Below are 62,079 nucleotides of genomic sequence, written 5' to 3' on the forward strand. Positions count from 1 at the left end.
TATATATATATATATATATATATTGAGAATGTAATAGTTATAATAATAAGTTAGCATCCTTAAATAATTTTTTTTTGTGGTAGTATATGTTAGTGGTGCCAACATAGTAAGGGTGATCCATCTGTTAATTACGATGTTTCTTGCTTCTTTTCTTTTTATAAAAAAGATGGTACTATCTGATCCCATGCGCCACATATTTTTTTAGCAACTTTTCATGGCCATGGCTTGCCATGATGGCTTTAGATGATAGATTTGTGATACACTTTTACTATGATATGGCACATGTTGGCTTAAATATGCCTTTAACGGTAAAAAAAAGTTAAAAGGATAAAGAATGGAGCCAACTTTTTTTTTTAAGAAGAAAGGAGACATATATGAGATGGCCTAATCACGGGATTTAATATCTCTATAACGAAGGACAAAACTTTGGGTCCCAAGTGAAAGATCATACAGTTGTATGATTGGCTAAATCACACAAGAAGTTGGTCCATCTCATATATCTTCATTAGAGCATGGGATTTTGTCTAGCATTGATAGCGAGTTAAACGTGAAACGACCTAATTTGAAGTGAATGAAATGTAGTATTTATGTTTGAGCTCTTATATAAGTAGATGAAAGGGAAATTCCATGCAATTCATGTTTTCTTAAGTTCCATTTATCAATTTCAATTTTCTAATTTATTTACAAGAGTACTTGATTTTATGCTCCATCATATAATCATTTTTCTTGTCTACACATGTGAAACACGTGCAAAATATGCAATTTAATTTTTTCGAAAAACATATTTTCGTAGAGATTATAATGAGTAGAGTTTAGATAAAGTACTATAGTATTTATTCCTATATATGTGTGAGTGGCAATTATTATATAATTGTTAATGTTGATTTTAAGTTTAATAAGAATATATCAGTAGTTCTTAAGTTTTAATTCAACTAGCAATATTGAAATTGTTAAGTTGAATATTATGTCTTGAGTTTCGAACCTAAAACCTCACATTTGTGTGTGAGTTTCTAACTGTAATTATATCATCTCATCAATAAAAAAAAAAAAAGAATCTATCATAATATCAACAAATAAATATTTAATTGTGGGATCTTGATAAGTTAAAAATTTGAATTCAATATTATATCAAATATTTCAATGATAAAACAAATTTGATGTTCAAGTTTCATCACACTTTCATGAATGCAGTGTTCTATCAAATCAAATGTCGAAGATGCAAAATGCAATGGAATATGAATAAAGAATGGAATATTTTATAAAAACTGAAATTTGATGCAATAAAATTAACTAATAGAAATAATTTTTTAAATGAGTTTTTTTTTATTACAAAAAAGGCAATATATATATATATATATATACTGATAGTTATTATGAAAAATGAGAACTATTAATAATAACTATTGGATTTAATTAACGTATAAAATTAAATTATTTACTAAAATTGTTATGTGATTGTATCCTCATCCAATCACTCTTGGATATTATATGCTATAATATCTCTAAATTTATTTTATTTTTATTTTTATAATAACTCGAATTAAAAACTCTTTAATATTGTATCCAAACAATAAAACTCATTCTAGTAGTTGCAAGATAAAATTATTTAAGAATTTTATTTTTATTTATATATTTTTTTACTCAAGAATTTTAATTTTACTATAGATGCGCGTTTTTATTGTTTATCAAAATAAAAAACTACTCTTCAATCATTGTTTTTTATTAATAAAAATCAATATGAAAAAATTTGTATTTTCAAAAAATCCCTTGAAAAATAATTTTCAAAATTAAATATAGAACTTGTAAAAATTGAATTTTGAATATCATAATTCAAACTAACCATACCCACGGTTTTATTACAATAAACAAATTAATGAATTTATTGATAAAAAAAGTTTATAATAGTTAATTATAAATTAATAATGCTTAAATAAAAAAAATAAGTTATTAGATTATATAAACTCGAAATAACATTTTCAATAGTTAAATTACAATAATTGAAATTTGTGAACTTTGAGTCAATAAAATATTACAATAATAAGGATTGAAATTTGAAAGTTACAATAATATTATAATAAACAATAAAAATGCAGTTTTAATAAAAATTTAATCTTTGAGTAAAAAAAATATAAAAATAATATCTTTATTAAGCAGTTTTTAATTCGAGTTATTACGAAAATGGAAAGAATAAATTTAGAGATATTATAGCAAATAATATGAAAGAGTTATTGAGTGGAGATACAATCACATAACATCTTTAATTAGTAATTTGATCTTACGCATTAATTAAATTCAATGGTTATTATTAATAGTTCTCGTTTCTCACTTCATACACTATATATATATTTTTGTAGAACGAGAAACACAAAAAAGAAGGGTTTAAATTGTATTTTACTTTAAAACACTTTTAACAAGATTAAAGCAAAGCAATAGAGTAGATAAATTAAAAATACATAACAATACAACAAATTTATTCTAGTTCACCATCAACATGTACCTACGTTCAATACTTCAAACTGAAGAATTTAATCCACTAATTTACCAACTGAATCACACTTCAATTGGACACTTACTAGTCAATCTGACTGTATTCAAATCTTCTCAACCTTCTAACTTAGTACAATTTGAGGGATGCAACTACTACTAGGCTATGTTGCAAAAAGAATAGGTTTAAGGGTTTTTTGAATAACTCTCACAAGAGAGTGTTTACAAGGTTGTACTCTCATAAAATATTTCTCAATACTTAAACAAAACAAAAGATTAATAACAAGAATGAGAGTACAATGACAGTTGTATTGTGCTTATTGTGGTACATTGTTATATTTTTTTAATGAGAGTTACACGTCATTTTATAGAGAGCCTTAGGGTTTATGGCTTTTGTCACTATCGCGAGAAATCAACATGTATAATGAATTTTAGTATCAAACCTTTAGAGATTGATTCACCATTAAAGATTGTCCAAAAATAATCCTTATAATTGATTATGCGTATCTTGATATAGAGACATAAAAGGCAGATAATATTATGATCAGAGCCTGCCACATAGACCTTCAGACAAATAAAATATTTAAGATGTTGAGGAAATGGTACACAAATTTGTCTTCTTCAGAATATTGACTTTTCAGAGCGTTTATTCCATCATAACATTGACTATTTAGAGTGTTGACTTTTAAATAGAGTCAAATGATCAAATGCTTGACGTGATTATCAGAGACACATAATAATTTGTTTGTCACACTTATCAGAGGTTTACAATCACTTGTTTGTTAGAGGCAAAATAATCAGATGCTTGTTGTAGTCATTAGAGTCAAACCAATTAGAGCATTGCTTGCATTAGCAAAATCACCAGAGTTGTTATCATTAAAACAAGTAAGAGTCATAATTCTTGAAATCAACTTGATTATAATATACATATACGCACATATATATAGATATATTAAATAATGAGTCGATCAACCCAAGCACAAACCGTGCAGAGGATATTCAATGTTTACACCAAAATAAAAATAAAAGTTAAAATTACACTAGAGACTCGTGTTCTCCAAATGCGAAAAACACTCAAAATTCAAGGCCGACAAAATCTAAGAAATACAATCATTCAATTTGAAAACAAGTAGATGGGTTTTGCCACCATTGAAGACAAGACCGCCCAAAACTAATTATTACTTATAAGTGAATAGGTTTTTAAATAAGTTAAAATGCAAAGAAAATATTTTATGATCAAATATAGATTTTATGCAATGGATTGTGGATGAATGAAAATGTGAACTTGAAGAAATCCTAGAACACTATATTTGCAATGTACATTTTATGAAAAACCAAGTTGTTTTGGTGAAAAAAATCAGTACATGGTTTTCAAAAGTTGAAGAAACTTAAATGCAAGGAATTGAAGAACATAAAAGTAAGTAAATTGTAAGAAATAAAAAAAGGAAAGGAAAGAAAAATGAAAATAAATTAAAGTGTTGGAAATTTAAAAAGGATAAGTAAAATTGCAAGAAAGTAAATAGGAGGAAACGAAAATAACATATTTAAGATTTCTTGGGAATCGTTAATGTTGCCATTAAATTTTAATTTTTAAAATGATCAATCAACCTTTAGAACAAAACCTTCAACGACTATTTATAAATAAAAAATTTAATAGTTATTGTTGTTGACATGACCAATATTACCAACTTAATAATTACTATTACTCGACATAATTTAAGATATTGTCGAGTAATGAACTTCAAAGCGTGTTTCGAGATTGTAGCATGTAATGCTATCGACTTGGACCTTTGTTAACAGTAATCTTTCTTCAAATTTTATTAACTCCATAAACTTTGACTTTCACTTTGGTGTTTTGTATAAAAAAACATGGTATCAACAAATTATTAGAGTGTATATAAAAAAAAAAAAATTATTAAAATATATTAATATATTGATACTCGAAATTATAACAATTAAATAATTTAGTTTATCAAAATTTAAAAATAATAAATTAATTACTTAATTTAAACTATATCAATCAATTTAATCTCTTCATCTAAATACTTCTTTTAGTAACATACATAAAAAGTTTAAAAAACCAATAAAAAAATACAAAATATATTGACTTAAATAGTCTATTATCAGATCAAAATAAACATAAAAACCGTTTAAAGTACGATTAAATTACAATGCTAAATTAGTTTACTTTTATCTATTTTATATTTTTTAGTAGCATATTTGTATTTTTTAAAATAAACAAATAAATAGCTTGAGTAAAAAAGAAAAAACAATTAGCGATTGTAACAAAAATAAAAAAGCAAATAGTGCCTGACAGAAGCTCTGGTGCCAATTCGTGCCGGAAATCTACCGTACCATATAGCATCGCTACCACTGCAGCCAAGCCACTAGCAAGCGAAAGAGAGAAGAAGAAACATGAGGCCTATTCTGATGAAAGGCCATGAGAGGCCATTAACGTTCCTCAAATACAACAGGGATGGCGATCTCCTCTTTTCTTGCGCCAAAGACCACAACCCCACCGTCTGGTTTGCTGACAACGGAGAACGTTTGGGCACTTATCGTGGCCATAATGGCGCTGTTTGGTGCTGCGATGTATCAAGTAACTTCTTTCTTTCTCTTTCACTTTGATTATTTCTCTTTCGATTTCAACTTTACCTAATTTTGTTATATGCATCTTCTCAATCGCGCCGCAATTGCTTATGCCGCCGAGCGGAATCGCTGTGAAATCGCGGCGCTTCCCTTTTCCGTCTACGCTTCTAGGGTTCTCACGTGAAATCCCTTAAATGCCCTTTTTTATTAAAATGTTATGTTTTTGTAAGGGTATATTTGTCTATTCCAATTATTATAAGTGGCGCGAAACTCATATGCTCTGTTCTACGAACTCTTCTTCATCGCGCACAGCTTCGTTTCCCTGCATGTTCTGTTATCCTCTGCTTTTAATACTTTAATTAGTAATTAAGTTATATTTCGTTTTGATTTTTAATGTTAGAGACAAATGACCAAAGTTAATTTTAATTATTAAGTTTGATTAACCCCTTTGATTTTGTGTGTTTTGCTATTTCCTAGTATTTATTTATGCGTCTTCTTGGAGTTTATGTTTAGTTTATATACTTTTTTGCTACAGCAAATCTTAAATTTTAAGTAATTAGTATTGGTAATATTATTAGTGTTTTTTTGAGGGTGGAGATCGAACCCACGGCCTTCTTATCACTCTACTTCCAAACTCCCCACCTCAACCACTAAACCAACCTTATATTATGTCCCCATTCACCTATTTAGTATTCGCAACTGCCGTCATTCTGCTTTCTTCTATACTGTTATAGTATGTTGCTATCAAGGATTAACAAGATATATGTAAGTTGAATTGATGGTTGGATGGTTACAACAATATGTAAGTTGAATCGATGGTTGGATGGTTGCAGGAGATTCTGGTCGACTAATTACCGGAAGTGCTGACCAGACGGTGAAGCTATGGAATGTGCAAAGTGGTCAACAATTGTTTACCTTCAATTTTGATTCCCCTGCAAGGTCTGTTGACTTCAGCGTCGGTGATAAGCTTGCAGTTATTACTACTGACCCGTTTATGGAACTCACTTCAGCAATCCATGTCAAACGCATTGCTAAAGATCCTGCAGACCGTAAGAAACCTCTTTCTTTATCTCTCTGTAAATTTGATCACTGCCAATGATAATGCCTATCCTTCTTTGTTCTCTTCAGAGACTGGCGAATCTTTGCTTGTCATTAAGGGTCCTCAAGGAAGAATCAATAGAGCCATTTGGGGACCCCTCAATAGAACCATTATCAGTGCTGGAGAAGACTCCGTCGTTCGTATTTGGGATTCTGAGGTCTTTCTTTTCTTTCTTTCCTATATTTATTTTGCGAACGTCCTTATCACCATCAAGGACAATTACTTGATTCTGTTTCACTTGCTTGCAGACCGGGAAACTACTTAAGGAGTCTGACAAGGAATCAGGACACAAGAAGACAGTAACATCACTTGTTAAATCTGCTGACGGGTCGCACTTCCTCACGGGATCCCTGGATAAGTCTGCTAAGGTATCATCATTTTAATTCTTTCTTTATCGTTTGTAACATACCATGATATTATTTTAGGGTAAGTCTGCTAAGGTATCATCATTTTAATTCTTTCTTAATCGTTTGTAACATACCATGATATTACTTTAGTTCACCTAACTGGTTTCTTTTCTCCTGTCTCCAACTAGCTTTGGGATGCCAGAACATTGTCTCTTGTCAAGACATATGTGACAGAACGGCCTGTCAATGCAGTGGCAATGTCACCTCTACTTGATCATGTATGTATTTGTGTATTGTCAATCATTTAAACTAATTTTTCGCCATGTCATGATATCAATATTAATAATATGGCTAATCTATGCAAGTAATATTGTTTCACCTTTATTTGATTAATAAATTAATGTCTTCCGTCTGCATAAAGGTTTCCTATCCTTTTAGAAAGCTGGTTAAAAGTTTGCCTAATACCCCAATCCTGTTTTTTCTTGGTGTGAATTTATTCTCCATAAACTACATAAATCTTTTTTGCAAATCTCAGTTGCTTAGTTGTTCATGAAAGAAATGCACCTCTAAATAGTTCCTTCCTGATAGTTCTGCATCAAAATCTTATATGTGCTTTAGTTTTCTTCTTTATTTAGTTGGGATGCATATTATTCCAGTCATTGTACGGTTTTCTCTATTCCTTACCCGATGTTTTTTTGTAGGTGGTACTTGGAGGTGGCCAGGATGCATCGGCTGTTACAACTACTGATCACCGTGCTGGAAAATTTGAAGCCAAGTTCTTCGATAAGGTAGATTTGGTTTATCTTCTGTATTCCAATACTGTTTTGAGTTCTTTAAGGCTTCTATTTTTCATATTTGTTATTCATTTTTGTTTAGATTCTTCAAGAAGAAATTGGGGGCGTGAAAGGTCATTTTGGACCAATTAATGCACTGGCCTTTAACCCTGATGGAAGAAGGTACATTCTTTATTTTTCACCTTCACCTCTTTTTTCTTTTCAATCGTGTGTGGCATATTTTTACTGTTGGAAATGTGATATAATTAACTGGCAAAAGAGAGAATCTAATTGAATGAGAACAAATAGAGGTACATTTGTATCTAAACATTTCTGGTGTTTCCCCCTTGCACCCTTCAAACCATAGGTCTGCTATCAAAAACTTCAATTCACCGTGGAATTGGAGAAATGGTCTATACCATGATTATGCTAATATGTTAAACCTTTTACTATGTATAATTTATAATTTATATGCACCACTAGTTCACTTGATAAATTGAAATTTAATATTTTTCCATATGCTATTTACTGTAAATGACTGTTGAATATGTAAGGTATAGGCATGGTATAAATATAAACAAGTTGCAGATTGGTTTAGGGTGGAAGATTTTTCATTTTGAATGAAGAAGATTTCTAGAGATAGAATAACAGGATCAACAACATTTAATTTCGAGATATTTTTTTATCTTTTTAGTTTATTAAATATGTCTCGAAATTTTTTAATTTATTAAATATGTCAATAAACGAGTCATTAATGCCATGTAATTAGACAAATGCCAACTCATACAACTGTGACTTCGTTTGCCACGTCAACATTTTTGTAAAGGAAGATGGCGTTAAGGACCAAAAATGATAGTTTTTAATTTTGCAGGAGCTAAAACTAAAAACATTATTCTTCCAGGGACCAAACACATTAAAAACTCAATTTTTTATGAGTAGGAAATTAACTTAGTATCTGGGGTTTACAACACTCGCAAACACTGATAGAACCCACGAATTAAGTTCAATGAAACTGTATATTATTTATGGTAAAGCTTGAGCACTAAGCTCTACAACTAAAAATGATAAACCAGAATCAAAGACTCCTCCCAGAGAAATAATTCTCCTCACAAACTCTTAGCAATTCATAGTCATACTTTCACCACACTCTCGGTCACAATATATTCCTATTCCATTATTTATGCCATATGATGTCACCATTTAATCTTCAAATTAGATGGATCTTTTTAAATTATGCCTGTATTATGTAATTATCAAAGGAAAGGAGTGTGAAGAGACAACTTTGATGATATTCCAACATGTTCTTAATCGAAGACTATCATTGTAGTGAATTGACACTTTATTGTGATTAAATTATGGTTTCAAATAATATGTTGCAAAGTGCAAATTGTAGCACTCGATTTAATTTACGAGACATTATATTATACAGTTGTTGGTAGTCTATTTTTGAAATAACAGATGTTTATGTCTTAATGGTACATTAGTGATGCAGAGTCCTGAATAGAAGTTAGCTGTTGAACAATTTTTATTTATTTATTGGTCTTTCACATTCTTTGTTTTGTAGTTTTTCAAGTGGAGGTGAAGATGGATACGTACGTTTGCATCACTTCGACCCAGATTATTTCAATATCAAAATTTAGTGCTGGAGAGTTTCTGGTTGATATAAAGTGCGGTTTCTAGAAGTTAGCTTTCAATTTATTTCACATTATTATATTTTTGTGTCACTGTTGTGTACTAAAGCTGTTACTGGTAATCCTATTGCAATAACATTATGAATGAATTTTTGTTGGAGTTGAACTCTCGTATTTTAAGGTTTTCATAGCACAACACTTGATCTGGGATGGCAAGGTTTCACCAATAGCTATAATTAGTAAAGATTCCTTGCAAGATTATACGATTATGTAGAAAAAATAATGGAAAACATAGGGAAGATAATATTTGTATACATGCCTACATTTGATAAATTACTCAGACCTAACTCGTACCTGATGAGTAACAATTTTAATATATTAGTTGATGCCATTGCATCAAGAAAATCAAGGTTATAAGTATTTTTATTAAATGATGTTAATATTAATGCATTCAAACACACACCATTACTCTTCCCTTTTGTTCTCATAACCTCTTATAATTCTTGCCATAATCCTGTTACGTTGAAGGTATCATGCAGAGCATAAATGTTAGTACATGTTTGATTTCATATTTTACTTTGTCAATCAGGATTTGACTTTGTTAGAGAGATGTTTGGGTTCCACTTCTTAAACCAATTTTCTCTCCAAAATTGATTCCTGTTGAAGCTACTTCTCGTAGCTATAACTTTTGGCTGAATTGATTTTTAGATGAAACAATTTTTCATGGTTATTATGTAAAGACTATATTCCCCTGTCTTTTTGTGCATGTGCAGGAGATTTTTACCACGCAACCTCCACCTAAATTTGTTACTCCTAATGTATATTATATAAAAATATAATTTTAACCTTTTAATTAATAAAATTTTAAAATATTTAAAAGTTTTAAAAAATTTAAAATGACAGTTTTTAAGATTTTTGAAACTTTCGAACAATTTAAAACTTCCGAAATAGAAAACTCCAAAAATTTTGAACATTTTTGGAAGTTTCAAATTTTTGAAATGAGGATTACATTTCGAAAATTTGGAAAGTTTCCAGATCTAGAAAGTTTCAAAAGTTTTCATATCTGGAAAATTTGAAAGTTTTCAAATTTGGAAAGTTTAGAAATTTTCTAAATATGGAAAGTTTCAAAAATTTCCTATTTCGATAGTTTTAAACTGGTCAAAAGTTTCGAAAATTCAAGAATTTTCTATTTCGGAAATTTCGAAAGTTTCAAACATTTTGATGTTTTTTGGAAATTTATGATTCGAAAGTTTTGAATTAATGGAAATCTTTAAAAATATGAGAAATTATGTTTCGAAGATTTCAACTTGTTCAAAAGTTTTGAAATTTTTTATAAAAACTAAAAAATTATGTTTCGAAACTTTCAAATTAATTAAAAGTTTCGAAATTTTTGATTAATTATGAAAAAAGATACATTTCGAAATTTCAGATTTATCAAAAGTTTCGAAAATATCAAAATATTCTGGAAAATTCACTTTTTTATATTTCGTAAGTTTTAAAATTTTGAAATGATAATGTAAATTTTGTAAGTTTCGAAAAATAAAGTGAATAATGGAGTGGTAAATTCTTTTAAGAAATAAAATTATTTTTTCATTTCGGATGAAGGGTGGAAAATTAAGATGAGGGTGCATGATACATTTCTCTTATTGAGAATTATAGAACCCCAGTCTCTGGGTTAGAGAAGATGAATGGGATTGGGCTCCAATTATTTCTCCAGAGGCCCATTTGTCTATAATTTCTAATATTTTTGTAATTGCAAAGAAGCTGTGACACGAGGTCCATTTGATGTGAATTGAAATTTGATTTAAAGAAACATGCGAATTGAAATGTATTTGATCAATAACAACAATAACAATAATAACAATAATAATAATAACAATAATAATAATAATAATAATAATAATAATAATAATAATAATAATAATAATAATAATAATAATTATGATAAGAAACAATTTATATAAGACTATTTGAGTCATTATACTATGCTTCCATGCATCCGAGATTTAGTATTATGACAAAATAAATATTGTTAAGCTAACTTGTAAAATATGTTTGGAAAGCACTTAATATATATGAAGTTTGTAATGGTAGTTTTTGAGGAGAATATAATAAAGTTTTTGGAGGATATGATACTAACTCACGCAGTTCTTATACCATTTCTATTATTTTATTCATCGATTGTCTGATAGATTTATCTGAATAATAAACTAACCATAATAATTTTTCTTATCATATAATTTTTTTTTCTCTAGCTTTGCTAAGTCATTCACATACTTATTATAACTAGCTCAAAGTCCTTATATATCTAATATGGAAAGTACATTTCATTAGTACTATATGACCCTCCTGTGTCATAATTCTTTTTTATTCCTATCATTTCTAAAATAAACATGCTAAAACTATATACAACAAACCTATGAGAAACTCCAAATGATCGATTAAATACTTCAGTAGCTATGAATCCTATAATCCCTCTGGTGTCAAGTATGAACACAATACTATCATTTCTTTGACATATCTTAGCTAGTCTAAAATCAGATGTTTTTGAGTAAAAGTTTTCATCCAAAATAATGTTTTGGAGTTTGATATCAAGATTCAAAATTCTTGAAATATATCCTTGATGGAGGTGTTTTAATTCTCGAGCAGTTCCGATTGCAATTTGATACAATGTGATTCAATCTAAATTACAAATAATATTCGAAAATACACTTTTATGAATGAACTTATTTAGTGAATCATTGAGCATGAATTCATATATTAGTGCACTTTTGTTCTCATAACAAAAAACCAAAAGTGAGACGATGTTCACCTGTAATGTTTTACTAATGCTTGAACTTCATTTACCAATTCTTCTCAATTTCTCTTAAATTGGTTTATTACTTTCACTGCTACTTGCGACCATCAGGTAATCTTGCTTTGTACACAACACCATATCCTCCACGACGTAATTTATCTCAGAAAAAGTTTGTCATTATTTTCACTTCTATATATCTATATTGTTTACAATTTCAACGCTAAATATTGTTGTCCCTGCATGTTTGTAAATAATTGAACATAATTATAAACAATTATGATTGTGTTACAACAAAAGTGAAGAGAAAATAAGTAACCAAATTTAAATAAAATATTAATTATCTATTTCATTGTGTTAAATTTCGAATACAATGCTTTATATAACTTGTGCTTCAAAGTCTTATTCTATTACTCATCATCAAGAAGCCAACTAAGATCCACTTCCGCTCTCATGCTAGGCGTATGAAGGAAGCCAAGAGGAATTAAGGGACTTCAATCTGGATATGGTATTTAACTTTTTTTTATTACTTTTAAAAAGTTTCATGTTAATTGAATATTGATGTTACATGCAATCCCTGTTAGTTTATAAGGTTGTTCATGTCTACCCATCTAGTTTTCATCATTTACCATATTATTATACATTAGGAAATGAAGCATGTGAAGAATTTTCATTATGTTGTTGTGAATGCTAAGGATAAGCTTGAGAATGCTGTGAAATTGTTGGAGTCTATTCTTGATGCTGAGAAACCTAAGGTCCATCAAAGGACTCTTCTTATTTAGATTCATAGATAGATATTTGTTTGGTTGTTTTAATTACATTTTGTTTATTTATTTGTTGATTTGACAGGGTATTTTTGTGTTGTTGAAAGTAATTGAATTTAGTTGGTGAATGCCTCACGTAATGCTTCTAATTAATGAACTGATTCAGTAAGCTAGTGGTTCAAACATAAATGCAAATTGCCAGTAGGATTTAATTTATGTACTTGAGTCCTGCTTGTGCTAATTCATGGCTTAGTTTTCAAGGTATAAAATTATAGTTATTACAAATTGTTTTTTCTTGTAGTGTCTGTGAAGGATTAATTAAAGATCCCAGTCAGTCTTATATAACTTTGTTATTCTTTTCTTAAACTAGTTTTAACTGTTATCAAATGTTTTCTTGATTTCAATAATATATTGCTCATTTTGAATTATAGCAATTCTAAAAGAGAGTTAGCCCCATCACCATAATTTAAATATTTCAAAAATATATTTATAATAATGTTTTCATATATTTCTAGTTGAAATTGTCGGGTGTGGAAATTTACGCAATTTTTTTATAGATTTATCTTAAAAACAACTTTGATGCGAAGTTGCCTGTGGATTTCATACGAAAAGTATTTTAATTCAAAATTTCATATGGATTTACTTGTGGAATTATGCTCATAACATATTCGTAGAAATCTTGCTGCAGATATTTCTTCATGAAAAGTCGTAAGAAAATGTTTTTAAGTTTATCAAATGTCTACTGCAGAATTCAATTATCAAATGTCTAATACGGAATTCACTTACTTTTCCTGCGAAAATATATGCAGGTAAGTTACCCGCGGATTTAGAAATCTTCGGCTAATAATTATCTACGAAGGTTTTACGTGGAAATCAATTTCTATCCATAAATCCGCAAATAACATGTTTCCTACATATTTATAACTTAAATCCGCAAGTAAAACGCTAATTTCTAATAGTGATTTTAACTATGGATTTTAGTTACACATATATGTTGAGATCTAATTTTATTTGGTAATTTTATATATATAAAATGTGGGACATTTTATTTTGATATAAAAATATTTTAAAATATATATATTTTTATTTAATAAATGAAAATGAAAGTAAATAAATAAAATTCAAATAAGATTTTTGAAAATATTTGTTTTAATAAACAAAATGAATGGTTTTTTTTTTATTAATGTAAGTTTTGAAGAATCAAACATCTTTTTCAATTAAACTTATTACTAATAATGAGCAATTAAGTACAAAATCATTACTTTAATTAGAAAAACTCTATTTGTCATTCTAAAAAGTATATATAGAAACCTCAATGACCAAAAGGGAAAAGGAAAGGGAAGGGAAAAGAAAACAAAAAAAGTCAATATAAACAATCCTAATTGTGTTTGAATTTGCTCGGCGGAGAACTACGACTTTACACCACCACCACCACTCAAATCAACTCATTTTAAAAGAAAAGAGAAAACCTAGCAAAAGAGAAGAAAATAGGAGCAAACGTGGTACGTTTGTTTTCTAAAATTTTACTGAGATGTTGTAGTATTCGTGTCTTGTTGCTTCTTTCTACATACCCTTTTATTTATGCATGTTACAACCTATAACTTTTTTTATTATTTATTTTTTCCTTGCCTTATGTGCGTATGAAGATTTATATAATACACATGAATTCGTCTAATATATTACGTAAGAGAAATTTTAATATGAAAGATTTTAATGATTAAATTTTAATCCTATAATAATATATAGATGATAATGATTGAAAAAAATTATGATTTAATTAGGTACTAAAATTCATTCACCTTACACTCTCGTTATAAAAGTTTGTTGATAGGTTTTCTCTATTATATAAAAACTTCAAACTTATGTTCATCTTCAAATAGAATTGAATGCACATGACACCTTCAAATATATTTTAAGTTCCACAATCACCAATATTGTTGTAACTTCTTAGCACATCAAACGAAACAAAAACAAAACAAGTAAATCTCCTCGTAATTAAGAGCAGCCTTAGTGAGAATTTTCCCTTTTTTATCGTAAAAAATATTTTTTGGGTGCAAATTATAGTTTCTTTTTTGGTACATAATTAATTAATAGATCAAGTCATTTAAGGAAATATCCTATACTCTTAATTTTTATTACAGTCTTTTGGAAATACTAAAATAACGATTATCATAAATAACTTTTTTTTTTAAATATGATGAAATTGAATGAAAAAGTGTTGTTAGATAACGGTGATATCAATCATCAATATTAATCAACATAGTCAAAACCGAACAAATATTTGTTTTTATGAAGATCAAATATATTTTATTGTTTTTATTCAAAATTATTAATGATGTTAATGTTTTTATAAAAAAATCACTTATGTCTATGTTTTTGTAAAAGAGAATTACTTTTGTCAATGTTTTGTTTGGATACGGAAAATAAAATAAAAATATAGAATATCCATAAAAAAGGAAAACAAAAGATTATTTATTTATTTGAATAAAAAAGCGAATTTTCTTCAAGACTTTTTTTTTTAATTGGTGAAACGTTTTTGTTTGTTTATTTTATGAATTTTCAGATATTCGACAACTACATCGGCCGGTAATTGCAAGTATGCCAAGAAACAAGAACTTCAGTTACATGGTTTTCATTCTAACTATATATCATTGTTATTCTTATTTTATGAATTTGCAAACTTTATTTAATTTGAAATATACGTTCTCCTTTTTCTAAGGAATGTGTACTTAGAATTGATACCGCACATGGATGGGAAAATTCTGTGACTAAAGTTTTGGAAACCTTTGAAGGTATGTTTACTCATATTTACCATATTATTTGACTTTGGCAAAGTCTTTTATTTTTTGGAATTTTGGGCCTAAATAGGCTTTGTCATTGTTAAGAAAAATTCGACACAATTTAATGTAACAAATCCGACTTGTAAAATGAATAGGATTGTCTATTTAATTAAAATGAGACATTTGTTATTATAATTCACTTACCTTTTGTGAGCTTATAAGTAAAATAAAAAGATTATGAAGAAGTTTTTTATTTTTTTGCTAGACTTAAGTTACGAGATTAATCCATCAGCTGGATTCATTTACGTGAAAGGCAAAACACATCCACAACAAATTTTATGGTACCTAAAGAGGAGTGGAAAACATGCTACAATTGAATGGATTAGTTATGGTTTTCCAAGAGAAGATCCACAACAAAACCAAATGCAAGATCAAGGAAATTGTCCTAACAATTTAATTCCTTATTATGATCCATTTTATTATGCTAGATATCCTTATGATCCAAATTGTTCTCAACTCAATCATCCTTACCTTAATTGGTACAACATGCCACAAAATCCTTTTCCCTATGGAAATCATCATGTTCCTCCTGAACCTCAACATAATGGACACATGATTGAAGGTAGAAGCTTCTCAAATAGATCATTTGATTCTCATTGTCCAGTGCGTTCACGATATCATCACTCTCCTGATTCACGGTCGCCGCCGCCGCCAGCATTTGTTCAGCAACAAACCAATGATCAAACAAGTTTTCAACCTTCCCAAGAATCTTCTTTTTTCAAGAAAGTTGCTGACAAGTTTTGCTTTTCTTGTTAAGTCATTTTGTGTTGCATATTTCTAACTTATATTATTGTTAGTTCACTTTTCAATTTAAGCTTATTATGGATCTTACTTAGTTATGAGAGGAAATGTTCAATTTGTATGCTTATGCATAATTTTCTTTTGGTATGTTACAAAACTAGTGCAACTTTTTTTATTTTTAATATTTTCTAGTTAAACCCTACATTGTGTGTACTTGATTTGTACAACACTTAAGTGAGGACATTATATAACATACGGTGAACTGTTATTTTTGATAAAAAAAAACATTTAAATTTTCAAAAATAAAGTAAAAACACTTTTCTAACACAATATAAAGACTTTATCAACTATTTTTAAATATATATTTTATTAACTATTAAAATACATGACATTAATTACATTAGACTACTTCTTTAACCACTAAATTGCAATATATCTTGCTTTTTAGTGATTACTGAGATATATAATAAATAAATAGTTAATAACTTATATTTTAGTGGTTAATAAAGTATTCAAAGTAGTTAATTGTAAAAAAATAGTACATGTGTCACAAAATGGCGTCTCAATAAGAAAAGGATTAAAAAAAAAGTTGTTCACCATTTATACCATTAAAATGAGATACATTTATGTTCAAATAACATTTTTCTAAATTTATTTAAATAAAAATATGAGACAAGTGTCACCACACGAAGTTTTGTTAACTCTAAGAAGGCTAAAATTTAAATTGTAAGATCTGATGAGGTCTACTGTATTAATATAATTCCTTTTACATTTACAAATAATAATAATAATAATAATAATAATAACAATAAATGTTACAATTCCAACACTAAATATTGCTATCCCAACATGTTTGCAAGTAAGTATTACTCCATAAGTGAAGACAAAATAAGTATATTAAATTTTTAAATTTAAATATAATATAATTTATCTATTTCATTGTATAAAATTTCAAATACAATGTTTTATATAACTAAAATTATTTCATTTCAAAATAATATCAATTCACAGAGAAAATGAGACTCCAACAAAATTTGGAGTTCAAATACGAGTTAATTAACGTTTGATTAAAGATTGATGTTACATAAGTACGAATATAGGTGTTTCAAATATGAAATTCATTTTTCAATTTATAGAATTAGTGTGAAGAATTATCTCTTTCTTGGGGTTTACGAATGAGTCGTGCTTCTACACGCACGTACGGGTACATGTTACTATAAATTTCTGTCGGGTAATAATTAAAGAAAATAAACTTTGTTAAATTGATTTGTAAAATATGTTTGGAAATCACTTAATATATATGTAGTTTGTAACGGTAGCCTTTTAGGAGAATATAATAAAGACTTTGGAGGATATGATTCTAACTCAAGTGATTTTTGTAGTATTTATATTACTTCACTTATCGATGACCTATCTGATGGATTTATCTAAATGCATCATACACTAACCATGATAATTTTTTTTAACATATCATTTGCATTCTCTAGGTTTGCTAAGTCATTCACATGATTATTACTATTTATTTCAAGATCTTTATAAATCTAGTCTATAATTTTCAACAATACTAAATGACCCTCGAGTGTCATAATTCTTTCTTCCTCCTATTATTTCTAAAATCTACAAGTCATAACTATATACATCCGAATTGTGAGAAGCTCCACCAAATAATCAACTTAAATAACATTTTTCTAAATTTATTTAAATAAAAATTTCAAACAAGTGCCGCCATACTAAGTTTGGTTAACTCTAAGAAGGCTAAAATCTAAATTGTGAGATCCGGTCAGGTCTAATATATTAATATAATTTTTAATTTATTTTTAATTTCTTTGTATTACCATGGGTTGTTATCTTAAGAGGACTAAAATCTGAATCGTGGGATTTGGTGATTGAAAAACTTCAAAGAAGGTTGTTCGATTAGAAATATCGTTATTTATCTATTGAAGATTGAGTGACATTGATAAATTCAGTATTTGAACAATATTCCTATATTTTTCTTTTATTTTTATAAAGTTTGTTGGTAATTGTCTTATTTGCTTTGATTTCAATCCAACACGATTTTTTTTGATTTTTTTTGATTGGGGAGGGTTATTGGGTCATGAGGGACACTCTAAAACATTAAAATATTGGGTTTATGGTAATCTCACTTATATGTTGTTTAACCTTAACTTTTCTAAATTATGTGTTGACTACTAACTCACATCTGCTATACAACAATCTACCTCTCAAGTATGAGTTTATTCCATTTATTTGGGAGCAACAACGAGAGACGTCGTCTAAACTACCATTGCTTCAACAACAACTGGAGATGTCGCCGAACATCTTTGGTTAGTAAAATTTTCGATACAATGAGTCGATCTCTTAAGTAACCACACAAGTGAAATGAACACTACATCTTAACCTAAAGACTTAAGACATTAAATTTATGGATCATCTAACTAACTAACTAAGTAACTTATATATGTTCAATTTTCACTTTTTTAAACCGTGTAAGACTTTGAACTCACACCTGTCACACAAGAGGGGGTTCATAGGAGCATAAAAAGATTTTATGGGTGAGTTGGGATATAAATACAATTCAACCCCACCAATTGATGTTATTACTCACGATCTTTTGTCTTCCTTTGTTCCATTATTAAATGATAGGAGAGCTATCTGGTATGATCTTCTTTCTCTTCGCTACGTTAACTTACCTTCTAAAATCATGAGTGGTGGGAGTAAGATGGATTGGACGGTTAAATGTTAAGAAGCTGAGCAAACACCGACACTGAGATAACGATGGTCAAACACAAAAAAGAAGACTCGTGCTCAAGTCGCTATTAAGTTATTAATTATTATTAATGGTGTGGATTTTCTTTTCTTTTTTATACAATTCATCTTTGACTCAAGTTGAAATATACAATTCATCACGACACATATGTTTCCTTGCAAATCTCGTGACCATAATATTTTCTTTCAACCGGCCATTTTAAGTTTTTAACCATTTGTGAATTTAAATTAAAAAAAAAAAAAACTGAGTTATAGTCTTATATTAGATATATCTTATTTGTTTAGTATGTTAAATTGATTAATTAGTTCTACTAATTAGTTAGTTATTTTATATCAATTATTTGTTTATTTAATTGACTATATAAGTTTATATAACCCTTGATGTAATTAACATTATTTGAATTATTAATATCATTCAATTTACTATTATCTATTAAATTAAAAATTATAATATGGTATCAGAAAATAATTATTCTTTAGAAAATTATCATCAAAGTTTTATTTAATTTTTTTTAATCTTGAAATTTTCTATAAGATTAATTCTATATATTCATTTTTTTTTGTTGAACTTATCTCTATAGCAATCGTGTTCATCTTACAAGTATGTTTCTAACCCCAACATAGAGAAATTTTAAGCATCAATCATCAATGGAGGCACACATATACATGTAGAGTCGCCTAAAAATAAATTTTTGTTGTTTTCAACAATAAAAACAAATAATCATTGATTAATGTTATTTGAAAACCATGAAGTTTAGTATACACAAAAATCACTAAAAATAAACGCAAGATCAAGAGAAGAAGAAACTTATTGAGGTAAGAAGCTCACGAAGATCTTCAAAAAGTGTAGCCAACTTGTTGTACAATATTACAAGTAAATTTTCGTCAACATAACTCAATCAAAAATTGCAATCAGTTGGTTAAAAAATATATTTTTTGGATGAATGTTTCCGAAATATATATATATAAGATCAAGAATACATTTTTTTCTTGAGATTTTTCAAGTTCTTAAACATGGTGTAGTTTGAGGGATTATTAGATATAACTTATTTGATTAGTAATTTTACATTAATTAGTTATTTATTTAACTGATTATATAAACCTACATAACAATTGATGTAAATTATATTCTCTCAATTATCAATATTATTCAATTTATTTTTTTTATTTATCTTTTATCACAATGTAAATAAAAAATATCAATTATTAGAAAAATGTATGCTAATTAAGAATTAGTTATGATAATTATAATTGTTATTTCTTGATTTTTCATATGGATTCATTTGTATAAATATGATCTCTTGTATTCGTTAATAATCAACTAATCAAATTAACAATAATATTTTCTCTATATTTTTTCTCGTGTATGTATATATATATTAAATTCTAATAGTGGTGATTTAGAAAGCACAAAATTAATATATAGGTATTGTTAAGAATATAAATCAATATAGATAAACAGAAAGAACAATAAAATATAAATCAATATAGAAAAAGAGGACGAACAGAAAGAGATTAGAATTCCAATCAAAATGCTAAGAGTTACGAAAACAAATGCTACAAATATATATATATTAAAGCATAAAAGAACTAAATTACGAAATATAAAAGTCTATTAATATAAATCCAACGGAGCAAAAGATTAAAATACTCAAGATATTAAATTAGCTAAATTTATGAGATATTAAATTAGGTCAACGTCTTTCCTATGTACATTGATGAAGCATAAAAAAAAAAAAAATACAAAGCTTCAATGCAAATAAAAAGAAAAGAAAAAAAATAAAGAAAACTAAGCTATCATGATAAGTGAGGAGATTATATTTACGAATGTCTCTTGTAATTTCAGTACTCCTTGAAGAGAATCAATCTCTTGTAAGGCATACAACATGATGAATAAAAAAAGAAGTAAGAATATCAAACCAAATCTTGGACCAGCTACATCATTTAACTGAGATTGCGTTGGATAATATCTCGTTTGTTTCACGTAAGGGCTGGAGGAACTTACAAAACATTCCACCAAATGAAGATATGTCTTTAGATCATGACACGTGGCAATATCTCCACTCTTCACATACGGCGATTCCCTACTACTTAACCTCAGTTCTTGTCCAACGTCAGCGTACACCAACTTCATGTACTCCACGCGCTGACGTAACCACCTTTGTAGTAGATCCACGTGGGCACCCTTATTGATTTCCACGTCATCACTTTTTTCAACGAACCCAGGAAATTTCGTGATTACATCATCCGAATTGACAATCCTTAAAATCCTCACTCCGCTTTGTTCTAACTGACTACGAAATTTGTCGTTAACAACGCGGGGCCCACCAAAAGAAATCACGGTAACTAACGGTGGAATTCTAAAACTGGTAGCTATATCGTACGCGCTCAGAATAGCGAGTGCGGCTCCAAGACTGTGACCGGTTATAGTTAAGCTGAGTGGCTCATCACCGTAGGATTTAATCAATGTTCTAACCTCTTCCTTTACCATGTCTTGTAAACTAGGACACGTGTCCGTTTTTGACACGTAGATACTCAAAAAACCCTTTTCCACCATACACTCGTTGTTATTACCGCAGCCAATATTGTTCGGCAAAGTTGTCAACGTGGCACGAAAATTTTCCAACCACTCTAACAACGTGGCGGTTCCCCTAAGTGAAATCACCACGTCACGCCGACCAAGACGCGCTATTTCGTTCTTGTCGGTACAAACTGCCACGTAACCGATCCAGCTGGATCTGACACGTGTCAGTTGGGATATATCGTGAAACCAATTCGGGAGACGAAATCCGCACGTGGCTCGTAGGTTTTTTGTGATTCGGTAGTTATCGGCGTGAAATTTCATTCCAGAATTTGTAAGGAGCGAGGTTTTAGAGTAACGACATGTGGAGTATGTTGGAGAATTGACGTCGTAGTCGAAAGAGCGATATGCGGCTTCTACAAATTGACCATATCTTAGGATTTCGTTGCGTAGATTATGGTCAAGAGGGTCTAATAAACCTTCCCAGTTATTGATTCCTTGGTATTGCATCCATTTGTGGGCGAGTTTTGGTGAGTTGAATTGGATTGAGTCGTGTTTGAGACGATTCCATGACGTGAGGTGTGATTTGTTGAATGGCAACAAGGAAGTAGTAGTGGCAACATAACTTGGGTTGGGATTGCAAGTAGAAGAATGGAATGTGTGTGGTTGGGTTGACATCGGTTTGTCATATAGAGACAATTAAGCACTTTCGACTCTATATGATTGGTTTTTTATATATTAACATAACTATCATTTGGGTATTTGCATGGTATTTATCACAAATGATGGACGGTAAGTGATGGAAACGGCCGCCAGAGTACTTATTGTGAAGTGATAAATAATGTCCTCGATATCGATATGTGTATGTATATAAAGAATTTGGAATGATACATTCACGTATGTAGTCAGCGTTTATATCTTAAATTTCATAATTTAAGTTTAAAAAAATAATAATCAGATGTATCGATTTCAGTGAAATGATCATATATGCAATTATTGACGATATAAATACATATAGTTTGTGATTACATTAAATTTAAATTTGTTTATAAGTGATGTAATTTTCATCTTACATATTATTTTGTAGTAGAAAATTTAGACTCAACTCAAATTCTAATAATATCTGTATAAAATGAAAGCAAAAGTTGATATACGGTAAATTCTTGTATATAGTCTAAAGTTTATGCCAAATATATTAACTTTTCAAATATTTTTTTTTCTTCTATATTTCATTTGAATACATCTATTTATTTCATTTTCATCCAAATTAATTAGTTAATTGCTACATTTCACAAAAAGAAGACTTAATTAATGAAGTATAAAAATATTTCAGAAAAAAAATAAGATAAGAATATACTGATTCATAAATGCATATTGTGAATACTAATCTCTTCATATAAATAGAATTTCCGTATAGTTATTATGTGGAAAGTAGGAGATTTGTGCAGTCCAATACAAAAATATTCTTGTGAGTTGTGATTATTCTCTCTTATCTTTCATTAATTTCTTCGATAATAGTGACGAATAATGATGATCTTTTTCGGGGATTCTAATTTAATTTAGAGCATTATCTTTTGATTAAAAAAATTAAATTAGAATAACATCAGCTTAAACTTAACTATGGATTGGTGGATATATATACTGAAACGAACGAGAAATATTAATTGTTTCGGGATAAGTAAAACGAGAAAATTAATTGTTTTTGGATAAGCAGAACGAGAGATATTGTGGATTAAGGAAGTTGCTTTTGTTATGCTCCATCAACAGGTCTTACTTCTAAATTCCTATTTTATATAACAAAGTATTTGGGGGAGTGGGTTAATTATGATACATGAATTGTTATATAAAATAATTTTAAAAGCTTGGAAATATGATAATTTGGTAAATTTTGACAAAATTAAAGGTTTTATAAAATGTGATTTTTTTTCATGAGAATATATAAAATGTGATATTAAGATTTATTTTGAAGAGGGTGGAAGAAAAATTATGATTTTTATAATTTGAGCAAAATTCGGTATTTAAAAACAAGTGAGTTTTGAAACGTCATGTGCAACATCAAAATGGACACATTACGATGAAAAATATTTTTGAAACCAATATACATATTAATATAATGATACCTTCAACGATAAAAATAATAATGAACTTAATTTACATTGACAATATAAAATATTTTAAAATTCATTATAAGTATAACTATTCAAGTCTATTATTTTAAAAGTTATAATTATATAAATCAAATAGTTTTTAACATGATAACTGTAATTCAATATAATAATTTTTTACATTTACATAGTATATAAATATAATTAAAAAATAATATACATAGAAAATTCATTAAGAAGTTTGAGAGTTTTGACTGAAATATGTAAGACTACAATTAGTGAGAGAGAACATGGTGAAACAACATAATACTCAAATAAAATAATTTTTAATTAAAAAGATAAATATATAGCTTTTACATTATATATTTATTTAATAAATTAAAGATAATGATTTTGTAGACTAAATTAATAACGATAGTTAGAGAGAGGTCTGTGGTATGAAAGAAATAGAAGTATAATTGGTGGCGCATATGCTTAGTTTGGGGTGGGGATTGGCGTTGGTCAATGAATCTTTTTGTTTGAAAGGAAAAACTTAGGTCAATGAATCTTTTTGTTAGAATTTATTGCTTTCATGGAAATAATTACGTTGCAACGGAGGCATAATCAAATAGAACACGTGATTGAAATTTGTTTCAAATTCGTTTATCTCAAATTCATTGTGTAACATTTTTTTATTTAGTTCGAGCACGTTTAATTTTTTATTTCTAACTTTAAAATATATATATATATATATATATATATATATATATTTCTTCAAAAAATTTATATTTAATTTTTTAATTCTATTTTATACTATGATGTTGATATTTTCAATTTCAATATAAATTGAGGGTGTCTCATCTCATCAACTGTCGGTGGAAAAAGATTTAGGTAATTTATAATTTGTTTCAAATTCGTTTATCTCAAATTCATTGTGTAACATTTTTTTATTTAGTTCGAGCACGTTTAATTTTTTATTTCTAACTTTAAAATATATATATATATATATATATATATATATATATAATTCTTCAAAAAATTTATATTTAATTTTTTAATTCTATTTTATACTATGATGTTGATATTTTCAATTTCAATATAAATTGAGGGTGTCTCATCTCATCAACTGTCGGTGGAAAAAGATTTAGGTAATTTATAATTTTTTATTTATAATTCTCTAATTTAGGCAAAGTAAATGCCCTATAATAATTAAATAATTCTTAAAATTTATTCTTGGGTTAAATATAATTTTAGTCATTTATCTTTCACCTAATATTTATTTTGGTCATTTATATTTTATTTATTTATTTTGGTCATTTATATTTTATAAGTAGTGTATTTTAGTACTTTTCATCATAACTCTTTCAAACAACTCAATAATTATTGTCATAAACTATTAAGATCAAATATTAGATCAATTGTAATGTTAAATGTGCAATCTTAAAATGGATAGGTGAAAATATAGTAAACTCTTGTAAATATCATTTGTTCCAAATAGTTTACATATTTCAAAGTATCCAAGAAGAACTTTTTCAAGGGCAATCTTATTATTGGGTTAAATGAATATTTTTTTTGAAAAAATATTATGTTTGATACATATTGATAATTGTTAAAAAAGAATTTCAATGATCGGATATTGTTACAATTTTTATTGTGATTGTGATTGTGATAAAAACTAACATATACTACTTATAAATATAAATGGCCAAAATAAATTAAAATAAAATAAAAGACTAAGTAAAAGATAAAGGAGTAAAATTATGTTTAATTCTTATTCTTTTTAATGTTCTCACACCGTACTTACATTTAAAATATTTTGAATCTATTGATAAAGAATAACACTTTCCATTAAAAATGCTTCATCCAAACACAATGTAAAAATAACTCCAACGACACAAGAAATGTTACAATGCACATTTTTCACTGTCATTGCAATCAAAATTTATGACTATTGCACTCCGCAACAATTTAATGGTTTTAGAGATCTCTAAAGTGACATTATAATTGTAATTGCAATTGTATCGGCCGCATTTTCATGCATTTTAGTACAATATGAAAGTTTGTAACATAATTGCAGCCGCAAAATCAAACATTATCTGTGCCATCAGCTCCACATTCATTACGACCAACTAGTGGAGCCAATTCTTTACTACAACAACAACAAGAAGAACAAGCATCCTCAACCTCAACAACATAATAGTGACTAACCCACAAAACAGCATGCAACAAAACCAGAGGCACAGCACAAGCTAAAGTAACTGCTAGATGAATCCCTGCTTCTGTCAAAACCAGTTCCACCACAGTAACAAACACTAACAAGCCAATTACAAACCTTTTATCTATTCTTCTATGAAACACAACATTGTTGGGGCATGCTCTTAGGAGCAAATGATAAATGGTTATCACATAGGTCATTATAACCAACAGAATCAATGATGTTTTATGATAAGGAATAAGGATGATGAAGAGTATGATCCACACAAAAAGTGTGTAGTATAGTCCAAGATTTTCTAAATTTGTAATGACGCGAATCGCTGCAGCTTCTGAAGTTGATGGAATGCTAAAGGGCCAGTAAATTTTGAAATCGGTGTAGAGTTTTTCATGAGATCCTTTTGGTTGGTATGTTTCTGCAATTGATGAAGGTGTTGATGTGGTTGGTGTTCTATGCGTAGTAGTTCCAAGATTTGCCATAACACACTTGAAGTGAAAGCTCAATTGAAAGAAGAAGAAAAAATTTAGAGAGATTTGTTCCAAAAGTGCAACAGAAAATTAACTAGAAGATTTATAAGTGAGGTGAGAACATTTTGATTTGTTGATGTGAATATGTACGAGATTTATACATATATAGAATTTTGGATTTTTTGGTTCATATTCAGGCAAAAGACCTTTTTTCATGGAAATTTCATAATGAACAAAATCCAAACTAGTGTACTATTTTTGGAACCTACTTTGATGTTTCTAATGTTGCTTTCTTCAATTTTTTGGGTCCGCGTGACTTCATTCGAATTAGTGTACGATAAATTCCACCAGAAAAATACTACTACTGTTTTGGATAAAATATCACCATAAAGTAAAATGCCACATTATTGCAATGAATTATTGCTAACAAAATCATAACATTTGCCCAAACTGGAAAAAGAATTAATAGCTTAATAAAAATATAACACTAGATATGAACTATGGTATTAAAATAAGGCATCCATCCTACCCTAAAAACTATAATTTCCAACTGAAAATGAATTCTTCTGTTGTGACTAAACTGAATAACATGATGATACATGCAAGTTCATCTATTGTAAAATTAATTAACTGATGATGTAAATACAATACAAAGAAGATTAAGGAATCCAAACTAAAAGAACTCAAAGTCAAGATATTTACCACCAACAGATTTTATCTCATTATTATTATTACCACCAACCATCCTCTTACTTTTGCTCCCAATCCCAGCAGTATCATCAACTGCTTCAAACTTGGATGGTAATTCACTTTCCATTGGTCTCGGAATTTCCGGTGGTGTGCTGCACCGTATCAACGCCCAATTCACGCCTTCAAAGAAAGGGTGCTGTTTAAGCTCAGTTGCACCCCTCTTCACTCCGAGACGGTGCTGTGGCTCCTTCACAAGCAAACCTCGGATCAGATCACGGCTGGCATAACTCGTAGCCGGCGATTCAGGAAATTTGAGCTGCTGCCCTACTACATTGAAAAGTGTAGCTCGGTTTCCTAATCCTTTGAAAGGAGTTTTGCCGTACAATAACTCGTGCAAGAAAATGCCAAATGTCCACCAATCAACTGCACTTCCATGACCTTCTCCTTTGATAATTTCAGGTGCAAGGTATTCGTGTGTGCCAACAAAGGACATGGACCGAGCTGATGTAGGCTCAGCAAGAAGTTCCGGAAGTGCACCAATTGACAGGCCAGGATCGGCTTTAGGCTTCCGGGACTTCTTATTTTTCTGTGCAAAAAGCTTAGGCATGAAACAGGCAGGCTGGATGCATACGGATGTAGGCTCGATACAAGCAGGCTGGACACAAAATGCACCTCCACCTGCCCGTTTTGAAGGGTCGCTGTCGTGAGTTCTGATGAGCGTAGGTGATACAACACATCTAAGAGAAAGATCGAAGTCTGAAAGCATTATGTGACCGTCTTCTCGGACTAGTACATTTTCGGGTTTAAGGTCTCGATAAACAACTCCAAGCATGTGAAGATATTCAAGTGCCAACAGAACTTCTGCAGCATAAAAGCTACATACAGAGAATGTCAGTTATTTTAGTCTACACAGGAAAGAAAAGGTATATTTTTCAAAAATACACACATATCAGTCAGAAAGAATTTTTTCGTAAGAAATCATGTGTAGGTTCAAACCTCTATGGTGAAGTTGCAACAAAATGAAAGTAAGGTGTAATTTCACCATCTTCCTTTCTTGTAAAGTGGTTATTAATCAACAGAGATTTGTTATTCAATCATTGATTTTGTGAAGGAATCACATAAAACATAATATCAAAACAGCTGCCTATTGCCAAAACATGTAAGTCTCGACGATGCAAGGCAAAATTAATAAGTAGAAAAAAAGTTCCTCTACTTCTTAATGGTTAATGAAAATAGCTCATACTTGTAATATTTACCATGTCTACTTGAGGTGTTTCAGATTAAGAAATTTTTCATAAGTGAGAAATATTAAAATAAACTCAATTAACCATCCATACTTCCCTCTTTCGTTTATTTTCTTTTAAAGCTAACAAATCTAATAATGTGACAACTTATATAATATGGAAGACATCATTTTATCAAGGGAATACCTGAAAAGGAAAGGTAATTGCATAAATGATACTTTGAATTACATAACCATGTATGATGTATAGACACATAAAGATCATTGACCACAAAAACAAAACTGTGTGATGTAAAACATTCAAAGCAATTAACAAACAGTTTTGTACATCTGTAAGGTACAGACATACCGTGCAGCATACTCCGAGAAATGTTTCCCTGGTTGCCGTTGCCTTAAAGAGTGTAGATCACCGCCCGGACAGTATTCCATCACCAAACATGAGAATCTGTCAGTCTCAAAATGCGTATACAACGTAGGCAGAAATGGATGGTCCAGCAACTGCAATATCTCCCTTTCTGTCTGTGCCCTAGTCAACTTCTTTCTGGCTGCTAGGGATGCTTTGTCCATAACTTTCATTGCAAAATAACACCGAGTCGCACTCAGCTCAGAGAGATACACACTTCCAATATCGCCACAACCAAGTCGTCTGAGTAACTTAAAATGACTCATGCCTAAAATTCCATCCCGTGCTCGGACGGCAAGGATGGCTTTCCACCTAGGATCATTTCCTTTATGTGGTTTATTAGCACTACCAGTATTGTTACTCCAGTTACTGTCATCACTGAGGCCACTGCTATCACTTGCTCGACTAGCACTAGTTTTCGCACTCTCGAGCGAATCTCCCCTTACACTTCCTTTAATACTATCACAATTCCTATCTATACTAAGCATGCCATCACAAGTGATTGCATCACTCTGATAAGTACTAGCACAACTATTAGCGATGCTCATTGTTCTGACAACACTAGTACTATCAATACTACTATATGGACTCACATTTCCACTTGGAGGCAATGAAGAATCCCAAACACATTCTTTCTCATCAGAATCTAAGGGTGGTAGATAGTTCTCGGTCTTCTGTGATTCTTTGATCATACTTCCTGCAGGGGAAACAACAGCTATGCTTGATTTCTTAGTTAGCGTACGAATCGAAAGATCTTCAAGGAAAGGACCCTTCAAGGACATGCTCTTCATTAAGCATCCAGCCTCTGATTTGTTTTGACCTATAGGTAAATAAACTGTTCTCACGAGATCAATATCGACAGGTTCTGGTGGGTGACTAGCACCGGAAAATGAACTTGGACCAATGTCACCAAAAGAATCACTGCTGCTCTTCAATGTCTCGATATAAGGCAAGAGTTCTTCGGGTTTGGGTAAAGAGGCTTTCCCTTTCACTGTTCTTGTAGGTGCAGGGGAGATAGTTTCTTGAGAGGATCTAGTATCAAATCCCATATCATCCCTAACCAAAACAATTCTTGCATTTGACAACTGATTCACTTCTCTTGATGAAACGCCACGCGCACATGAAACATCCCGCATCGTTAGTCTCTGACCAGCTTCATTTATTACAGCTGTGTGTGCATCAGATACCTCAACTAAGACTGGAAGTACTTTTGGCTCGGCAACCCTTTCCATGTCCCACAATATCACATATCATCAAATGAAAACTTAATGTTCCTGCAAAGAAAACAAGGAGCTAATAAAATTGGAGCTTCACCTTGTTTGAATTAAGCTGGCTTTTAATAAATAATAACAAATTATCCATAATCAACTAGAGGAAATTGTAATTCAAACAAATATGAGTCACTTAGGGTGCTGAAAACATATACACCATTATAAACTAACCAACATAGAAATGAAAGATATAGAAAACTCATTTAGGAGCTAGAAACATCAGAAATCATGGACACAGTTCAAACGAAGGAGCTTAAATTAGAAAAGTTTGGAAATTGATATAAACTGGTTAAACACATGTAATCAGTGACAATATTATGAAATGGTGGAATGTAATTCAGCTCGTGAGGAATTTAATCAATCAAAGGTTCACTAACCCATCAATCACACTACCTCAAAATACAAACCTTTGAGCAATAAATCACAACTTATGAGGAAATAAGACACATAGAGAAGATAAACAAAGAAAAGGAAAAGACTACAAGAGCCTGCAAAATAAATAGAAATATCAAAAATGCAAAAACTCTGAAATTATCACCTAAAACACTTTAAAGAAAAGAAAACAAAGGAAAAGGTGATTCAAAGAGAGATCTTAGCACCCAAAAGGAAAATAAATAACAAATACAAAGAAACAAATCAAGCATAATAAGAAGAAGTGAGAGAGACCCACCATTGAAATGAAGAAGAAAAACAATGGGTATCTATTTGTTTCCCCTCTTCTTCCCTCTATTGTTTCCCACAGAACTCTCTATCTCTCTCTAGAGTGTAAAGTTTGAAGGTGTGAAACAGCAATGGTGTGAGAGAAGAGAAGAAAAACAAAACATGAAGGAACAAGTGCAGTGCTTTTCTTGTGACTGATTTGGAAGTGTCTGTCATAAGATTAAGATATAGTAATGGTTTGCTTTTGCTTTCTCTCTTTATTTTCTTTCTATTTTGTTTTTTTTACATTTTTGATTTGAATGAATGGGAATGGAGAAGTTAATTGATGATATGATAGCATTCTAGTAAGAGTAGTACTGGATTTGTAATTGTAGGACACATGAGAGAGAATGTGGGTCCCACTATGTTCCTTCTTTTAGGTACACTCTGCTTTTCAAAGGTGGTGGGACTCAAAAATGAATTAAACCAAAACTAAGAAAGTGACTCAATGGCCAACTCAACTGTAACCTCTTCTCTGGATCTGACTTTCATGAAATAAATAGGTAAATTCGCTTTTAAAATTGTAATTGTTGGTTAAATTTTTTTATTTTTTTTATTTTATGAGATGATAAATATATTTTTGAAATTATAAAATATTAATTAAAATAAATTATAGGTAAATTTTTATTGTTAGATACTTTAATGTGATATTATAATTGAATGTGTGGATTATTCATGTTGCTCCTAAGTTAATGATATTTTCTTAGAACAAATTTATCGATTAAATTTTCTTCCATCAAAGATAAATTTTTTAGTAATTGTAATTGTGTAAATTAATTATCAACAAATTAATTTATAAAATATTTAATTTTTATGGATAATTAGTTTATATTGTGATTATATTGATACAAAATCAACGGAATATGTCAATTAATTTGTTATATCATAATTTTTAACGATAAAAGTTTAAATATAAATTATTTTGATTACAATATTACAATTTTAAGAATGTATTAGCCAATTTGTAAAATTCAAAGAATAATTTGATACTTACAATTTTAAAGAACAATTTGTATATTCACTTGATTTTTATAAAGTTTATGTTGGGTTATGTGGTAGAGGCGTTCATATTCAAACTGCTCAAATAAAATTGCAAATCAATTTTAAAAAGATGAAAATTGAATAAAAATAAATATAATTAATTTTTTTTAATGTGATTTAGTGAAAACAACACGAAACAAATCAAACGTGGGATTACATTTTCAAAATCAAATCAAATGGCATATGCTAATTTTAATCTTTATTTTTTTTTACTAGTATGATATATTGTATTTATATATTATTTATTATTTTTAAATTATTTTTTTAAAATTATTTTTTAAAATAATATTTATTAATTTAATTTTTTTTCTATTTTATATATTTTAATTATAATCAATCATTATTATTCTATAATATTAAATTTTAATATATTATATGTTATATTTTGTATCAAATCTACTATTTTACTTTATTTTTATAATATCAATGTTTATATAATTTTTAACGATTATAATTTGGATATTCATATTAAACTAAACCCAATAGCATGTGATTTTATCTTTGGATAAAATGATTTTTTGTTTGTCTCAAAATCGATCCAAACCTATTATAGGTTAGTGAAATTAATTTTAAATGGATTGATTTTGTAAAATTAATTCCTTTTCTTTTAAATATAATTTTATTTAAAAAAGTCTAACACCAAATCAAAAATCAAGACGACATAAATATAAGGTGGAGTCTCTCTAATTTCTATATAATTCATATTATAAAGATCATATTTATAATGAGAAATTTGGTACCTCACGCCTAACGTAAAAATTTAAACTATAAAATAAATATTAAAATTAATATAATCTCAAAATGATGTGAATGTTGAGATTTATTTTAATAAAAGTTAGTTGAAAAATAACTTTTAATATTTAAATCGCTTTTGAATTCAAAAACCACTCATCTTAACTTTAAATTCAAATCAATTTTTAAGAAAAAATTAATTATTCTCGTAGTATTTAAATATGTCAAAATTAATTTTATACTTTCAAAATTGATTTTGACTCTTCAAAAAATTTAACTAAACATTCACCGTGTGAAAGTCAAAAGCTTATTTTATAAAATTTACTCCGGTTGAATGTCTTGCTATGAATTCTAACTTAGAACCTCGTAGTTATGTGACTTATTACGATGAATTTAACTATCTCTTTTAAGATAAAAAAAATTATTTTAATTAAAATATAAATTAAATGCGAAGTCAATTGAAAAAATATCAGAGAGCAAAAGATATTTCCAATGGCAAAAACATTAAATTATAACTTTAAATTATAATTAATTTTAGATTCTAAATCAATTTTACTCGATACATTCAAACAAATCAATATAAGTTTATTATATGATTCTATGAAGAATTTCATCTCGATCTAACGTCTAATTAAACTCCTTGTATAAATTGAAATAAACCGATGTTTTAATCTTTAAACATGTGAGAGAGTGTAATTATAATCTTTAAATGTGTTGATATTATAAGAATATGTACCCTATTAATAAAATATTCATTCTACTATCAAATAAATAAAAGATATATTTAATCAGCAAACTAACTAAAAAAATTAATTCCATAATATTGTTGTAATTTTGATAAGTTTGCGTAATATAATATATACATAATAATAGGCAAGTGTAATGTGTGTATAAAGTACAAAATATAGTTTAGGCTACTAGTACGGTTTTAGGGGTAGATGACGGTAAAGCGTGAAGAGGGTCACATGCTCCATCCAACTCCAACATATTACATAATACATATTGCTCACCCCTCACGGGAAAACGAGAACAGGCAGGCACTCTACCTTATTTTAAGGCTGAATAAATAAATCACTCTATTATTTGTACTCTTTCATAAATTTTTCTCTCTCATAGTACTCTAATCTCTAATCACATTTCTCCCCTATTATAAGTTGTAAATATTAAACAATTGTTTTAACATATATTTCCTTATGTTTGTTAAAAGAAAATATGTCAAAACCCAATATATCTTTGTCCAATATAGAGATCACATTAGCGTTTTATTACATACTTTTGGTTTTTTTCTTAAAAGTTGTTTGGATCGAATTTTAAATTCTTTTATTTTATTTTATTATTGAACCAAATCAAACTCAACACTTGTTTATTGGCTAAATTACATTCGTGGTTGCTTAACTTAATTTCAGGCAACGTTGTAGTCCTTTATCTTTTTTTTTTTCGACTTGGTCCTTTATATTAATTTTAAGTGACAATTTGATATTTTATATTTTAAAATTTCAACAATGATATCTTTTTTTATACAAAAATTTAAAAAATATTTCAATCAAAACTCATAAAATTAATTATGTTCTTCAATATAATACAAATTTCATCAAATTCGTAACGCAAATCTTCAAATAAACTCATATTTTCATACTTTATTTGATATTTTTAGGAATAAAGGACTAAATTGGGAGAAAAAAAAAATAAATGACTAAAACGTTACCTGAAATTAAGTTAAGGGACCACAGATGTAATTTAGCCCTTATTTATTTTATTATTAGTACATGATGTTATATATATATATATATATATATATATATATATATATATATTTAATACATATTAGTTTAATGTACCCTATTTTTTTTACTTTTCATATGTTTCGAATGTGGTTCTACTTATTATTAGTTTGTAAGGTTTATTTTGAGATATTACTTTGTAATGCGATTATTTAGTCTATTATACATTCTAATGTCAATATTTAGTCTATAATACATTTTATACGTTAATCTTGTTTAGTTTGTAATATGGTATGTGATATTACATGAACAATTTAATACGTATACAATAATAATATAATTTACACATGCATTCAATCAAATCACACTTTATATATAAATATTTGTGGATATATATTTAGATCTAACCAAAGAAATTGATTTTATATAGTATGATTTGATTGAATATATGTACAAAAATTAATGTCTTTCTTGAGTATATTTAATTACTCTATTATGCACTTATTTTTCCTTCTTTTTATTTGTCAGTTTTTAAATAAAATAATATAAGTTACAACATTTAATGTGATTATTTAAATAAACTTAGACATTTAGTTAGGTAAAAAATAATAAATAAACTAGTTTAAATGAAGGGTAAAATTAGAAGAAGAAAGTAGTTACAGAAAAAAATTTATATTTCGTTTTATATGTAAGTATATATATTTCAAAAGAAAAAAATCAGTTGAATGAGTAAAAGATAACAAAATTATAAATAAAATAATGTAAATAAATGATAAAATTAAAAGACAAAATTATTATCAAAATTTAATAATCTCTTTATATTAACGAAGATAATATATATATATATTAAAAAAATGTGATTTAGTTGTATAAAGAAAGAAAAATATATAAATAAAAGAATAAAGTTGAAAGATAAAATACATTATGATGTTTTCCTTAAAAAAAACTCGTCCAAGACAACTTAATTCAAAGAGAAAAAGTATATTGAGCCAAAAAAAAATGTACGGAAAGAGCATAAAATATATTATTTTTGAAGGGTAAAAATATATTGTTCTGTATGAAAGTATATATCTGGATAAAAAAAATATTTTTATTTGAAAGTACACACTTGAAAGGCAAATAAATTGTGTTTTATTTAAATGTTTATTTGTAAAGTGTATGTGAGGTTGAAAAAGAAGTTCTTGTTAGCTTGTTTTTGTCCCATAAAAAGTTAGTTCTTTAGTTGAAATAAATAATGAACTTTAGAAAACTTTACCTTCGCTCTCACAATTATACCTCTACCCTCATAATCCAAACCTTTTCCAAATTTACCATTTCTATTTTTCCAAATAATTTGATGATTTAAATTTTAAAAATACATATTTTATAGATAAAACTTACACTAAATTTGTCGAAACTAACCAATGGTTCAGAAAATTTAATTTAAATATTTTAAAATAATTGTGTTCTAAAAAAATTGAACTACTAATTTTTTGGGTATATAAATGTTACATGTGTTCTGCAAAATTTGAGTCAAATTTTTAGAAATTTTTAACATAAAACATTTTTTATGTTAATTATGAAGGTAGAGTGTAAATTTTTCTCAGCTTTAACTTTACTAATAAGTTTTATCGATACAAAATCTAAATTTATTTTCCAAATTATTTTATACCACACTTGCACTGAAAGAAAAAAAAAAAAAAAAAAAAACTCTACCGTCCACTCTCTCACCTTTTACTACCCACTTCTCAAAAGAATATGAAAATACTATTTTATTTTTCTTTACCCTCTTTCACTTGATACTTAAAAAACTTTAAATTTTGAAAAAAAATATGAAAAAAATTATATTTTAGAAGTTGTACATTAATCTAAATTTTTTAATTTAAAAAAAAATTATACTTCGAAAATTTTATAAGTTTCAAAATTTTATTAAACTTTTAAAAAAATTTCATTCATAAAATTTCACATTCATCAAAAGTTTTAATTTTATTTTTAAATTTTTGAAAAATTGCAATTCAGAAGTTTTAAATTTATTCAATATTTCGAAAAAATTTTAAACTTTTGAAAATTTTGTATGTCAAAAGTTTCACATTCATTCACAATTTCGCTTAAAACTTAAATAAAAAAGTTGCATTTAAGAACTTTCACATTAAACCAAATTTTAGGATTTTTTGAAAGAAAAAAAAAACTTTAAATTTACATTTCAAAACTTTTAAATTTAAAAAAAATTAAAAATAAATAATAATAATTTACTTGTATTTCAAAAATTTATCAAATGATTATAAAGGACAAAAATATATTTTTATATACCTTGGAGGGTGAAAAGTATAGATAGAAGATGCATAAGATTCCTCAAAAATAAAAAAGGAGGCTAAGACCCAATGTTAACCCAAAAAAGAAGGCAGTTGCTTTCCCCACCCCCAATTTTTTGAGTAAATGAATGTTACATGTGTTCTGAAAAACTTGAGTCAAATTTTTTAGAATTTTTGAACACAAACTTTTTTGATAAAAATAAGTAAAAAATAATTTTGTTGTTTATAAGAAAGGGTAAAATTAGAAGGTCATGTTAATTACGAAGGTAAAATTTTAACTTTTTTCAGCTTTAACTTAACTAATAAGTTGTAACCCACACAAAATTTAGGTCTATTTTTTAAAATTTTGCACCATACTTGCACCAAAAGAAAAAATTAAAGAAATTTATCGTTCACCTTCTTACCTTTTACCTCTCATCTCTCTCCAAAGTAGATAAAAATATTATTTTACTCCTTTTTACTTGATAGTTAATTTTTTTTTTTTGAAAAATTTGTGAAAAAATCTTATTACAGGAACTTCACATTCATTCAAAATTTTAAATTTTTTAAAAAAATTCTGAAAAAATTGCATTTTAAAATTTTCATAGTCATCTAAAGGTTCAAAAATTTATAAAAATATTGCATTTTAGAAGTTGCACATTCACCCAAAGTTTCAATTTTTTAAAAAATTTTTTGAAAAATTATATATTGGAAGTTTCACATTCATCTAAATTTCGATTTTTTATAAATTTTTATAAATTTTGCATTTCAAAAGTTTCACATTCATCCAAAATTTCAAAAACAAAAAAAAAACAATTAAAACTTTTGAAAAAATTATATTTTCAAAATTTCACATTCAGCCAAAATTTTGGATTTTTTTAAAAAAACTAAAAATTTACATTTTGAAACTTTCAAATTTAATCAAATTTTTAAAAATGGAGAAAATAATTTAATTGTATTTCAAAAATTTGTCAAATAATTAAAAAAATATATATTTTTCATATAGTTTAGGAGATGAGAGGTATACTGGAGGAGGGTGCATGCATGGTAAATTTCTCAAAAACAACCTGAATAGCTTACTCAACCCCAAAAGGCCAGTTTGACCCAAAAGAAAAAAAGGCCTAGACCCATTGTTAATAAAAAAAAAGAAGGCAGTTGCTATCCCCACCCCCAATCTAAGTTCAGAAGTATAAATCTTACGAAGTTTAGATACTCCAAAATAAAAGAATTATTTAATTATTTGTGTTCGGTATGTATCAAATACAATACTCTTAAGATACATTCAATTCTAGAAAAGTTCAAAAACAATTATTATTTTATAAAAATATATTATGAAATATGTTTGAGATATTTCATAGATACATATTCGTTGAAGTGTAATATTTATAAGACAACATATCATTACATTTTCAAAACACATTTTTTGACGTGTTTTCTTATATATTAAATACATTTTCCAAAACGTTTTGTTTTTACATTTTGATAGAAAAAATATTACCTCCCCCATAAATATTTTATATATATGTGTTAAGTATCTTGAATTTTAAAAAGTTCCATGTATTCGTGTCATATTATACACATGTCTGTATCATGTATCAATGCTTTATGATGTATATCCCATGAAAACCACCAAATATTGCATGTTCAAAAGCATATTTTTAGACAATTTATGCGAATCGAATACTTCTAAAAACATGGGAGGTTTTTAGTAGTGATTGTGGAATGAGAAGTATCAGTGAGTATCCCGCTGGAATTCCAAAGACCCGTATATAGAAATATAATAATAATCCTCAGGCTATTATTAATTTAACAATTTAGTAATCCCAAAATTTATGGTTTATTTAATTATAAACTATACGCATGTTTAAGAGAGAAAAAAAAAAAATGCCAATGAACTCAAATTTCAGGGGATGAATTGTAGCAGAGTAATTCTGTTTTACCCAAAATATTTGTTTCACTCTATTTTCGAGGAGTGCTGCAAATTACTTATGTTTATGACAAATCAAAAAATCAAATGCATGCTGAGATATATGCTTTTCATGTTTCATAAGAGGGATATATCAAGAGGTAGATTGGTAAATTTTTCGAGTATATGGAGTTTTGTTGGATTCTAGTACCACAAGACAAAATTATTTTAAAATTTAAATTTATAATTTGAATAATTAAATATAAATATGACATAGCATTAAACTATTGGATTTTGGTTACTTTATGCAACAAAATTTTGAAATCCCGGAGTATTCAGTTTTTAATTAAATTTATAATCGAATGCCAATTGAGAGGACTGATACACGCGTCTCACTCTTTCGTTATTTTGAGATAAAATTAACAACAATCACCCTACCAAATTTATCAGATTCGAGAAAAATACTTCAATCTTGGAATTTTGTAACCATGAGTAGCTAAAAAATTTGCAAGAAAATCCGTAATAATAAATTAATAATACATTCAGTTATATTTACATGTCAAAAAGGAATAATAATTTAATTTTTTTTGCCAAATTTATTTAGATAATATTTTTTTCTTGTGAAAATATTTAGATATTACTTATTATGAATGAACAGAATAATACTTGAAAATAAAATGAGGAAATTACAAACTAAACACACCTATCAGTACAACAGTTAACAGAAATATAAGCCCAACAAATAATAGGCCCATAAATATATACAACATTTTTAAAAGTAAATAAAATTAAATTATAGAACCCATGCTAAGGAGTCTCTACCAGTATTATTATTATTATTATTAATTTATTATAACAAAACAGAGATTAGTATTTCAAACTGTGTTTACTTTAAACTGAACTCTTTATTAATCTGGTAAAAAATACAAACTGTCACTATACCAAATATATATTTGTATATTGATAAGACCGAATCTGCATCTAAATTGTAAGTGAAGACAGTTTCCAAATGAAGATTGACTATGTGATAAAGGACCACATTTCCAATTGCATTAAAAAAAAACTATATAACTAATAAATATGAACAGTATTTAAAATAAAGACTTAGCAACTTGCATTGCACATATCTAATCTTCCACATGCCATGTGCTCTGTGGAACTTTCCACTTTCAATTGTAAGGCTTGTTCTATCCATTCGTGGCCACATTAGCTGTCAGCCTCAATTAGAGCACAATATCTTATTTTTTAGAGTAAGTAGTGAAAATCACATAAATGGGTGTTGTGAAAACATCTCAGAGGGACTCAGTCATTTGACCCTACCATTTTGCATCAACTGAATCAGATACTAACTAATTTAATTTGTGTTTGGTTCTATTCTGACAAAAATTAATTTTGAAATAATTTATATTTAGATATATTTATATAATATAAAAGTAAGTTGAAAACTAAAAATTTCAGATTACATATTATGGGCGGTAAAATAAATCGAATCCATTAGACCAATCCGTTTAACTCATTATTTTAAGTGGAACAAGTTAAAAATTGGACAGTAGTGTGAATCTGAACACAATAGTACAATGCGTATAAGTTATTGATATATATTAAAATTTGCAATCCTCTGATACAATAATAAACCAAGAAATTTTCCTGTACAATAAGAAAATTCCCTTTTCCCAACAAAATAAGTGGAGAGCCACAAAATTCTTGATCATATTTACATTTCAAAATATAATAAAAACTCGAAATATTACGAGCAATAAGAGCTTGCCGCCAAAAAATTCCCAGCCCTTATTTGAAAGAACTTAGATTCCATGCATAATAACAAATAAAATTATACCTACTTGATGGCATATGAATGAGTACACACCGACTCGAGAGCCTCGGCGAACAACGACGAAAAACTCGTCAATGCCTGAAAGACTCCAGGCAAACCTGTCTGTAGATTGTTGAGTGTCATAGCTCTTGTTGCTTCTACAGCTTTTGAATGCCTCAGCATTTCATCTTCGACGCGCCTTTGGCAGGTTGCTAGTTCTAATTTTTTCTCGGCAAGTGGATCGCGCGCATCCAAGCCTTGTCCGTTATCAGGTGCGGTGTCAGGAAGGCCAATCCCTACCAGAGAATATGAACTGTAAAACTTTCTTTCTATATTCCGTACGGAAGAAGCCTTTTTCTCGAGTTCCTTGGAAGCGTTCTCGGTTCGCTTCTTTATCTTGAGCTCATCAGCTTGTTTGCAAGATATCACATGGACAACATTAATAAAGCTCTTGATGGCTTCGGATGCAACTGTGTCGGGGACACGGTCAAGTGCAAGCTTCCAGTCATCGAAAAACACGTATGCATCAGAGGGTTCCCTGCTGTGGTTGTTGATGTTATCGTTATCCACCGGAATAAGGCTGAGCTTAAACCATCCGTGTAGGGAGAGAATAAAGTCCCGTTGGAATTTTATAAGGCGACAAAAACTGGAGTGCCAAGCCGACACAGCCGATTCAAGATCACGAGTCGCCTGCCTGTGCAGTTCAGAAGTTGAATCACTTCCTGATGATCTATTCACCAGGCCGCGGACTTGCTGCACTATGTTGCTTTGGACTTCATGGTACTGGTGCATTGATCTCCACATGTACATCATTCTACAATTAAAAAAGTCAAAGTACATTACACTTTTAAAGTAAAAAAAAATTCAATCATTAGATCACAAAACGTATGCTAATGAGTGCTGTAATTGTGACAAATCGTACACTGTTGTATCAACTGATCCCTAGCTTTATAAAAGTTACTTATAAACATACATTACATGATCAATAGCAAGCAAAATGCTCCATCATAACCACACCACCATCACTACTAGAAAAAGTTGAAACAGCGATGGAAAATTAGAGACGGAAAATTAGAGATGGAAAAAGAGAAAATTTCTCTAATTTCGTCGCTAAGTGTAAGAGACGTCAAATCTGGTGACCGATTTTATTTTTTCCATCGTTATTTCAGACTTTTTTTAAATATACTTCGACTTTTTGGAACATATAAGAGAAACAGATGAAAAACAGTAACAGAAATAATTGATCTATTTTATTCAGTTTACAGCAACTAACCAAATAGTTTAGAAAGAGCTAATAAGTGTTTTGTACCGTAGTTACTTTAACATACCTAACACATTAATAAACTATTTTTGTGCAAATGGAGCCAAAGGAGACAAAATAACAACATTTTGACAGGTGCAGTGTGGTGGGCCAATCTTTGATTATAAGAGGTAAGAAACAGTTGGACAGTTTGGTACCTAGAGGCACATGCCATTACACAGTTTATGAGGCAGGTAGCATATGAGAGAGGTAAGCCATAATGCTTTCAACTACCACTCAAAATTTCCTAGATCAACACTAGCATATTCACATGAGATAAATGAGGGAAAATATATTTTGAAATTTTTTATTAACTTTTTACTATAGGGAAATTCTAATATGGACCACGCCCACCGTGGACCAATATTTGAAAAATGTTTAAAACTCCAACGACTATAGATGTCGTCTCTTAGAAGTAGACAGTGATGACCATCTTCATTTCCATGAGTTAGATGATATTGGTTCGATAAAAATAAAGAAAAACAAATATGTAACTCGTATTGAATCGACATCAATCAGATCATCGTCTTATCCGTAAAGACGATGAGGATCATGAACTATTATTTCTAAAGAGTGTCGTCAACCGTCTTAAGAATTTTCAATGATTTTTAAATATTGGTTCATGATGGACCACTTATGAAAGTAGTCCACCATAGAACTCACCTTTATTATATATTATAATTTCAAGTTAAAGATCTTTCAGATGGATTTTAAATAGTTACAGTTCAAAATCCTCACATTCGACCATCTTTTACACAAATTCAAGCATAAATATCCTAGAAGCAAGAAACAGTATGATTCTAATTTAAGGCAACATAACTAGCTGCACAAACTTATGTGTATTTAATCATGAAGTCTCAAAATCACATTTGGGGCCCCCATGAATCTATCAAAGTCCACTCATTTAAGGTAGTAGGGACATCTGTTTAAGTGTTTAGTGGGCTCCCATATGCCTGAATTGTTTTCAAATTGGATGAATGTTGATCACCGCAGTTCCTTGTTGATTAATGAATAAATGGTCTAATCCTATTATACATGAATTTCATTATTAATCAAGGATTTAATTGATATACACAGACAGTATGAAGGTTTTTGGTGCTAACAATCAATCAAAATCGTTCGACCATTAAAACCAATCTGATTTTATCATATCTATCTTAAAAGTCATATAAATGATGGTTTGTGATTGGTTGACAATGACAAAGGTATTACGCTGAGAGTACATCAAAATTATTTTCTATTCACAAGTCCCGACATTAAACAAAACAGTAAAGCAATTGCACAAGAGGCGTACCCGTGGCAGAGCTCAACAAGCTGAGGAACGAGATCGGAGTCTCTAAGGCCAACAATTGCAGTCGAGGTGGTAGATACGGCCTGTGATGTAACAACAATCAGTGACTGTAGCTTATTTATGGAAGACTTGGTTTTGAATATCTTTGCTTCATCGTCTCCTTTGTATTCCTGACTCTGTAGCGCTGACAATTTCTTTTCATGCTCAATCTTCACACCTTCTCTAGACTATATTCAACAAGAATTTGTAGAATGTGTTAGCATACCTGGTTTCCAAAAACCATGTGGTTTTAGGGTTTTAGCTAAATAAAAGTAAGCAAAGTTGGAAACAACATTTCTGTGACTTCAAGTATTTGAAATCAATATCCTATACAATACTTTTTTCTTTTAGGTGTGATATGTCAAAAGCAACCTGCTTTTTTTGGTAACTATAACCATATATACAAGAGACATAATTTGCACTTCATCAACAAACAATTATATGACCTAAATTATAGTGAACAAATCAATCACATGTTGAACAAAATTTAAAGAAATTGGACAATTATTTGACCTAATTGCCTAGTATTTGTTCTTCACTTCTTAACTATCATTTTATTCATGCCAAATTACTCCAGAGACTTGTTAAGGCGACATAGACATTCAAATCAGGATACTATATCTTGGGCACTCAAATCATTATTTTACATAAGATAAATACAAGTCTATCATGCTTTGCATAACCAACAATGACTTGAAAGCTTATAATACCTCCATTTCAAAATATTTGCTACTTCAGTAGTTTTAATTGGCTTCAAATTTAATTTATGATTATTTTTTCCAGTCCTATCAAAGTCTATTGCTATTTCCAGCAAAATGAATAAGAGAATAGTATAGTCAACTGAACTTATATTTTTCTTTAATTACTATTTAGAAAAAGGAGGGAATTTGAGTATAGATATGCAGACAAGGAGGTGGATCTAACAATAATGAAAAGATGAAAGCTGTATAAGTTTTACTACAAATATAGCATTATTTTAATAATAAAAAAATCCAGAATAAAAAAAAAGGTTGGTCGGTTGGTCCCAACACAACATTAGGGGCTATTTTGGTCAATTCACACAGCAAGAAAAAACGGGTGGAGGAGGTCATTTTCAACACTAAATAAACAGTCAAATACTGCAGTGACCTTACGCTACCAAAGTCCAGCATCACACTACACTACACTTGCATAGTGCATAGCCTCACTCATTTCATTTCATTTACCTTTTTATTGTCTCCAAAAATATAATTAAAATTACTTTTGTAAAGAGGGAAGAACACCAATGTTCTTCAAAATAACAAAAAGATATACAGATATTAATCAAAAAAATCATTACCTTAACTTCGTCATAGAGCTTCTTCTCCCAAGCCAAAAGCCGTTCCAAAGTGGAGCAAAGACTCCTGAGACCACCCGGTTCATCCAAGGAACCGGTGTCGAGCCGGTACTTAACCGCCAACGGCGGTTTCGAGGTCCAAGTTGAGCTCAGATTGCTCAGTAAACTACTTGAGTGATACACAGTTTCTGCAATTAAACATAAATCAAATTGTCAAATTCAACTCCATCCAAACCTACCCATAATTTCCAAAGCCCTGTTGGGTCTTTAAAAACACCAAAAGCAATTATTTTTATCTGACCCAGAAACAAATTAGACACAAAAATGTCCTCAAATCAAAACCCCCTAAACGCAAACCCAGAAAAAAATTGTCTAAATCAAATCAATTATTTCACATAGCAAAGAAAAGTACTAAAAAGAATATCAAAATCGTCCAATTCAAAGAAAATTAAAACTAGCCCAGAAATTTTAAAAATCAATTCAAACACAACACATTAAACTGAAACTGAATTATAATTCCACAACCTACAAGATTGGAAAAAAAATCTCATACTTTAATAAGAAGAAGTTGAAGATTACTCACTCCTCAATTGCCTGAAACTTCGATCAAGCTGAGCTTTACTAATCTCAAGCATCTCAGAAACCTTATCCCCAGCAACAGCAGCCTTATCAAAATTCTCCTTAATTGAATCTACAATCTCCTTCAAGTCTCTATGCCTCACCACCATCTTCATCTCCATCACCCCTTCACCCGTCGAAGACGACGCCAAATCCTCCGATTTCCCCACTGCCTCCCCATATCCCTTCTCAGAATACCCCTTCCTCACCGCAGACGATGACCCAAAATTCGACCTTGTCCCAATCTCAGACCTTGACTCAACATCCCCATCAACCCCATCATCTCCATCTTCATCTTCATCATCATCTTCAGAAGATGATGTTGTACTGTAATGATCTCCCCATTCACTACACTCAACTTCCTCTCTCTCAGTCTCAGTGTATTCCTCCAAATGATGATTACTATGATTCTTCTGAACCGTTGCGAGTTTTCCATTGAAATAATCGTATTCTGATCTCTCAGAATCAAATCCCTCAACTTCATGAGCTGTTGGATTAAGATAATGTTGTTGTTGGTGTTGGTGTTGGTGTTGTTGAAGTTGTTGATATGTTTGTGGTTGTTGTTGTTGTTTTTGAGGTTGTTGTTGTTGTTGTTGTTGAGGTTGTTGTCGGGAATGAGAAACTTCAGTATTTCGTGACTTGAATGAGAATTGTGAAGCAGCATCTTCTTTATCTCTATCGAAGTAATCGGAACCAGGTGGAGGTGGTGGAGGAGGGTAGAAATTTTCCCAGTTCCAAACAGAGGAGGTTTGTGAAGGGGTTGAAGAGTATGTAGAATGTGCTGTAGGGAAGAAATTCGAAGCGAAATTGTTTGAAGCGTTGCTTCTTGGAGTGGAAGAAGGGCTTGAATCGGAGAGAATGTGAGGGAGTTTTGGTGGTGGTTGTTTACGGCGGCGGGGATGGTGGTTAGTGGAGGAAGTGGTTGATGAAGAGAGGATGTGAGGGAGTTTTGAGGTTGCTATCGTGGGTGAAGGTGAAGGGTTAAACGGTTGTTGTTGTGGCGGAGGAGGAGGAGTGTGGTGGTGGTGATGGTAGGAGGAGGGTGAAGGAGATGGAATGTGTGATGACGGTGGTGGACGGTGGAAGGTTGTGGTAGTTGTGGCGGTTGTTGGGATGGTTGTTTTGTGGTTGATGAATACGGCGGGGGTGTTATCGGAAACAGAAAGGGGTTCACCGGAGGCGAATGTGGAGAGTGCGGTGCCAGTGAGGCGGAGGGAGCGGCAGTAGTCGGAGTGTGCGGCGGCGAGGTGATGACGAGCATAGACGGCTTCTTTCATGAGACGGCGACGGTCTTTGCAGCGCCTAACCGTGTCCTCGTTTTCTAGCTTGGACGCCGTGCAACCCATTAGAAGTGGCGCGTGGGTATATAGCGTTGTGGCGCGTGTAGGTTTAAGTGGAAGAAAAAGAAGGAGGAATTGAAGTAAGAGACATGGTGGTGAAGTGTTGTTGTATTTTGAGTGGAGTGTGTGGTGTTTGTTTGAAGCTGAGGAATATGCGTTTAACTCTACACCAAGTGCCAATTTCGTACTTGCTTTTCTTCTAAACTAAATTTTATTACTTGCTTTTATTTTTCTTCTAGTATTTATTTATTTGGTTATAATAAATAAAAAATTGAGCAATGATGGTTCATTGAAAAATTAATAAAGAAAATACAGGATGAGAGGTTGATTTATATTTGTCTTCAATGGTCGATTGAAGTTAATTAATAGTTTTAAAACTTTTATGTAAAGATTTGAGTTTTTTAAATTACTGAGGTGGAAAGTATTAGAACTTTTATGCAAAGATTGTTACCGCCAATTTGATGTCTTACTTTAGGGCCACGGTCATAAATGTATAAATTTTTAAAGTGAAAAAACAGAGGACATTATTGATCTAACAAAATATAATTCAATGTACTAGTGAGCAAGAGACACGTTTGGACTGCTTATATTTGTTACTAACATAATTTTAAATTCAAGACAACTAATAAATATCAAATCGAACTCGATAATTTTCAATTGTATTTATGTTTAAGATAATTTTTATTGTTTTTTTTTTTATTTTGATAATTCTCAGTTGTGTTTAAATTTATGGTGATTTTTAGAAACTTTAATTTATCTTTAAATTTTGGTCAAATAATTATTTAGACCATGACTCTATCCATTGTATTTGAACATGGATAAACCTAGTGTTTTGTGGGTCAAATGAAACCAAAAGACATTTAAATTGAGTTTGATTCTCTTCACTCATATAATTGATCGTCAAACAAACTAACAAAACATCATTTGGTGATATTTTTGTAAAAGGGTCATATTCATGTGTTTAAAAAAGAAAAATAATAACACAAAAAAATATAAATTATTTAATTAATTTAAAATAAACAATTCACATTATAAAATAAACTGGATTTCATCGATCATTAATTATAAAATTAAAGGTGGATGTTCCAAACATATAATAAAAAAATTTGTTGAAAATATTATTTTAAATTTGCTTGTCTTACGCTTTACTTACTTTACATTAGTTAAATTCAAATATAAAATTACAAAATTATAAAATTACAAAAATTATATCCATGTGCAAACTATTATATAATTTGTAAAAAAAATGATTTATTTTTATTAATTTTACTAAATCTTAGCCTTTATTTTTTATTTAATTTCTCTATAATCTATTTTTTATAAGTTTATCTTTTAAATCATATAAGATGACAAAGTCAAGCCTTGTGATAGAATTACATGTAATGTTTTAAAATTATGTTTAATATTTTTCAACTTATTAAAATTATTTTTATAATTATAATGTTATTTCATAGTCTGTTAATTCTGTAAGTTTTTCTTACAATATTATAAAACCTTGAGGCAGATTTTAAATAATTTTTGATATTATGTTACTTTTTTATTATATTACAGCAACCTAAAAATAATTTCAAAAAAATTGATAAAACTTTAGGACTATTACATATATGCCATCTGTCAAAGGAGTTCAGAAATGACTTTGTCTTGCAAGAGCAAGTGAGTCAACTATACATCACATATCATCAAATCTTGCAATGCTTGAAGTTTAGATTCTCAAAATCCCATACATAAATTGTTTTTTATTTTTTATTTTTTATTTAAAACTACCATATATTATAAAAGATTACGGCATGATCTTAGATTGAAACAAAAAAAAGTTCCATCAACAACAAAATATATTAAGTTATATCATTCAAGTTAATATTAATGCATCAATGAAATATATTAATATTAAGGCAGCTTGTTTTTTTATTTTTATTTTCCAACCATCGGCTTATAATCAATTTTTAGTTAGAAATCACGGTTATAAATTATTTATTTTATTTTTTTAAATCAATTTTTAGTTAAAAATCACGACTATAAATTATTTATTTTATTTTATTTAAATGAGTGATTTTATCATTTTAATTTAGTATTGTTTTATTTATCGACGTGGTGTGACGTTATTATGGTTTTACTTAAACGTCATATACTTTAATTATTTTATATACTTTAATTTTATTGAAAATATAAATATTTTATATATTTTAATTTTATTGTATTTATAAATTGTATCTTATTTATTGTTATTTTATTATTTTATGTTGTTAATTTGAGTAATGTCAATTTATTTTAACGAATTTGAGTGATGTCAATGTATTTGAAGAATAAATAAACATCGTTTGAACACATATAGATACCACCCCAATTTTATATATGTAATTATCCATATTTTAACCGGTACCCATATAGTAGGTATTTGTGATATCAATCATGTAATTTTTTTGCTTGTATCCAATTTGTATAATACCCAATTCTCTTTTTGAACACAAATTATAAGCAAATAATTTCCATATTTGTCGGACTAAAAAATATAAGTAAATATCAAATAATATATAGTTAAGAACACTTAAGGTTTTATTTCGAATGCTGCTTAAGCTCATATGTTACAAGACTCTTCCTTTTATAGCCAAGGAGTTATACATAAGACAAAGCACACACTATTCATGATCATGTCCTATTACAGACATTATTGAAAGTCTTTCAATAATTGGAGACATAATCATGACACCTACACTATTCATGATTAATATTGTAAGAAGATGATAATTATAATTAGGATTATATTAATAAATGTATTTATATTTTATATAACTTAAAAAATATACACCTAATATGTATAACTATGTTTTTTTTTACTTATAATTATGCCAGCGAAGTACTTGAGAAGAAGCTTTAGTCAAAATTGATCCCTTGGTGTTTCAAAAGCCTAAACTAACATGCTACTGTTAAATCAACCATCATATATTTATGTCAACAGAAAGAAAAAAGTAAATAAAATAATATGGAAGAAAAAAAATCAACAAAATCAACTAATTGGTAAAATAGTAAAATCAAATAAAAGATACATCATTCAAAAAAATCTTCAAATTTTAATTAAAATAATTTTTATTTATATTTTATTTATCTTTCTCTCAAACTAAATTATCATAGATCATGTTAAATAGAATGCAACAGTTTATTAGTTTAATTTTTATTTTTATTAAATTACTAATTCATTGATTCTCTTTTGTGGCTCTATATTTGTCTCTTCTCTTTTCTCTCTCTCTCCAACCTCACTCCTCTTTATATTTGTAATTTCTAATGTTTATGTTTTAATCATTTCTCCTATTTAACTACGTATTTGTTTATTTATTTAATTATGATAAACCAAGAAAAAGGACAAAAATAATAAATATAGACGACCTCTTGAATCAGTCATTATCAAAATTATTTTCTTTCAAGATATTATGATGGATTCGACCTTCGTGAAAGCTAAGAAATTATTGTTATTTAGATAATAAGACAATAAAGTTGCTGATAACTTAAAGTCATCAGAGTCATCCTTCAACCCACATAAGAAGGCAACTAATATCATTGACATGATTGCATGGCACCACATCTTACAAAACACTTTTTTTTCTTCTGTTAATTTGCCATTTGGTTATAACAATACAACAAAATATGCCATGCTGTTTGAAGCTGTAGTCCCACATGTCTAAACTACATTCTTAGTCGTTTGGTGCATATCAAATGGTGAAAGATGGACGACACATTTGCTAAATTTTACTACTTTTTTTAATATTTAGTGTGTGTGAATTTTACTATAAATTCCTTAATAAAAAATGGTGAAATAAATTTTTGGCAAAATATATAATAGAATTATTTAGATTTTACAAAAAATAATAGATCAGTTTTTTTTCTTTTTTCTTTTCTGTCAAGTTAGCATTTTATGTTTGTAAGTATATACAATGTTGATCTTAATTTCAAACATAGTAAATTAAAATATTTTTCAATGTTTTTAATAGATTCATATAATTCTTGAGAATTTTGATTGTAACAATAATAAGAACATAATCACTGAATCAACTTTTATAAAAATATATAATGAGAGAATTCAAGTAAGAGTCATTTTAAGATTTTTGAAATTAAACTCTAAAATTTCTTAAATTAGTTCATAAAACCACTTAAAAATTTATTATGTTGTTCTTTATATGCTGAATAATAAAACTTATAGCAGAATTTCAAAAATCTCTAACTAAGAAAGAAATGAGATTATATCAAATTAAAAATAGTTCAACATTGTAATTTTTTTAAAAATAAAATATTAACTTGATAAAAAAAAATACATGACTAATATAATATTTTTATATATAACTTAAAGGACTTAAATATATTTTGTCTATATTTTTTATCCATGTATATTTTGAATAAATTTGATAAATTTCTATAAATATATTTTGAATATATTTGTAGTCTATCTTTATTATTCACCTTCTTATTAGGACTAAGCGTATGTTTGGATTTTACAAAAATCGCAATATGAACGTACAATTATTTAGAAGCTTCAATTAGTTGTTTGAGAAAGTCACAGTTAAAATGTCATTGGAATGCGAAAACAACAAAGTTACTACTTATTCAAATGAATACTAAAAAGTAGTAAACACACATGTTTTGTATTTTAAGAAAAACTAAAAAAATGTAAAATCTTTATAGAATATAAGTATTCTTAGAAACTAATGTGTCATTATAGTTTATATAAAACGGTGTTGAATCAAGAGCAGTTGAAGTAGGTATAGTGGAAAGGGTGAAATGATAAAATAAATATCAACATCCCACACCATGAATATATTTCCTCATATTTTGTTAAAATGAATTAAACATATAATTCAAAATCCAGTGCTTTTATGCTTAAAATACCCAAATAAACACAAGTTAAAAAAAATATATATATAAATGTGCGTGACTGGTTCACTTTCACTTCTAAAATCAACCCCTTGACTACGATATTTCATGTTGTACTTTCCCACATTGTTTTCCTTTTCCCACCTTTTTTTATCATCTTATTTCTCAAAAGATGAAATGTGTGCATGACAAAGAATAGCAAGAAAAATATTATAGGTAACATGCATGGATATTCCACCAATAAGTGGAACTTTTTGTAGTAAAGCAAAGGATAAAAAAAAAAAGGAAGAAAATTCAAGACAAGTGAAAGAGGCTTTCAAATCTATCCCCAACTTTCCTAGTCACAAAATGTTGTTTCACCCAACCCTTCCACTTCAAGACACCCCACACGCACATCTTTTTTGACTCATATATTTAATAGTCTAAAAATGAAAAATTAAAGTTAGCTTTCTACCGTTAAATAAGGTTAACGGTGTGAATTAAAGGGACTTTCTTTGTTTTTGCTTTGGACTTTCCCATTGGAACAAGCATGGAACACCATGCAGCTTTGATCACTTGTGAGAGTATCCAATTCTTCACAAAAGCATAGTGACGTTTCTATCAAAATATTCTTTATCTTCACTTTTTTTTTCTACAGTTAAAGGGTTTATTTTCTATTTTTGTCCTTCAATTTTTTTCGTCCTTTTTTGCTACATAGATTCATGTCAATAAGATCACCGGTGCTACTCTAATGTTTTTTTACTTGATATTAATGTAAGTATATATGTTTTTTTACTTGGTATCAGAGCCAATACTCTCTTGATTTCTTTTTTCTCTTTATCTTTATTTTTATTTTTTTCTTTCTTTTTTCTTTTTTCTTTTCTCCATCGATCTTTATGGATTCTGATTCTGAAAAATGTTATATTACCCATTATGGCTTGTAAAACACCGATCGTTAATCCTCCGTCAATCGCACTTACCAACATGATATGTTTGATCCATAATGTGACACCCTAAATCCCAAAATAATATATATAATAATTTATATCATATTTTTATAAAATTTGCAGCGAATAAATAAAAATCTATTTCCAAGAAAATAAAACTTTTATTTTTAAGTTAGGATATCACGTTTCTCAAAAATCAAAAGGGATACTTTAAATTTTTTTACTCCTATAAAATAGTACAGTCTCAATAAGCTTGATTTAAGTAAAATTATTTGATTTAATTATAAAAACTTACTATACTTATAAGGTTTTCATACAAAAAGTGTTTCAAATTAAATAAGTAAAATACAAATTACAACCCTTATTCTCGGTATTATCTATTAGAGCGGAGTTCCTCCCAAACTTGAACTTCAAGACTCATTAACCTATAACAACTGCGATTTTGCAAACGCATAGCCAAGCCAGTCAAACACAAACAACGAAGAAAGTGAGTTTTGAAATCATGTTAATAGTATAATATAAGTAAGGAGAACACGCAAACAATCATCATAGAACCGTATCATTACACAAACATTGCTCAAGAAAAATAGCACATTAAAAAGTTAAAATCACTCAAGGAAAATCAATACCGTTTACTATAACATCAAATCGTCTAAGAGAAATTATTATCGCTTTGGAAACACATCAATCACAACAAAACAATCACAACAAAACAATCACAAGAAAATGCAATGATATGCATGAGCTTAGGCTCTACTTCACAATGTGGTACATTCTAACTCTGAAGTACTTGGTTAGGAGGCTTGATATTATGTCACCATCCCGGTGGACAGACAATTCAAATTGACCCTGTCCTCGCATATCCCCTCAACTCAACCTGAGACACATATACGCAACAGTCGAAGTAAACATGTGTTGCATGGTAGTTTCCGATATTTGGAGTGCGACCTCCAAGTCACCTAGAAATTCTTTACCCGAATACATCCAAGGTCTAACAATCTTGCCTTAAGGCTCGACAACATATTGCCACGATCAGACTCATTCAGTTGTACTTTCCCGAAATCACTAGGCTTTTCAAGCCTTACCTATATGATGACAAAATAATCTCCATTTCACAAATTCTCAATATTTATTTTCTCCCCTCGTTGGCATATGGTACTCCATTAAGAACTTCATCTCAAACACAAATTGGAATCACAATATTCTCATTACAATTTATAACATCACTATCATTAATCACATGTCATCACATATACTCATCACAATCTTATAACATCAATCTCATCAATCACATATTATCACATAGGCTTATCACAAATTTATAACATCATTATTATTAATTATACATCATCATAATCACATAAAACTTATCAAAATGCATCCACCTTTTATTATCACATCACCTAAACATGTCTAATCAAACATATACATAAAATTCATTCGATATCCAATATCACAATAATATCAAATATCACACATTTAACGATAATAAATCAAATATCACAATAATATCAAATGTCACACATTTAACGAAATTAAATTATTTCACAATGATATCAAATGCCCAACATTTAACGAAATTAAATCAAATATCACAATAATATTAAATACCACACATTTAACGAATCAATCAACACCTTATAAGTATTTCTATTCAATATTTCAATCTCACAATTTCCATTTTGTATATTAATTAATTTATTACTCAAAGGGTTACTGTCGTATGTAGCGAGCACCAGATGAATCGTTGGGAAATACGGTTTTCCCGTTAATCTCACAATATATTATACTCATGAATTCAAACACTTTCTCACCTCTTACCTTATTTCGACACTTTCACACATGAATACAATTCTACGAGCACACAATCTTTGTTCTTTGACTTTTTGTCCTTCAATCGATCTAACTCAACAGTTTATGGGTAAACGTCAAAAATAAATTATGAGAAAATACTCTAAAAACTAAATTGCAAAATTCGGTCAAGAAAAATTATCATAAATCAGAGAATCAATCAATGGATAATATAGCCACTTTTAACACGATCATTTTGACGTTGGTTTCACTCAAATCGGACTTACGGTGAAGAAGAACGGTGCAAAATAACGAATTATGTAAACGGAGAAATCGGGTATTTTAGGGAGAAATTCGGGTTGTTAAAAATCTGGAAAATTGTGTTTAATTGAATAGCTAAGTGAGTAAAACAACATACTGAATTTTGGATGAAAACGGATAAACTTTTCTGCAACAATCATCGATGAATGATATCAATTTTCTTCTTTTTCTCTCGATGTGTGACTGCCCTATGTTGTGTTCAAGTTACTCTTTCTTTCTCATGCCCTGCATTCTTGTTATTTTCAATTGATATTTTTTTATATTTAATTAGATTTTACTCTTAAATATGTGTCTAATCCATAAAATAAATTTTTTTTCTTTCTTCTATTTATTTTTATTTTTTAAATAAAACAAACAATTATCAAAATTATTATTTTTAACACTTTTTTTTTTCAAACATAATTTAATTACCAATGTATTACTAATATTTCAAAAGCAATATTTTATAAAATGAAGTAATTAATCTTTTAAAATACATTAATAATCAAAACCCTCATATTCAAAATAATCCATATAATAATATTTATTTTTCTAAATTCTCAAATTAAAATATTATTATTATCAGAGAATAGTCGAAATTATAAAATAAATAAATATGACATCAACACTTTATATTAATTACTAAATCTTAATAAATATATATAAAATCACAATGTCATAACGATTATATAAAAATAAACGAAATCAAACACAATATCAATTATATCTCGAGATAATTATTTATAAAAAAAATAACTAAAAATAGAAAATAGTTATAAATAATTGAAATATAACTACGTGCATACTCAACTTCAGTCAACCGCACATAAAAATATTACATTAATTGGGTACACGTAAAATTGCATAAAATCTTTTTCTTTAAAATATTGCACTAAAATACTATTATTTTTAAAAAAATATATCAAATAATAAAATAAAATATTTATTATTTATATCGTTCATTTAATATAATATTTATAAAACTAGCACATCGTAGAAAGCACCCATATGACAAAAATTATCCCAAAATTTATCAACATATATTATAAATTAATTTTAATATCAAACTAATTATTTAAAATCCTATTTAATTAATAAAATAGTTTATTATAAAATTTGGGGTGTTACACAAAGTTCATGCATCGAAGTGACAATTCGAGTGTTGTGTTGGTTTCTCCGCCTCTCTCTGCCTCGAACTATCATTCGTGGTGGCGTTCAATGATTGTTGCCCTCTCCGTTCAAAGAACAAATTAGGGTTTGTAAATGGTTATTTTTCCCACCCTTCTAATATTGATTGTCTCTTTATCGCGTGAGATCGTTGCAATACTATGTTGATGTCTTGGATGACAAATTCTTTGGAGCCAAATATTGCTCAAAGTGTGATGTGAATGGATTGTGCGATTGAAATTTGGTTTGGACTGCGCGGACGATATCATCAAGAAGAAGTGTTTTTTATCTCAGATTTGTAAGAAAAGATTTACGGCCTCCGCCAAGGTGATTCTTCAATTACATCTTAATATACACGATTAAAGAAACTTTGGCAAGAGCTTGAGAATTTTCGTCCCCTATCTTCTTGTACTTGTGAAATCAAATGCTCTTGTACCCTAATTCCCAAAATCTATGAGTACCTTGATGGAGATCATGTGATCCGATTTCTTAAAGGTCTTAACAATCAATATTCTAGTGTTTGTTCCCAAGTCATGCTCATGGATCCCCTCCCCAATATAAACAAAGTGTTTTCATTGTTAGTGCAGCAAGAGCGTCATATTTTTCCTAAATCTGAAGAAATTTCAAATATTGCTAATGTCTCCAACTCTACATATGCTAATTCAAAAGGGCATGGTGATACTGGTTGTTGTTCATCTGGTAGTAGTGGACGTCACTCAAGATATTGTACTCATTGCAACCGTTCAGATCACACCATTGATGTTTGTTTCTGCAAACATAATTTTCCTCCTCATTTTCGCAAGAATATAAATTCTTCTGCAAATAATCATGTTTACTATCCTCATGTTGGTTTCACCACTGAGCAACAAAAGGCTTTATTGGTGTTACTGCACACATCTCATACCAATTCTTCTTATGTCGTGAATCGTCTATTTAATTCATCCCACACAAGTTCTTTTTCTTTTCCTCAAATTTCTAATGTCACAAATTGCCAATCTTTGAAATGTATTAAACATGTACGTATCTGTTTGCCTAATGGTTGTACCATCGTAACTGAACTTGTTGGAACTATATTCTTTAATTTTGACTTTTACCTATGTGATGTTTTTTTTATTCCATAATTTTCTTGTAATTTGATTTCCATTCCTGATCTATTTATGACTTTAAACGGAAATTTAATTTGTAATGCCTATAACTGGTGGATATTGGACAAACTTTCTCATAAGAGGATTGGTACAATTGATTTGATTCATGGATTATACTTGTTTTCTGATGTGTTTGCCTATTATTTCCACTCTTGTTGCCAATTGTATTTTTAATTCTTGTTTGGAAAATGTTATAGGTCCATTTATTTGTAATATTTGACATAATCGTCTTGGACACGCTTCTTTTGATGTTTTGCATCATATGTAAAAAAATTCTCTTTCTTAGAGTTTTTAAATCTATTTCTCCATATGGTGTTTGTTTTCATGCTAAGTATAAACGTTTGCTTTTCCATAACAATAACACTATTTCTGATTTTTGTTTTGATTTGATTCATATGGATATATGGGGCCCTTTTTCTCTGCCTTCTATTTTGGGTTACAAATATTTTTTAACAGTTATTGATGACAAATCTCATTTTTGTTGGGTTTATCTCATGAAATTGAAATTAGCTCAAATATTTTGTAAAACCATGGTCCAAATTCAATTTTATAAAACCATTAAATGCATTCGTTCAAACAGTAGAAACGAGTTTTAGCTCAAATATTTTTTTCAAACCAACGAGATTTTTCATCAAACATCTTGTGTGGACACGCCTCAACAAAATGGTATTGTTGAGTGTAAACATCAACATATTTTAAATGTTGCACGTGTTTTAATGTTTCAATCACAGTTATCAATTAAATTTTGGGCACATGGTATTATACATTCTGTTTTCTTAATTAAATAGGCTGATATCTAATTATTTCATTCCCTCTATATAAATAAGATCCTACTTTCATTTGTTGGGATCTAGAACAATTGTGTACAACATTTTTCTTCATTGTTATTGAATAAGATCAAGAGCTATTCAAGTTTAATATACTTCATTTTTAGTTCTTCTAAAAAAATTCTTCAAATAATGGTCCCTCAAATGTTTTATGTTAACAAATTGTGTCTCTGTTTTAAGTCAACTCATGTGCGTCATTCTAATTTTTGAATGATTTTTTGAAGACATGTTTATAATACAAATATTTAGAATGTTTTAACAAAATATTAATTAAATATGAATTTTTAAGCATTAAAGCTTTAAAAAATCATATTTAATTCATCTTTTATTAAATAATTCTAAATTTTTGTGGGAGAGATTCTTATAATGTTATGAACATGGATACAAAAAATCATTCAAAAATTCAAACAATACACATGAATTGATTTAAAGCAGAGACTAAAATTGTTAATGAAAAATATTTGTAGGGTCATTTTTTGAAGAAAAATTTTAGGGACTAAAATAAAATATGATATATTTATAGGATAAAAAAAACTTATTTAACCCAATAATCAATTCACTCAGATTTACAAAACCTTAAATGCGAACATAATCTTCCATGAAATAATCAAACCAACAAATTGAATAAGAAAAAATAGGAATCAAAACGTGATTTTGGGGGTAATGTGAATTTGAGGAAGAAATTTAGGGTTAGGAAAGATGAAAAACTCAATAAGAATTATATGAAGGATCCTTATATATCTTTTAAATGTAGTGATTTTTTTTATCACTTTTTTTAATTATGTCGTTTTAGTCTCTGCTAACTCGAATACACACGTGAGAGAGAGTGACATATCATACAACCACATACACGTCCATATTACTCGATTAGCAGAGTTAACATCAAAGTTAACGTTAGAGACTAAAGTGACAAATATTTGAATAAGTCATAAACTAATTTAAATTTTTGGTTGAGTTAAAGATTAAAATGATAGAACCATACTCAATCAGAGACTAAAAACGTAATTTACCTTATAATTAAATTTGAAAATTTTAAAGGATTTTTGTGCATCTAAAAAAATTATACTATATTATTCTATAATTTTTAGTTTTGCATACCCTAAATTTTTAGTTATGTATTTATTAAAACATATCTATTCTCTCTTTGGTAATTGACAAAAACACTACACAATGATTTGTAATATTGAGAAAGTTGTGTTCAAGGATATTCATAATAACTTGACCATTCAACGATTGTAATACATAAAATCATAAAATATGTTTGCAATTTAGTTAATACATGTGTTAAACTTTTGGAGCTACATATAGTTTTTGCCCCAAAAATTCATCAAGTTCAACTATTTTTCGGACTCCCATTTAAAAAGTTACGTGTTATCATTTTATTTTTTTGACAGAACGTATTATCATTCTTTTATTTTTGAAATGTGCCATTTGTTTCATTAAAGATAGTTTTAATTTCTCTTCATTACTCTTTCTGTTTTAAAATAAATTAGATGCCAACATGTGCATTGTGTGGGTATATTTTAATTGATTTAATTTAAGTGAATTTTTTGAAAAATGAATATGAAATTTTATGTCTCAATTGTCAAATAATTATTAATATAGTAGTTATATCAATAATATATATTCAATTTTATCAATGTAATTTATAGAAGAAATTTATTATGCTATTAAGTTCAATATTATATATTCCGAAAAGATGTATACAATTGCTAGCAAATAAATAGATGACAGGTAAAGGCGAAAATGTGAAGTTGATTATTGTGTGGGTATATTTTAATTGATTTAATTTAAGTGGATTTTTTAAAAAATCAATATGAAATTTTATGTCCCAATTGTCCAATGATTATTGATATAGTAGTTATATCAATAACATATATTCAATTTATCAATGTAATTTATAAAAGAAAATTATCATGTTATTAAGTTCAAAGATGTATACAATTGTTAACAAATAAATAGATGACACGTAGAGGCGAAAATGTGAAGTTGATTAATGCAAAAAAAAAAAAAAAAACGTATCGAGTAGTAATATGGAATTAATGTGAAAAATGTTGGACAAATATTATGAAATAATAATGTGACATTATAAAATAATAATGTGAGATTAATTTAGAAAATTTTGAGAAAACATTATAAAATAATAATAATAATAATAATAATAATAATATTTAAATAAAAGATGTAGTATAAGACAATGGATGGTATATAGAATTTGTGGAAAAACTATTTAGAAACTGAGTAGAGGAAACTCTCTATGAAGACGTATACATCAACTTTTTGACTAAGCTGATAAATATTTGTACATGTGGAGGAAATAATCTACTTTAATATATATAATATATGTAAGAAAAAAATATATTTTGAAATGAGTGTCATTTTTAATTTTAAAATAATTTTAATTATTTTTTTTCAATTGTATAATTTAATAATTGTTATGTGCGTTGAATTTGATTCATCTAAAATGAACAACTCACTTTAGAGAATAAAATGATTAATATCAATCATTTATGATCAAATGAATTGTTGATATTATATATACATACATAATCAATAATTATAATATCAACAATTAATTTCTTCACTTTACCAATTTCTCACTTTAAAGAAACCAAATTCATATGCATTACTTCTACAATATCAATTCTACTTTGCATTGTGATAGTAAAAATCACATGAATAACTAATTAGAGGTATTTGGTAAAAGCACTTTTTCATTCTTCTAGTTTTTCCATTTCTTAATATTGTGTGCAAAAATCTTAATATTGTGTGCAAAAATCTTAGATGATACTCATTTTACTCATTTTAAATCAAAGGAGTATAATATAGTAAAATGTAAATTTCGTCTCAAGAGATAGAGATATAAGAACCAAATCAATGATTTGATAAATTCAAATATCCAAACCAAACCAATCAAATTGTTTAGATTTTTTTTCCTTGCTTAGTTTAAACCAAACAAAACCAATCAAGTCAAATATTTATTTGTTTAGATATTGATTTACTATATCTTTTATTTCACACTATATTAGTATATTTATCTTAAAAAATATATTGCATTTATATAATTTTTTATAGTTATATATTATAATTTATATATTTATTTTAATTGTATAAAAATACTACGGTGTTTAAATAAAAGTTAATTTATTTAAATTTTTAAAAATAAAATTTTAGAATATCCAATCAATCAAATCAAAATAAATCAACTTATTTTTCATTAATTAAGTTTGATTCCAATTTTGTGACCGAACATTATCAAAGTCAAACTAAACTAATTATTTTCATTGGTTCATATTTATTTTTTCCCACAAATCGACCAAATACACTCCCTACTAAGAGATAAGTATGAGAGTGCGACCTTTGTCAAAAAGAAAAAAAGTATGTAGTGCGACGGTGGCTCCATTACAGCACTACGGTACACAGATTTTTGTGTGCATGTGTTCTAGCTTAATAGGCACCTAGAAAAGAGAGATTATTCGAGTGACCGATATGCACTGTTGTAGAATTGAACAGTGGAATACACAGTCAACTAGAATCATCTGAAGCATTAAACATACCCCCTTTGTTACTAATAACGGTTTTCACTTGTTCCTTTCTCTTCCAGCTTACCTTGTCAGTCTTTTTATTGTCAAGTAAAATCCAGTTTTCCCTAGCACGACTCAAGCTCTCACTCAACTGTCTAAATTTTGATAAATTAAAGTCTAGTTTTGACCAAACCCATCAAAAGAGGTACCTTAAAGTACAGTGGCATTGATCAGTCTCAGCCACATTAAAACAAAAAATGTCCTATCACCACAATATAACGCTGTTCATTCACACAAAGGAGAGAGGAAACAAAAAGGGCATGCTAAATAATGCCAAAGCATAGAGCAAGTGTTTGTATTGAAAAGCAATAAATAATGCCTACTGTTTTTCATATATCTTCCACATGGACATAACCCCACACAGGCCTTATATGATGATGATTTATCAATATGTCGGTGCTGTGTGGGCCACAACATTTCTTTGCCAAACAGCTAGCAGAAAAAAGGCAATGTATTTTTGCTTTGTGGGAAACAAACAATACACAAAGGAGTAGTTCACAGTCCATACACACAAAACTAATAATCCATTTGGCTAAATTCTGATACAATATGTAACGAGTTTTTGAGAAACCTTTTTAACAGACAACATTCTCAGCAGAATGAGCTGGCACATGCCAACATTACTACTTCCTGGATTAATCACAGTTACAACTTACAACCACAGACTGCAATTGGGAAGATAAATATAGTATAAAATATATTCTATGGGAGTGTATCCTCGTTCTTCATGAGGAAGGTAGCACACTTGTGTTATTAACAAAACCAAAATCCCCAAAAAGACCCTGCATTGAGGAAAAAAACAAAAGAGCATTTATCCACTATTGCCTTCCCTAAACTCCAGTAATACATTAGCAAATAGGAGAAATGCAATAAATATACTCCCACCCACCACCATATAATATTTTCATGTTAGAGTCATCTCCCGGCAGAAACAGAATCCTCACCCCCCCCCCAAAAAAAAAAAAAAAAATTCATGTTCAAGTTAATGCCTGTCATCATCTTATTTTTATGTAAGAGCTAGAAATTGCCCATTAAAAGTAATTTGGCCCTCAAATTTCAATTCAGGAAAGATGTAATAAAAGAATACCCGTGGCCAATTTATTTGCAGATTGAATTAAACAATTTTCCATCCTATGTCCTTCTCATACACTAAATAAAGAAAGATACATGACAAACAATAATGATAAAGATCATACCATAGCATCATTGATTGCATAAGCCACACAGTAGTGCTCCTGAAATTCAATGACGCGGATAAAAAAATTAATATGCTGGTAGTGGAATAAACAAAAGAGGAGCTCTTCATTATCTATTAACAAAGCATGTAGTTGATTTTGGTCATGTCACCAATTACTTGCATTAAACCGGGCTATGCTTAAATCATAAATTTCGATTTTACTTTTCATCTTTACCAATTGATTACAAAATAGAAGAAACAAAGAAACTGAACCTCGCACCCCCAGCAAAGTGTACAGAACAGAATTCAGACACTTTTCATAACAAATGTCAAATGGACTCACCTGCATCATGTACCACTCTTCAAATTCATCAAACAATTCCAGGCGTTCAATCCTAAGCAGCAAAGTATCACCAATTAGTTTATCTTGACATTACTTACAAAAGAAAAAGGCTCCTAACCTTAAATAAATTAGATAAAAAGGAACATGGGGGGGGG

At 28.7% G+C, this 62,079-nt stretch overlaps 6 protein-coding genes across 7 annotated transcripts in view; 1 reads left to right on the forward strand and 5 right to left on the reverse strand.

Moving 5' to 3' along the window:
- The first annotated feature begins 4,757 nt into the window (after positions 1-4,757).
- Positions 4,758-9,089, forward strand: LOC101509158 (eukaryotic translation initiation factor 3 subunit I-like). The gene is made up of 8 exons (XM_004492875.4): positions 4,758-5,083; positions 5,907-6,122; positions 6,202-6,329; positions 6,421-6,540; positions 6,708-6,797; positions 7,221-7,307; positions 7,396-7,475; positions 8,857-9,089. Exons 1-8 carry the CDS (start codon positions 4,900-4,902, stop codon positions 8,930-8,932), a joined length of 981 nt encoding a protein of 326 aa, XP_004492932.1. The 5' UTR covers positions 4,758-4,899; the 3' UTR covers positions 8,933-9,089.
- An 11,473-nt stretch (positions 9,090-20,562) lies between these two features.
- On the reverse strand, positions 20,563-22,116 carry LOC101496399 (phospholipase A(1) DAD1, chloroplastic-like). The gene has a single exon (XM_004492992.3). The coding sequence runs from the start codon at positions 22,025-22,027 to the stop codon at positions 20,618-20,620; it is 1,410 nt and encodes a 469-aa protein (XP_004493049.2). The 5' UTR covers positions 22,028-22,116; the 3' UTR covers positions 20,563-20,617.
- A 3,062-nt stretch (positions 22,117-25,178) lies between these two features.
- On the reverse strand, positions 25,179-26,259 carry LOC101509489 (uncharacterized). The gene has a single exon (XM_004492876.4). It carries the CDS (start codon positions 26,122-26,124, stop codon positions 25,519-25,521), a length of 606 nt encoding a protein of 201 aa, XP_004492933.1. The 5' UTR covers positions 26,125-26,259; the 3' UTR covers positions 25,179-25,518.
- A 404-nt stretch (positions 26,260-26,663) lies between these two features.
- Positions 26,664-30,705, reverse strand: LOC101509806 (serine/threonine-protein kinase D6PKL1-like). Its single transcript, XM_004492877.4, has 3 exons — positions 30,390-30,705; positions 28,395-29,722; positions 26,664-27,677 (listed from the first exon to the last, which is right to left on the reverse strand). The coding sequence occupies exons 2-3, from the start codon at positions 29,678-29,680 to the stop codon at positions 26,786-26,788; spliced, it is 2,178 nt and encodes a 725-aa protein (XP_004492934.1). The 5' UTR covers positions 29,681-29,722; positions 30,390-30,705; the 3' UTR covers positions 26,664-26,785.
- An 8,961-nt stretch (positions 30,706-39,666) lies between these two features.
- On the reverse strand, positions 39,667-45,999 carry LOC101510124 (nitrate regulatory gene2 protein-like). Its single transcript, XM_004492878.4, has 4 exons — positions 44,430-45,999; positions 43,850-44,034; positions 42,496-42,719; positions 39,667-40,715 (listed from the first exon to the last, which is right to left on the reverse strand). The coding sequence occupies exons 1-4, from the start codon at positions 45,808-45,810 to the stop codon at positions 39,926-39,928; spliced, it is 2,580 nt and encodes an 859-aa protein (XP_004492935.1). The 5' UTR covers positions 45,811-45,999; the 3' UTR covers positions 39,667-39,925.
- A 14,838-nt stretch (positions 46,000-60,837) lies between these two features.
- The window catches only part of LOC101510447 (leucine carboxyl methyltransferase 1 homolog), a 9,550-nt gene continuing 8,308 nt past the window's right edge, over positions 60,838-62,079 (reverse strand). For both annotated transcript variants that reach the window (XM_073366660.1, XM_004492879.3), the window contains 3 exons: positions 61,925-61,976; positions 61,601-61,639; positions 60,838-61,186 (listed from right to left, as the gene is read on the reverse strand). In XM_073366660.1, the coding sequence (XP_073222761.1) occupies positions 61,130-61,186; positions 61,601-61,639; positions 61,925-61,976 (148 nt within the window). In that variant the 3' untranslated portion in view covers positions 60,838-61,129. The remainder of the gene's footprint in view (positions 61,187-61,600; positions 61,640-61,924; positions 61,977-62,079) is intronic.

Source organism: Cicer arietinum, chromosome 3, assembly GCF_000331145.2.
Source record: "Cicer arietinum cultivar CDC Frontier isolate Library 1 chromosome 3, Cicar.CDCFrontier_v2.0, whole genome shotgun sequence".
In the NCBI taxonomy this organism is placed as follows: domain Eukaryota; kingdom Viridiplantae; phylum Streptophyta; class Magnoliopsida; order Fabales; family Fabaceae; genus Cicer; species Cicer arietinum.

What these genes read in the sequence shown, in the direction of transcription:
- LOC101509158 (XM_004492875.4), top strand. Translation starts at nt 4,900, where the DNA reads ATGAGGCCTATTCTGATGAAAGGCCATGAGAGGCCATTAACGTTCCTC. An exon ending in CCCTGGATAAGTCTGCTAAG is followed by an intron (nt 6,541 to 6,707) that starts GTATCATCATTT and finishes GTCTCCAACTAG; the next exon opens with CTTTGGGATGCCAGAACATT. An exon ending in AAGCCAAGTTCTTCGATAAG is followed by an intron (nt 7,308 to 7,395) that starts GTAGATTTGGTT and finishes ATTTTTGTTTAG; the next exon opens with ATTCTTCAAGAAGAAATTGG.
- LOC101496399 (XM_004492992.3), bottom strand. Translation starts at nt 22,027, where the DNA reads ATGTCAACCCAACCACACACATTCCATTCTTCTACTTGCAATCCCAAC.
- LOC101509489 (XM_004492876.4), bottom strand. Translation starts at nt 26,124, where the DNA reads ATGGCAAATCTTGGAACTACTACGCATAGAACACCAACCACATCAACA.
- LOC101509806 (XM_004492877.4), bottom strand. Translation starts at nt 29,680, where the DNA reads ATGGAAAGGGTTGCCGAGCCAAAAGTACTTCCAGTCTTAGTTGAGGTA. An exon ending in TTCTCGGAGTATGCTGCACG is followed by an intron (nt 27,678 to 28,394) that starts GTATGTCTGTAC and finishes CTCTGTATGTAG; the next exon opens with CTTTTATGCTGCAGAAGTTC.
- LOC101510124 (XM_004492878.4), bottom strand. Translation starts at nt 45,810, where the DNA reads ATGGGTTGCACGGCGTCCAAGCTAGAAAACGAGGACACGGTTAGGCGC. An exon ending in AGCTCTATGACGAAGTTAAG is followed by an intron (nt 42,720 to 43,849) that starts GTAATGATTTTT and finishes TGTTGAATATAG; the next exon opens with TCTAGAGAAGGTGTGAAGAT. An exon ending in CTTGTTGAGCTCTGCCACGG is followed by an intron (nt 40,716 to 42,495) that starts GTACGCCTCTTG and finishes TTTTAATTGTAG; the next exon opens with AATGATGTACATGTGGAGAT.